Consider the following 72,089-nt stretch of genomic DNA (forward strand, 5'->3'; position numbering starts at 1 on the left):
TTAAGTGTCAGCACTTAAGAAGAATTGTGTATTGATTACAGTATTCAACCAAAAGTATTAAGTAGAACAAACAAAAAAAATACTAAGAGGGATAACATATCAAGTTGCTCATCAACAGTCAGGGTGAGGGCTGATCAAGTCATCGTTTCTCATAGTGTTCATTTCACTTTAACAGGTTTCCTTTTTGGTGCTCAGTTAGTTGTCACCTATCAAGGAGAACAAGTGGTATTTGTCCCTTTGGGATTGGCTTATTTCACTCAGCATAATGTTTTCCAAATTCCTAACAGGGATCACTTTTCAGTTAAAATTTAAACACCTAAGAATAATTGTGTGTTAATTACAGAGTTCAACCAATGTTACTAGAACAAAAAAAAAAATACTAAAATGGAAAGTATTACATTGTACATAAACAATCAGGACAAGAGCTGATCAAGTCACTGTTTCTCATAGTGTCCTTCAACAGGTTTCCCCTTTGGTGCTCAGTTAGTTGTCGCCAATCAGGGAGAACATATGAAATTTGTCCCTTTGGGACTGGCTTAGTTCACTCATCATGATGTTTTCCAATTCCTCCATCTTGTTGCAAATGAATGGGTTTCGTTGTTTTTGACTGCTGTATAGTATTCTATAGAGTACATGTCCCATAATTTCTTTATCCAGTCTACTGTTGATGAGCATTTAGGTTGGTTCCAGGTCTTAGCTATTGTGAATTGAGCTGCAATAAACATTAATGTGCAGACTGCTTTTTTGCTTGCCAATTTAATTTCCTTTGGGTAAATTCCAAGGAGTGGGATGGCTGGGTTGAATGGTAGGGTTATATTCAGGTTTCTGAGGAATCTCCAGACTGACTTCCTTAGTGGCTTAACCAGTTTGCATTCCCACCAACAGTGGGAATTGTTGGTAGATTTCTGAATGTGAGCCATTCTAACTGGGGTGATGTGAAACCTCATTGTGGTTTTGATTTGCATTTCCCTGATTGCTAGTGACCTTGAACATTTTTTCATGTGCCTGTTGGCCATTTGGATTTCCTCTTTTGAAAAATGTCTATTGAGGTCCTTGGCCCATCTCTTAAGTGGGTTGTTTGTTTTGATCTTGTGGAGTTTCTTGATTTCTTTGTAGATTCTGGTTATCAACCCTTTATCAGTTGCATAGTTTGCAAATATAGTTTCCCATTCTGTCGGGTGTCTCTTCACTTTCCTGACTGTTTCTTTTGCAGTACAGAAACTTCTCAGTTTGATGCAATCCCAATAGTTAATTTTGGCTTTGACTGCCTGTGCTTCTGGGGTGTTTTCCAAGAAGTCATTGCCGGTACCTATATCTTGCAGGGTTTTTCCAATGCTCTCTAATAATTTGATGGTGTCAGGTCGTAGATTTAGGTCTTCAATCCATGTTGAGTGGATTTTTGTGTAAGGTGAAAGGTAGGGGTCTTGCTTCATGATTCTGCATGTGGAAATCCAATTTTCCCAGCACCATTTATTGAATAGACTGTCCTTACTCCAGGGATTGGTTTTGGATCCTTGATCAAATATGAGTTGGCTGATGAACATAGATGCAAAAATCCTCAATAAAATTCTCGCCAATAGAATGCAACAACTCATCAGAAAGATCATCCACCCAGACCAAGTGGGATTTATCCCTGGTATGCAGGGATTGTTTAATGTGTGCAAAACAATCAATGTGATACACCACATTAACAGACTGCAGAAGAAAAACCATATGATTATCTCAATAGACGCCGAGAAAGCATTTGATAAAATACAACACCCTTTCATGATGAAAACTCTAAGCAAACTGGGTTTGGAAGGAACATTCCTCAATACAATCAAAGCAATCTATGAAAATCCCACAGCTAACATCCTATTGAATGGGGAAAAGTTGGAAGCATTTCCACTGAGATCTGGTACCAGACAGGGATGCCCACTCTCACTGCTGCTATTCAATATAGTTCTGGAAGTTCTAGCCAGAGCTATTAGGAAAGAAAAATAAATTAAAGGGATACAAATTGGGAAGGAAGAACTCAAACTATCCCTCTTTGCAGATGATATGATTCTTTATTTAGGGGACCCAAAGAACTCTACTAAGAGACTATTGGAACTCATAGAAGATTTTGGCAAAGTAGCAGGGTATAAAATCAATGCACAAAAATCAATAGCCTTTGTATACACAGGCAATGCCATGGCTGAGGAAGAACTTCTAAGATCAATCCCATTCACAATAGCTACAAAAACAATGAAATACCTTGGAATAAACTTAACCAAGGACGCTAAGGGTCTCTACGATGAAAATTACAAAACCTTAAAGAAAGAAATAGAAGAGGATACCAAGAAATGGAAAAATCTTCCATGCTCATGGATTGGAAGAATCAATATCATCAAAATGTCCATTCTCCCAAAAGCAATTTATAGATTCAATGCAATACCAATCAAGATACCAAAGACCTTCTTCTCAGATCTGGACAAAATGATGCTGATATTCATATGGAGACACAGGAGACCTCGAATAGCTAAAGCAATCTTGTAGAACAAAAACAAAGCTGGAGGCATCACAATACCAGATTTCAGGACATACTACAGGGCAGTTGTAATCAAAACAGCATGGTACTGGTACAGAAACAGATGGATAGACCAATGGAAGAGAATTGAAACACCAGAAATCAATCCAAACATCTACAGCATTTGTTATTTATATGAGAAACACTTTGATTTGCTTTTATGAATTTCTATTATCCTTCCCAATAGAATGTGAGTTCTGTAGGGACAGGGTCAATTTTACTCCATTTATGTTGCACTTCTATTCTAATACATGCAAGATATACAGTATACTCAAAAACACTGAATGAATGAATATATAAATATTTCTGAAATGATTTCTTATCTGAACATGGTAAAATCTTGGTCAATATACATTATCTCAAGGTGAAAGCATTTTTTTTTTACATTGATTGCTTACTTTTTAAAGATCGCTTACTTCTCAAAGATTTTCTTTCAGATGAGATAAAGTTTCCTTAACTGATTTGCCTGACAAGAGTGGTGCCTGGATTTTTGCTTAATAGCTCTTTCTTGTCCTCCCTCAAACACTTTCTGGGCAAAGGTGGTATGAGCATCACTATGGTAAGACCTCATTGGGCAGGTTGAAAATGGCAGTATCTATTGTTTTTAATGGGGTCTTGTGGCATTTCACTCATTCTCATTTCCTCTAAGCAAATGTGACCTATTGTCCATCTGAGAGTCTTTTTTAAAATCCTTAAAACCTATATCACACCTTTTTCATGGCATTTACTACTTCTGTAATGATAATTTGTTTCTTAGTGTCAAGGACAATAATTTTTTTTCTGTTTCCAAAAAGGTCGATGAAAATCCCATCTGTTCAAATTTATTAAAGGAATGTGGTGATGCTCATGTGAATAAAGGAGTTTTGAATAACTATGCAAAATCCCAATAAAATAAAGATTTTATACAGCCTCAAATTGTTTGAGAATGTATTTGTGTCTGTAGCTGAAAATACATTAATGTATTCTTGCTAATTAAAAAGCATTTTAATTAGTTTTAGGCTGTTGCATATGAGAAGTTGCAAAAAAGAAATGTAAGTTTCTACTTACTTCTGTGGGGACCTAGCTTACCAATTTGAAAATTGAGTATCACTCAAAACTTTTATTTACTTCTAAATTGTTTTAAAAATATTGTTTTATTTCTTGTCTTTTTAAAAATATTTACTTATCTCATCTACTTGAAAGACAGCAACAGAGAGGGAGAGGTAGAGGTAAAAGGAGCTGGAGCAGGTAAGGAAGAGGGAGGAAAGGAGGGAAGGAGAGAGAGGGAGGAGGAGGGAGAATACAAATCTTTAACACCCTAGTATATTCCCCAAATGCATGAAAACAAACAAGGGTGGGCCGGGCTGAAGCCAAGAGCCTGGATTCCACTTGGGTCTGCCATGTGTGGGTCAGGGACTTCCACAGTTATTCCAACTTTCCTTGGCTTCCATGAAGCTGGATCAGAAGTGGAGTAGCTCGGACTCGAACTAGGGCTCTGATATGGGATGAGGGCATCCCAAATGGTGGCTTCACTCATTATGTCACAACACCCACACTACTTTTCATTTACTTCTAAATATATGAACATATTAATATTTTACCTCAGCATTCTCATTTTAATTTGTGAATATGTTAATTTCTGCTTAACAATCTATATCACCAAAGGGAAAAAAAATACTGCTTCCATATTCAAGTTGGGAATCAATCAGGTTGCTGTATTTTTAAAACAATTTTCATTTTCATTAAGAAAAAGCATTAGAGGGGCCAGTGCTGTAGCACAGTGGGTTAAAGACCCAGCCTGCAGTGCCTAATTTTGTTTTTGTTGCCTGTGGGTTTGAGGGTTTTATATAAAAAATACTTGCCTATGCAATGTCTTGAAGTATTTTCCCTGTGTTTTAATTTAGTAGTTTTATAGTTTCAGAGCTTATATTTAGTAGGTATTTGACCCATTTTTGAGTTCATTTTTGTTTATGGTGAGAAGTTGAGGGGGAAAAAAGTCTTCTGTATATGGGCATCTAGTTTTCCTAGTGCTGTTTATTAAAGAAACTGTCCTTTCTTCAATGTGTGTTTTGGCATATTTGCTAACGACCAGTTGGCTGTAGATGCATGGATTAATTTCCAGGAGTATTGTTTTGTTCCATTGTTCTATGTGTTTGTTTTATGTGAGGTTCATGCTGTTTGAGAGACAATGGCTCCATAGTAGGACTTCAAATCTGGTATTGAGATGACTCCAGCCTAGTTCTTTTGTTCAAGATTTCTTAGATTATTCAGGGTCTTTTGTGCTTCCCTTTGCATTTTAGGCATTTTTTTTTCTAGTTCTGTGAAGAATGTAATTGGTATTTTGATGAGGACTATATTGCATCTGTAATTTGCTTTGGGCAATATTGGCATTTATTTATTTCTTCTAACCCACAAGCATGGGAGATCAATCCATTTTTTGTGTCTTAAATTTCTCTCATCAATGTTTTCCAATTTTCAGTGCAATGTTCTTTCATTTTTGTTATTAACTTTTTTCCAAAGAATTTTGGGTATTGTTATAAATGGAATGGCTTTTTATCTTAGTGAGTTTGTTATTGGTGTATAAAATCCCATTGAAATGTGTGTTGAATTTGTATTCTGTGACTTTATTGACTTTGTTTATTATTTTTTAAAAGATTTATGTATTTATTTGAAAAACAGAGTTACAAAGAGACAGAGGCAGAGAGAGAGAAAGAGAGATAGAGATGTCTTCCATCCACTGTTTCACACCCCACATGGTCGCAATGGCTGGAGCTGGGCTGATCTGAAGCCAGGAACCAGGAGCTGCCTCTGGGTCAATCATGTGGTTGCAGCAATCCAAGCACTTGGGCTATCCTCCACTGCTTTCCCAAACCATAGCTGAGAGCTGGATTGGAAGTGGAGTGCAGAGGTCTCCAACCTCAAACCGGTGCCCATATGGGATACCAGCACTGCTCCTGTGGCTTTACCTGATGTGCCACAGTCCAACCCCTATTTATCAGTTCTAATAATCATTTATAGAATCATGCCATCTGCTAACAAAGACAATTTGACTTCTACATTTCTTATTTGTATGCATTTAATTTCTTTCTCCTGCCTAATGGCTCATGCTAAAACTTCCAATGAATACAGCCATGAGAGTGTACATATTTGTTTTGCTCCAGATCTTAGAGGAAATGTTTTCAGCCTTTTCTTATTCAGTATGTTATTGGCTATGAGTCTGTCATATGGAGCCTTTATTATGTAGAAGTGTGTTCCTCCTATACCTAATTTAATTGAGATTTTTACCAATGTTGAATTTTTATCAAAAACATCTTTCTCATATTTTGAGATGATCTTATCACTTTTATCCTCCATTCTGCTGATATGGTATATTATGTTTAATGCTTTGGGTATGTTTAACTATATTTGCATACCAAGTATAAACATTACTAGACCATGGTAAATGGTATTTTTGATGTATAGTTGAATTCAGTTTTGTTGAGAATTTTTGTGGAGAATTCTTTTTATTTTGTTGAGAATTTTTTCATGTACCTTCATCAAGGATATTGGCCTATAGTTTTATTTTTTGTTGTGTCCTATGTGCTCCAAACTGGAAAATCTAAAAGAAATTGATACATTTCTGGATACATGAAACTACCAAAACTGAAGCATGAAGATGCAGAAAATGTAAACATGCCAATAACAAGTACTGATATTGAATCGGTCATCAAAAATCTCCCATCAGAGAAAAGCACAGGATCAGATGTCCTCATTTCTGACTTCTACAAAACTTTTAAGGAAGAGCTAATATCAGTTCTTCCCAATTATTAAAAATAATGGTAGAGGGGCTGGTGCTGTGGTCTAGTGGGTAAAGCTGCCGCCTGCAGTGCTGGCATCCCATATGGGCGCCGGTTCGAGTCCCGGCTGCTCCACTTCTGATCCAGCTCTCTGCTACGACCTGGGAAAGCAGTAGAAGATGGCCCAAGTCTCCCTGCACCTTCATGGGAGACCTGGAGGAAGCTCCTGGCTCCTGGCTTCAGATTGGCACAGCTCCGTCCGATGCGGCCAACTAGGGAGTGAACCAGCAGATGGAAGACCTCTCTCTTTCTCTCTGTCTCTCATTCTCTCTCAGTGTAAGTAAATAAATAAATGAATCTTAAAAAAATAATGACAGAAGGAACTCATCTAAATTCGTTCTACACAGCAAACATTATTTTGATTCCAAAATCAAATGAGTTTTAAGAAGTTACTCCTGTGAATCTCAGCATTTATATGCTATTTCCTAGAAATATCATCTTGAAGTGAGATTTACTTACTAGGAGTACTAAATAAGAGAAAATGTGCCTACCTCTTTCAATTCTCATTGACTCATTTTCTGTCATAACCCCTGAGTCAACCCTCACAATGTATAATGGATTATTGGCTTGGAACTTTCACTTTTTAAATATATTTAGAATGAGAGGTGGAGATAGGTAGGTACTAAGTAAGAAAGGCAAATATCAGATGTTTCCTCTTATTTGTGAAGTTGATATAGAAAGTGTATAAAAATTGTGAGGATGTCATATGATTTGGTATATAATTCTACTGAATTATTTTATGTGTATGACACTAGACTCTCCTTTCCCTACTTTATGATCATTTTCATGGATCTCTCATTTTGTGATACTAATGTCCTCATCTTAAGAAAAAATAGTATATTTATATGTATATGACATCCATATGCTAAAATGTTAAAAACTGTTAGATTTTTAAAACTAAACTTGTATAGAAATGAAAAAAAATGCTTCAGTGTTCTCCCAAACAGAGACAACAATTTGAAAAATGTCTCAAGTCACCCCCCACCCCAATAACCAACAAAGCAAGGAGAAAGATCTCAGTGCCAGGTATTAGTATAATAATAAGAAAAGATACAGTGAAAAAAGGAATGATGGGAGGGAAGGAAGGAGGGAGGGAGGAAGGGCGGGAGGGAGGGAGGAAGGAAGGAAAGAAGGAAGGAAGGAAGGAAGGAAGGAAGTTAGTTGTGGCATCATCCCTCTCCCAGCTCCAGGTGGCACTGTGTGGGAGAGATGCTCACACTTGGATTTGAAACCCAATACCAGGGCTCCTACGATGAAACCTGGAATCAAACAGGGCCTGAGAGCCTCTATTCCCAGACCAGTGCCTTCAGACTGAGGCTTCAGCCAAAGATCTACCTTTACCATCCTTCCCCGACTTCCTGCACATAGAGGAGCAAGACTTCAGCCACTGGGACTTGGTGTAAGAAAGAATTTAGGGCTTTATCTTGAAACTCAGACCTGGGCATGCTCCAGTGAATCTCAATACCAGCTGATACCTATGCTGCAGGCCAGTGCTCAGACATAGCCTCTGGATCTGCCCCAGCCCGGGGCAGAGATCTGAGTCCTGATAAGATGAATGAGTGTTTCAAAAGCTTGAATCACCTTTAGCCACTTTCATCTTTGTGTGCATCATGGGACAGTGACACAGCTTAGGTACCCATGTGCAACCAAGCCTAGTATCAGCCTAGACAGCCTAGACAGCCAAGATATTTCCTTCACTACCCATCCCTTAACCATGGGCAAACAGCAAGGAGCAAGATTCCAGTCCCTGGGGAGTGAGGCACTAAACAAACCCCGGTTTGCACCTTGGATCATGAAAAACTGACGCTAAACAGATACTACGGTCACTGTCCAAAGGTTAGTACTTTTGAATGGAAACCCTGGACTTCCCCTCTTTTAAATAAAAACCTGTGATTCCAGTAAACTGGACTTTTATCCCAGCGAGCATCATCTGTGATTCTTTGCAGTGGTTTTAGGATGCATGCCCATTTCACAAGAAGGAGCCTGTAGCAGAGTGGACCATGAGCTTAGACTATGCAGCGGCACTTAATTTTTGAGATGAAGGTTCTGGATATGAGCTAGCATTATGGAACATGTGCTATAGTATTGCTCACTACATTCCTTTCTTTCTGACTCCAAGCAGCATTACATGGATAAAGCACAATTAATCTGTTTAGGGGAAGAACATGTAGGTGGATGCCAAGACATTGCTTATTAAACTGGGGCTGGCACTGCAGGGACTTGCGTGCTCTTACCAAACTGTAGACCTCTGCTACCATGATTCTAGACATGCTCCTGCCAGCATTTGTACCTGAGTAATGCTTCCAGATTCTGAGCCAGCATATTCACAATCCCAGCCACAGTGGTCTGAGTGCCAGCAGCCTTGCAACTCTCCACCCTACTCCAGAGGTTGCTTCTGAGACCCATGTACCCTGGCTGGGTTTGAGGGGAGAACCCCAGGCCCTGATGGTCACTCCAATTGCTTGCTGTAGAAGAAAATACTGGGAGACTATACTGCAGAATCCAACTGGAAATAAAGTCAAAAGAGCCTACCAAACCAACACTGGAAGCCACTGCATTACAGCTTCCTACTAACGCAGATGCTAGGAGGCAGCCATGATAGTGCAAATATTTGAGTCCCTGCCACCCATATGGGAAATCTGAAATGAGTTCTTGGCTCCCAGATTTGGCTATTGTGGGTATTTGAGGAGTTGACTAATAGTATATCGCTGTCTCTGTCTCTGCCTCTGTGCTTCTCTGTCTCTTAAGTAAATAAGAAAGAAAAAATAAATTTTAAATCGCTGAGGTCATTACTCATTTTTTCTAAATTATCATTTGAATAGCCATTTCAATTTGCTTGTTAGTCTTCAAAGTGAACACATGAAATGAACTTTACTTGTAAGCTGAAAACATAAAACAGGTCTTACTAGTCCATATTTAGACAATTTGGTGAAGAAGAAATTTACAAGATTTCCAATCTTCATATCTAAGAATTAATGAATAGGAGGTATGATGTGGAGAAGTTTTACCAGCTATAGAGAACATAATAATCACAGTTAATATAATGATATAATGATAATAATAATAAATAATAATAAAATAATAATAATATAATAATAGTAATCAAAGTTAATATCCAATTCATAACTGAAGTAGGCGTATTTATGAGTGGGGTATCTGTTCATTAAGTGAGGGGAAAATTTGATTTAAGCATACATATTCCCATGTATATGCAAAGCACAAATCCCCAATTATGTTTTTTATATTTCAAACTAAATATTTCATATTTTAAATGAAAATGCAAGATGCCAGTCTACTGACACATTTGGGAATGGCATTCATATATTCTTTATCATATCGTAAGTGATACATATGCAACATATATTTGCACTAAAACTTGTAAAACTTGTAATAATATTAACAGCAAACTGTATAGACAGGCATTTTAGCATTGCTTACTTGAAATTTATAGAAATTAAAATTAATTTGATATGAATACTTCTTTTAATCACATAATAAACAATTTACATATTTAGACCCCTTTAGGATCTAAACTGAGATTTTAGATTAAGTTTGGTAATTATAAATTGGCAACATCTTATACTGTAGATACAAAACATTTTTGCACTCACTGAGGCTGGTCAACAAAATAAAGAAAAAATTTTTTTTTCTTTTTCAATTTTTTTTTTATTAGAAAGGCATAGTGACATGGAGGGAGAGACAGAGAGAGAAAAGGTCTTCCATCAGCTGGTTCTTTCCCTAAATGACCACAATGTCTGGTTCTGGGCCAGGCTGAAGACAGGAGCCTGGAACTCCATCTGAGTCTTTCTGGGGAATGATAGAGGCCCAAGTAATTAAGCCATCTTTTGCTGCCCTTACAAGTGCATTAGCAGAGAGCTGGATTGAAACCAGAACATCTGGGACTCAAATCTATGCTCTGATATGGGATGCCAGTATTGCAAGTGGCAGCTTAGCCTACTACACTAAAATGCTGGCCCACAAAATGAGGCAATTTTTTTGAGAATATTTAAAAATAAATGTCTTTTTTCAAATTGAATTTTTAAGATGAAAAAATTATTTATGTAACTTCCCTGTATTTTCACATCATCTTAGCTGTGTTGGTCTGCTCCTGTTATGAGATTGGCAAGTCTACACTGGACAATGTTGTGCAATCACCACACACTAGGAGACAGGCACAATGCACTTTCTTCTTTAATAATTATTCATGGAAAAATGTGTTCAAATGAAATTACTTATCAGGGTAAAGTAAATTATCTGATCATCATCCAGATATTTCCTGATCATGGATTATATTGAAATATCAATAGACTACTTTCTTCACAAGCCTGCTTGTTTTATTTATTAAACCGTTAACATCCAATCTTTTGTATGACAAGCACCAAGCATAACTTTTAATTCTAGTGCTTGTAAACCAATCAACTATTTTTGATTACAGGAAATTTTCTTTTATTTTTCAGTCTTTTCAAAATATATTGAATATGCTTGGATGTCTTGGAGGTCTTGGATACTGGGAAGAGGCCCCTAGCAAATAGGGTACAGAAGTTCAGCTTCATTTTTCCTTTATTAAACAGGACAGCCTAAGAATCCTTGTTATCATGCACTAGAGGATTCAAAAAGTAATGAGAATATTGGATATGGACATATTTTTGTCTTCATTTTAATAGAATATAATTTAGTTATGAATAAAGTATGGTAGAAGTGTACATTCTGGAGTTCAGATCCTGATGGGACATTCCACTGAACAATCTTTGTGATAAGCATTGCAATCCCTGTTAATACATCAAGCAGTATTTGTGTGTGTTTGTGTGTTTGTGTTTGTGTGTGTGTGTATTTTCAAGGTGATAATAATCATTTATTAGATATGTACCATTGTCCTACCAAATCTAAAAGCTCTCAAAGTATGCATAGCACAAACTATTTTTTTTAAAAAAACAAACTTTAAAATTTACATCCATGATCTGTACCTCCTTATTGAATTCCATCCCCTAGAGTGTGGGTAAGAAGAGCAACTTGCTTCTCATCCCTATAACATGCAATGGTGATAGGATGCACTTTGTTGGTTACATTACGATACACAGGACTCCATTTGCTGGTGGACTAAGGCTTGCTCTGAAGACTTTCTTCTGTGCTGGCTTTGAGGAAGTGGACTGCTAGAAGCTGAGGGCAGCCCTTGTGAGCTGGGGTCAGGCAACAGCCATCAAGGGGTGTTGGCCCCCAGTTTTAGAGCCACAAGGAATGAACTCTGCCAACAACATGATTGATCTTGGATGTAGGTCTCTCCCCAGCTAAGCCTGTCAGGAATATTCATTGCAGCTTTGTAGAGAATTCAGCTACGCTGTGCCCAGACTCCTGACACAGAGACATTGTGAGGTGATTAAAATGTGTTGTTCAATCCATTATATTTGTGGTATGGTCTATGCAGAATAGAAAACTAAAATCATACATTGGGTAATTTTCAAGTTAGGTTTGTTTTATTTATTTTCTGCCTCCATCCTAGTTTCCAGGGCCCTAGTCAAGCCTGTGCTTTAGAGACTTATGGCCAGTCAATTATACTGCTGAAGCAGTAAAGATAAGAAATAATCAAAAGAAATATTTTCTTTCACTTCTTGGAAGGAAGTCAGAACCATACCCGTGGTATATTTCCCCCAAAGAACTTAGACCTCACTCGTTGTCTGCATAAGAGGTTGGAAGCTTTGAAAGTGGAAAGGAGTAAACAAAATTTCTCTACAGAAGCATTTAGCTTGAGGTCTCCTTTGACTTTTCATGTCTTTGAGGATGATCTTGATTTGACCTTTCACTCTCCCTGTGTTACTGCTTCACTTACTATCAGCTGGATGCCAGGGCAAGTCTAGGCAGATGCCTAAGTAAAAATGTACAAGGATATATACCTTTTGATTTCATGGAAATTTAAAAAAAAATCTTCCCAAACACAGATAACTGATAACAGTAACCATCAAAAGATGTTTCCTTCCTTTAGCCAATAAAGGCAGATTTCAGCAGCTGTTCTAAATTATGCTCATAAATACAAAACAAGACAAAATTCTTTTCTTTAAATTGGTTTGTACTCTGACCTTTCAGTGGATAACAATAGAACATGCCAACTATTCTTGGTAAAATGTTTAATGTTTATATATTTTTTTAAAAAAATGTATTTATTTATTTGAAAGTCAGAGTTAGAGAGAGAGAGAGAGAGAGAGAGAGAGAGGGATCTTCCATCTGCTGGTTCACTCCCCAGATGACCACAATGGTCAGGGTTGGGCCATGCCAAACAGGAGCAGAAGCTACTTCCAGATCTCCCATCTGAGTGCAGGAACCCAAGCACTTGGTTATGCTGCTTTCTCAGGCAAATAGGGTGCTGAATCGGAAGTAGAGCATCTGAGACACGAAATGGTGCCTATACAGGATGCTGGCATTGCTGGTGGTAGTTTAGCCTGCTATGTCAAAATGCCTGCTCCTAATGTTTTATACTTTGACAAAGATATTTTATTCAATCATTTTATGCCATTTGAATTACTTTATATTTTTTCTATTTTTGATCAAAAGATGATTTAAAAGTAACAGATGTACCCATTTTAAGTGTGCAGTTTTGTTATTTTGACAAATGTATACACCTTCATATCATCACACTCAGCAGAATATTCATCAGCACCAGCAGTTCCCTCATACCTTTTTGTAGTAAATCCACACACCACCAAATACAAACAGATCTACTCTGTGAGTAGAGATTAATTTTTCCTATTTTTGTATTATATAGATAAAACTATGTGATCATTTGTTTGACTTTTTTGGCTTGGCAAAGTAGTTTTAAGATTTAATCATGGTTTTTATAGTGTTTTATTGATTGATATTAATATTCTTTTATGTGGTTATATTACTTTATTTATGCCTCTCTGTAACTCTGCTTTTCAAATAAGTAAATATTTTTTAAAAAGTTTTTTTTTTTTTGAAAGAGTTACATACAGAGACAAGGAGAGGCAGAGAGAGAGAGAGGTCTTCCATCTGCTGATCTGAAGCCAGGAACCAGAAATTAAGCCACAGCACCAGCCCCTCTTCTTCACTTTTTTTTTTTTTTTTTTTTTGGACAGGCAGAGTCAGACAGTGAAAAAGAAATACAGAGAGAAAGGTCTTCCTTTTTCTGTTGGTTCACCCCCAAGTGACCACTACAGACTATGCGTTGCAGCTGGCGTGCTGCATCAATCTGAAGCCAGGAGCCAGGTGCTTCTCTTGGTCTCACATGCGGGTGTAGGGCCCAAGGACCTGGGCCATCCTCCACTTCATTCCTGGGTCACAGCAGAGAGCTGCACTGGAAGAGGAACAACTGGGACAGGATCCAGTGCCCCAACTGGGACTAGAACCTGGGGTGCCCGTGCCACAGGCAAAGGATTAGCCTAGTGAGCCACGGTGCTGGCCCCCTTTTAAAGGACAGATTTGCTAGATAGACTATTCTTGGTTAGAAGTTTTAGAAGGTTAGAATGGCTCACATACAGAAATCTACCAACAACAGATGCTGGCGAGGATGTGGGAAAAAGGGACACTAACACACTGTTGGTGGGAATGCAAACTGGTCAAGCCACTATGGAAGTCAGTCTGGAGATTCCTCAGAAACCTGAAGATAACCCTCCCATACAACCCAGCCATCCCACTCCTTGGAATTTACCCAAAGGAATTTAAATTGGCAAACAAAAAGGCGGTCTGCACCCTAATGTTTATTGCAGCACAATTCACAATAGCCAAGACCTGGAACCAACCTAAATGCCCATCAACGGTAGACTGGATAAAGAAATTATGGGATATGTACTTTTTAGAATACTATACCGCAGTAAGAAACAATGAAATCCAGTCATTTGCAACAAAATGGAGGAATCTGGAACACATCATGCTGAGTGAAAAAAGCCAGTCCCAAAGGGACAAATATCGTATGTTTTCCCTGATCGGTGACAACTGACTGAACACTAAAAAGGAAACCTGTTGAAGTGAAATGGGCACCATTAGAAATGGTGATTTGATCAGCATAACCCTGACTGTTAATGAACAACTTAATACATTATCCCTCTTAGTATTTTTTTTTGTCTGTTCTACTTAATACGACTGGTTTAATTCTGTAATTAATACACAGTTATTCTCAAGTGTTGAAATTTAACTGAAATGTGATCCCTGTTAAATATAAGAATGGGAATAATAGAGGGAAGAGACGTACAATTTGGGACATGCTCAAGCTGACTTGCCCCAAATGGTAGAGTTAGAAACATACCAGGGGACTCCAATTCAATCCCATCAAGGTGGCATGTACCAATGCCATCTCACTAGTCCAAATGATCAATTTCAGTTCACAACTGATCATAATGAAAGGACTAAGAGTCAAAGGGATCACATAAACAAGTCTAGTACCTGCTAATACTAACCGACAGAATAAATAAAGGGGACAGTGATCCAACATGGGAAGTGAGATACTCAGCAGACTCATAGAATGGCAGATGTCCTAAACAACGCTCTGGCCTCAGAATCAGCCCTAAAGGCATTCGGATCCGGCTGAAAAGCCCATTAGAGTATTTCAAGCATGGAAAGCCAAGACACTCTGGCAAGAAAAAAAAAAAAAACAAAAAAAAAAACAAAACAAAACAAAAAAAAAAAACTAAATGAAATATCTCTGTGAATGAGATCCCAGTGGAAAGAACAGGTCTTCAAAGAAGGAAGTACCTTTCTCTGAAGGGAGGAGAGAACCTCCACTTTGACTATGACCTTATCTAAACAAGATAAGAGTCGGAGAACTCAAAAGGCTTCCATAGCCTTGGAAACTCATGACTGGAGCATAGGGAGATTACTGATGCCATAAACAGGAGTGTCAATTTGTAAAGTCAACAATAGGAGTCACTGTGCACATACTCCTCATGTAGGATCTCTGTCCTTAATGTGCTGTACATTGAGATTTAATGCTATAACGAGTACTCAAACAGTATTTTTCACTTTGTGTTTCTATGTGGGTGCAAACTGTTGAAATCTTTACTTAATGTATACTAAACTGATCTTCTGTATATATAGAAAATTGAAAATGAATCTTGATATGAATGGAAGGGGAGAGGGAGTAGGAAAGGGGAGGGTTGTGGGTGGGAGAGAAGTCATCGAGGGGGAGGGGGATGCCAAAGTAGTCCATAAGCTGTACCTTAGAACGTTTTTTTTTGTTTGTTTGTTTTTGTTTTTTGTTTTTTGTTTTTAGAATTTGGATATATCATTCCACTTTCTTCTGGCCTGTAAGGTTTCCATTGAGAAGTCACGTGCTAATCTAATTGGTTTTGTTTTATATGTAATGACACTTTTCTATTAATGTCTTTTGGATTCTTTCCTTGTCTTTAACTTTTGCCAATTTGATGACAATGTGCCCTGGAAGACCTTTTACAGCTGAATTTGGTTGGAATGATTTGAGCTTTTTGTATCTGTATGTTCATGTCTCTTTCAAGACCTGGGAAATTTTGAAACATTTCATTTAGCAGGTTTTCAATGCGTTTTTTCTTTTCTTCTCCTTCAGGAATATGTAGAATACAAATAGTTGGTCTATATTTCACATAGAATTTCTTAATTCTTTTTACATCCTTTCCTCTTTGTTTTTGTCTGATTGGATTATTTCAAAATTCCTTTCACTGAGGTCAGAAACTCTTTCTCCCACTTGATCTATCCTCCTGTTAAAGCTCTCAATCATATTTTTATTTCACTGATTAAAGATTTCATCTCCAAATTTATAATAGACTTTTCCTAATGAGTTGTACCTCCTTAGTAATATTTTCTGTTAATGTCATTCATTGATTTCTTCATTTCATAATCTCTCTGTATTCTTTTGCATCTCCTTGAATTTTCTTTTCTTTTTTTCCTAAAGATTTATTTATTTATTTGAAAGTCAGAGTTACACAGAGAGAAGGAGAGGCAGAGAAAGAGAGAACAGTCTTCCATCTGCTGGTTCAATACCCAGTTGGCCATAATGGCCTGAGCTGCACCAAACTGAAGCCAGGAGCCCAGAGTTTCTTCCATTTTTCCCACACGGGTACAGGGGCTTAAGGACTTATACCATATTCTGCTGCTTTTCCAGGCCATAGCAGAGAGCTGGATTGGAATTGCAGCAGCTGCGACTCAAACTGGTACCCATGTGGGATGCTGGCACTGTGTAAGTCAGCTTTACCCACTATGCCACAGCACTGGCCCTGTGGGGTACAGTTTAAAACCTTGCCATAAGACCCCAAATCCCATTAACCTGGATGGTAAAAATGCCATCTTAAGTGTTAAAGCGACCATATTAAGAGTTAAAGTGAACATATAGATAGGATTAAGTGTTCAAGGAATTATATAAACAAGATCAAGTGTCTGTTAATAATAATAGAATTAAAAACAAGAGAATGTTCCAACATGGGAAGCAGTCCACACAGCAGATTCATAAAAGGGAAATCACTTTAAATTGCACTTTGATCTCAGAATCAGCCCTTAAGGTATTCTGGTATGGCTGAAAAGCCCATGAGAGCATTTGAGGCATGGAAAGCCAAGACATTGTGGCAAAAAAATGACCTACATGAAGGATTTCTCTGAGAGACACCCCAGTGGAAAGAAATGGCCATCAAAGAAGGATATACTTTTCTCTGAAGGGACAAGAGAACTTCCACTTTGTTTGTGGCCTTTTCTAAACTGTGGATTCAAAAGAATTCCATAGCCTTGGCAGCTCATATCAAGAGCCTCAGGTGATCATTGTTGTCATACGTAAGAGTGTTAATTGATAAATTAACAGCATGAGTCACTGTGCACTTTCTTCCCATGCAGGACTTCTTATGAGTTGTATTATGATAATTAACTATAAAACTTGTTCTCAAACAGTTTTTGGTATGTGTGTGTGTGCAAATTGTTGAATCTTTACTTAGTATAGAGTTGGTCTTCTATGTATAAAGTTAATTGAAAGTGAATCTTAATGAGGAATGGGACTGGGAATAGGAGAGGGAGGAGGTGGTGGGGTGGGAGTAGAAGTTGGAGAGTGAGAAGAATCACTATATTCCTAAAGTTTTATTTATGGAGTTTGTACTCCTTAAATAAAAGGTTTCTTGTGAAAAAATAAATAAAATGCAATTCTAAATTAAAAAAAAAAACACCAAAAATTTCATCCCCATGTAGGCTATATATTATTAACTGGCTTCATTTACTGGTTAAAAATGTTGAATCGGATAAAGAATTTTGTGACTGAAAGTAACCGAGAATTGTAGAAAGTTATTTTAATAGTATATGTTGTATATAATGTAATGGTTTCCACAGAACTTTGTAGGATGGGCAGTTTCTTCAACAAATGGTGTTAGGAAAATTGGATCGGCACATGCAGAAGTATGAAACAAGACCCCAACCTTACAGATTATACAAACATCATCACAAAATGGGTAAATGATCTAAATCTATGACCTGATACCATCTAATTACTAGAGGAGAACTTTTGGGAAACTCTGCAATACATTGGTACAGGTAAAGACCTATTGGAAAAGAACCCAGAAGCACAAGAAATCAAAGCAAAAATAGAGGATTGGGATTATACCAAGCTAAGACACTTCTGCACTGCAAAGGAAACACTCAGCAAAGTAAAGAAGCAACAGACAGAATGGAAGAAAATATTTGCAAACCATGAAACTTTTATTGGAATAATATACAGAATCCATAAAGAGCTCAAGTAACTCAACAACAAAACAAACAATGCATTTAAGAAATGGGTAAAGGACTTAAACAAGAATTTTTCAAAAGATGAAATTCAAATTACCCTCAGACACATCAAAAAATGCTCAGTTCACTAGCCATCAGGGAAATGAAATTAAAAACCATGATGAGGTTTCTCCTCACTTCAGTTAAAATGGCTGTCATATAGAAATCAAAAAACTGTGGTTGGCACTGTGGTGTAGTAGGTTAAGCCTCTGCCTTTGGCACAGGCATCCCATATGTGCGCCAGTTCATGTCTTAGCTATTCCTTTATAATACAGCTCTCTGCTATTTCCTGAGGGTGTAGTAGAAGAAGGCCCAGGTGTTTGGACCATTGCACCCACGTGGGAGATCCAGAGGAAGCTCCTAGCTCCTGGCTCTTGGCTTCAGATTAGATGGGAATACAGACTAATACAGCCATTGTGGAAGAAAGTATGGATATTCCTCAGAAAGTAGAAAATAGGTCTGCCATATAACCTAGCCTTCCTACTCCTGGGAATTTACCCAAATGAAATGAAATCAGCATAGGAAATTTATCTGTAACCCTATGTTTATTGCAGCTCAATTCACAACAGCTAAGACATGGAATCAACCTAAATGCCCATCAACCGATGACTGGATAAAGTATGGCATATATACACCATGGATTGTTAACTCATATAAAAAAAGAGAAAAGAAATCCTCTTTTGCAACAAAATGGGTGTGATTGGAATCCATTAAGCTTCATAAGTTAAACCTATCCCCAAAAGACATATACCATATGTTTTCCTTGGTTAGTGATAACTAATAGAGTACAAAAATGTAGTGTACAATTATTTGCATTAAATGTGCATATATTCCTGTGCATAAGCTATTGACAGGAAATGACTTAAGTTCTAAACAAACTTAAATATTATCTGGTAAGCACACAGGAGATATTTAGATGTTACATTGCCATTGGTTTTATTTCATTGAAAGAAATTAAGAATGACTAATTGAAAAAGAAAACAACTATATAAGGGTGAAATGGTCATTTATACCTTCAATTATTGTTTATAGCCATTGTCTATATTCCTACTAAACTAGGGTCATTTTGCTTTTTACTTGTTAAATTTTCTATTTGGTGAAATGTTAAGCCATATAGTTGGTGATGTAAATTTAAAATATGTTTTCTCAAAAACTAAAAAAAAAGGCAGGAAGAAGCATTGAGAGGGAGGAAGGGAATATCATTTGGTTCTTAAATGTATCTGAAAATCATATTGAATATGTTACAAATTAATTTAAATTAGAATGAGAACTAAAGGCCCACTAAAATATTACATAAAGATATGAGTTCTTAAAAGTTGATATTTGAGGAATATGAAATTATGAAACATAACTAAATACAGCCTCTTTGTGAGTAATTTTGACCTTGGGGTCTCATAATCTCTCAAGTCTTCATTCTGATTTTATTCCACTGAACCAAGAAACAGTGCATTATGTCTCAAGGCACTCTTATTAAGAAGGTAAATGTGTAAATATTATTTTTCCCACAATACACATGAAAAAGTTGTTCAGTAAAATGAAAGGACTTATTCAAAGGCACAGAACTGAGTGCATATGAGAATTAGCATTTAGGAGTTTTTCTTTCTAATCTTCATCTCTTTGCTCATTCTCTGTGGTTAAACTGAACTATATTTGTGGCAAGTTTCTGCCCTATGTGACAGGTCATATTTTACCTAAATGTATACATCTTACTATAGTTAGGTTTTTGAAAAAGATTTAGCTATGCCAATCCGAAGCCAGGAGCCAAGAGCTTTTTCTGGGTCTCTCATGTGGGTGCAGGGGCCCAAGGACTTGGGTCATCTTCTGCTGCTCTCCCAAGCCATAGCAGAGAGCTGGATCAGAAATGGAACAGCTGGGACTCAAACCGGTGCCCATATGTGATGCCAGCACTGTAGGCGATGACTTTACTGGATACACCACAGCACCGGCTCCTATATTAGGTTTTTAGACTCTAGATTCTGCTGTGTTCTTCAGGGATGAGGACCTGCTAGATATTTTATCCATGGTTTCATTCACTGTTGTATCCACAGCACTAAAATAAAACTGAACACTTAGTAAATATCCCCAAGATATGTTGGATACATGCGTTATCACTAAATGACAAAGATTTATCTCTTTTATCCTATCAACAACTCCCTTCCTGATTTTTAAAATTTCTTCCTATTTTATTTCAGTGAGAAAGAGAGAGAGTGAGAGAGAGAGAAAGAAAGAGATGTCTTCCACCCACTGGTTCACTCCTCAAATGCCTTTAACAGCCACGTTTGGACCAGTGCAAAGCCAGGATGTGTGAACTCAATCCAGATCTCTTGATGTGTGGCAGGGACCCAGGTATTTGGAGAATCATCCAGGGTGCTCATTAGCAGGAAGCTGGAATTGGGAGTGGAGCCAGATTTGAACTCAGGCACTTGGATATAGGATGGGGACATAATAAGCATAGAGTTGTAGAAGATTGTGCCAAACACCCCCTTAACATTCCACACGACCCTTCTACTAAGCAGATTACCTGCCTCATTCCTGTGACAATTATTTACTTTCTTTGTCACAAATTATATCCATATTTCCCTAAATGGCTGGAACTGATAGCACAATTAGATGTTCAGAGAATAGAGTCATCACATTTAACATAACTCTTAATTTGTTAATAAATTAATTTCATTGCACGGTAATCAAAAATGAAATGCATTATTAATATTTAACTCAATAGGAAACTGTAGTACAATTACTGGAATTCAATAGGTGCTTAATAAATTTAATTCATTTCTTGTTTTTTTCTATCTTCTGCTTAGGATTATACTATCATATAATCAATATCTCCAATTAAAACTTTTAGGTAATTAGCATAATCTTGACAAGTACTTTGGGATGTTTTCATATTTAGAGTATTACAACCCTAAAAATCTTGAGTTTTCTTTAATATCTTGTATCTTACATGCTAAATTCTCTTGAACTCTACACATACGCTCATTTAACTTCTTAAGGATATTGATAATATATGTTTAAACCGTAAACAATAATAAAAAGCAAAACAAAAAGCAATTGAAATTTCATGCTTAAGGCTACTGTTTTTTCTCTTACATTTAAAAGACAAATCTGTGGTGAGTAATTCAAAGGCTGCTAATATATTGGAAAAATTCCTGCTGTGAAGGTCATGTCAACTTTAATATACATGCAATGAAGTAAATAGATTTTCGGTCATCAGGATATTGAATGAACACACACACACATACACACATAAACAAATATACACAGTCCAGTCTTGCAGGGACTAACATCATGAAAGCTTTTGTAATATTCTGAAGCTTATAATAACTTTTCCCCTTGGCTTTCCTTGTGATGACACCAATATTACAACAATAGCAGAAAGGGGAACTACATTCACAAGCATCTGTTAGTGAGGTCATGATGATGTAATTACAAAATGTTCCAGAACTCAGCAGCAAGAATTAAGCTATATTATTTCATTTCCATCTTACCGTATTGGTTTTGTGGGTGACCGGCTCAAAGGCTAGCCATCTGACATTCTTGAGCAGGATCAGGAATTATCTTTTGATTGTTCAAACATGGCAATTTTGGTTGCAAAATTCTGACCTACAAAATTTCATGAAATTCTGAAGCCCCACTGTGGCTTATTGTCTGTGTTGATGCCCATGGGCTAAAGCATCATTATAACATAGCACCTACATAGAAACAATGGGAAAGAGAATAAATGACTTCTCTGGATCTTAATTTGCCTTCTTTTAACTTTTATTACTAGATTTTGAACTACTACTAACATGCATTTTTTTCATGGATACATTGTGCTGAAAATACATAAAGGAAATGAATGGTAACCAAGATGTCAAGAAACTAGAATAGATACATGGCTTCTTTTAAAGGCTACTAGAATGACAACATCTAAGAAGATACTGCCGTTTGTTAATACCTTGAAAATGTGAATAGTAGTGTCTCAATTTCACAAAATTAAATAGATTTTCAATCATTCTATAGCCCTGACATCTCAAGGATAAAAATGCTCTATTTCCTATTTTTGTATGCATTTAATAGTGCAATATATTGTCCAATTTATTTTCTTTTTTGTGCTGTTATAAGTAAGATTTCTTAAAATTGTATTTCCCAAGTATTTTCTATTTATATAATATAATATTTCTGTGTATTTCATTTTTTTGCTTTTTAACTTTGTTTAACTCATTATTTCTCACAGTCACTTTGTAGTTTCCTGCATTTTTAAAAATAATCTTACCATCTAAATGGAGATAGTTCAACTTGTCTCTTCCCTTTCTCTCCCTCTTCTCTTTTTCCCTTTCTCTCTCCCTTCATTTCTTCCCTCCTCCTCTCTTCCCTTTCTTGTCTGTCTCTATATCTCCTTTTTGTTTTATTGTAATTATTAGGGATTTCAGTATAATATGATTAGAAATGACATAGCCTGGCTGGCGCCGCGGCTCACTAGGCTAATCCTCCTCCTTGCGGCACCGGCACACTGGGTTCTAGTCCCGGTCGGGGCGCTGGATTCTGTCCCGGTTGCCCCTCTTCCAGGCCAGCTCTCTGCTGTGGCCAGGGAGTGCAGTGGAGGCTGGCCCAAGTGCTTGGGCCCTGCACCCCATGGGAGACCAGGATAAGTACCTGGCTCCTGCCATCGGATGAGTGCGGTGCGCCTGCCATGGCGGCCATTGGAGGGTGAACCAACGGCAAAGGAAGACCTTTCTATCTGTCTCTCTCTCTCTCACTGTCCACTCTGCCTGTCAAAAAAAAAAAAAAAAAAAAAAGAAAAAAGAAAAAAAAAAGAAATGGCATAGCCTTCTCTTTTTTCTGATTTTAGGAGATAAATTTTCACATTAAGATGGTGCTAGCTGTAACATTTTCATAAATGCACTCTATCAGATTGAAGAAATTTCCCTCTTTGCAATCATTTGTTCACAGATTTTAATTGTGAATGAATTTTTAATTGAAATTAAATGTTTATGTTAATGTTTTATTTTAAATAGGTATTGAATTGTGAATATGTGTTATTGAAATTTCTTATTTAGTCTACTGAAATACTGTGCTAAGTAAAATTCTAATATTGGTTGCAGTGTTCCCAGTCCTGGGACACCTTCTACACACTTTCTACCAGTTGGTCAGTTAAATTCTCATGTAGCTATTTTCATGAGTGGATTCTTTATATTGCAATTAAAGTATCAAATGGAGTGGTCTAAAAACATGGAAGTTATCTAGGTGGTCTTTATCTAATCAAAAAAATCTTTAAAGTTGGGTCCAGAGTACCCAGGCATAAAAGAGCAATTCAAAGTGTGAGTAAGATTTGAGAAGAGAGAAATTCTTGATTATGCTGTGGAAGAAGGTGGAGTCATGTCTTAAGGAACAGGGGCAACCTCTGCCTATTAAGATCAGCCTAGGAAAGAGGACGCTAAGTCCTACAGCCAGAAGGAGCTGAATTTCTGTGAACAATGAATATGAGCTTGGACATGGACTCTACTCCAGAACCTCCAGATGAGAACAAAGCCTAGGGAAAACCATGACTTTAGACTCGGAGGCCAGATTCAGAAATTCTAGCTAACTATTCTTGGACTGCTGATTACAGAACAGTGAACTTATAAACAATTTTATGCTGATAAGTTGGTTGTGATTGTTTATGAAGCAATCAAAAACTAGTGTATGTGGTGAAATACACTGATTGAATTTTCTGACCTTGAATCAATCTCCCACTTCCAGAGTACATTTTTCTCAGTCATGATTTATTATCTTTTTATATATTTCTGGGTTTGATAGGGTAGAATTTTAAGGTTTATATGACTGTGTTTATAAAGATATTAATCTGAATTCGTCTCTTATTTTTGTAATTCTTTGAGTTTGATCTAGAGGTAATACAGGCCTCATAAAATAGGTTGGAGAATATTGCTACTTTTTTCTATTTTCTAAAGGAATTTGAAGGTTTCATGTATTTTATTTGAATATCACTAGAATTTACCAGTAAATGTATGTGTGTCTGAAAAATTTTTGGTGAGCATTTTTGTATAAGAAATGTAGTCTTTCTAACTCCACCATTTGGGGCAAATCCAATTGAGCATGTACCAAGCAGTACATCTCCTCCCTCTCTTATTCCCACTCTTATGTTTAACAGGGATCACTTTTCAGTTAAACTTAAACACCTAAGAATAATTGTGTGTTAATTACAGAGTTCAAACAATAGTATTAACTAGAACAAAGAAAAAATACTGAAAGGGATAAAGTATGTGCCAGGGGATTCCAATACAATCCCATCAAGGTTGCATGTACCAATGCCATCTCACTAGTCCAAGTGATCAATTTCAGTTCACAACTGATCACACTGATAGGTCTAAGAGTCAAAGGGATCACACAAACAAGACTAGTGACTGCTAATACTAAATGATAGAATCAAAAAGGGAGAGAACGATCCAACATGGGAAGTGGGAAACACAGCAGACTCATAGAATGGTAGATGTCCTAAACAACACTCTGGCCTCAGAATCTCCTCTTAAGGATCTGGCTGAAGAGGCCATGAGAGTATTTTAGGTATGGAAAGCCAAGACACTCTGGCAAAACAAACAAACACCTAAATGACAAAATGACAGATCTCTGCGAGTGAGATCCCAATAGAAAGAACGGAAACTTCCACTTTTACCATGGCCTTGTCTGAATAAGATCGAAGTCAGTGAACTCAAAAGGCTTCCATAGCCTTGGCAACTCATGCCTAGAGCCTAGGGAGATTTCTGACGCCATAAACAAGAGTGTCAAATTGTTAAATCCACAACAGGAGTCACTGTGTACTTACTCCTCATGTTGGATCTCTGTCCTTAATGTGTTGTTCAATGTGAATTAATGCTATAATTAGTACTCAAACAGTATTTTACATTTTATGTTCTGTGTGGGTGCAGAGTGACGAAATCTTTACTTAATGTAGACTAAGCTGATCTTCTGTATATAAAGATAATTGAAAATGAATCTTGATGTGAATGTAATGGGAGAGGGAGCTAGAGACGGGTGCAAGTGGGAGGGAAATTATTGGGGGAGGGAGCCATTGTAATCCATAAACTGTACTTTGGAAATTTATATTTACTAAATAAAATTTAAAAACAAAATAAAATAAAATTGCCTCAGGACAAAAAAAAAAAGAGGCCAAATATTTGAGCCATCTTCCCTTGCTTTTGCAAGTACATTATCAAGGAGATTGATAAGAAGCAGAGTAGGTGGGACTCATACCAGGGCTGTGATATGGAATACCAGCTTTGTAGCTATCTGGCTTAACCCCCCTGTACCACAATAGCAGCACCCATTGATTTTTAATTTAATTATCTTGTCAAAATGCTTTAAATATTTAAAAAGCAAAATTTAAGAATAGTTTGTATGCTCTCTGTTGAAATGTAGTTTTCCTTGTCTAGACAAATTCTTTCTCTAATAATTTTGGTATCTATTGTTACATTGGGATTATCCTTTGATGATTTTTTTTGTCTTCAAAATGAATCAATTTTCTTTATTCTTCACGTGCCATTATTTTAGATTTACCTTGTACATTTGGTTTTGCTGTGGAAGCTTTATATTCTGTTACAGTCCCTGAAGGAGTATTGACATTTATAGTTTAGTAACTCATTAATTTGTGTAGATTCAAATTATAAATTCTTTCTCCACTCAGTAGACCACATGAATTCTGACCTGAGAATGGGTAGTTCAGCAGTCAGACAGGATAGGTGTCAAATATCTACATGGAATTTCTCCTCATTGGCTCATTCCTTGCTAACCCACCCCCCACCCCTACCCCGGTTTCTGGCAGTCCTACTTTCTGCAGAGTTCTTTTTCAAGTTCAAGTTCAGTATTGACTTTCTTTTTTTTTTTAATTTATTTTGTTTACTTGAAATGTAGAGAGAGAGTTCTTCCATCTGTTGGTTCTCTCCCCAAATGGTCACAATAGCCAGGGCTAGGCCAGGCCCCATCCAAGAGCTTTGGAACTCCATCCAGGTCTCACATGTGTGTGGTAGTGACTCGCATACTCTTACTGGGACCATCCTCTGCTTCTTTATCAGATGTGTTATCTGGAAGTTCTATTGGAAGCAGAAAAGCCAAGGCTCAATCTGGCACTGCATGATATCAGATGCTGGGAAAGTAAGTGGCAACCTAATTTCCAACTCCACAATGCGGGTCCCAGAAGCTTGGCTTTCTATTGAAGTCTGAAGACCCTGCAACCATTTCTGCCTTCAGAGCAAAGCTCAGAAGAGGAAAAATTATGCTTTACTGATTATTTCCTCCAAATTTTTACTTGCTTCCAATATTTGCTTCGTTCAAATTTTCTATAGCTTATAACATTCAAATACATGATTAAATTTATGTATTACAGAAAATACTTAATTATAGTATTCTTCCATGTATTAGTAAAAGAAGGAAAAGAAACTACTAAATTATCTCGTTTTTTTGCAGTGCTTAAGTAAGATATATATTTTATATATAATATATTAAATATTATATATACATATATATAAAGTGCATAGAATAGTATTGGACATAAAATAGATATTCAACAAATGGTAGATCCTTATCTTTGCTCTCAAGTTGATATCAATAGAGTCATTATTTTTTCTTTTTGTTTCGTAAATCCAAAATGTGATTGGATCCTCTGGCATTCAAATACAGGGGTTTGACTAAACACTAGTAAATCTCTGTTCAGATTTTGAAACTTTATTAAAATATTTCAGAGTGATGACCTCCTAGAGAAAAATCGTAATTGAAACTTCTAGTATAAAGTCTCTGTAAGCTTCTAGGTCTAGACTATCCTTTGGACTTTATTAGAATTCTCGGTGTAGATACAGCAAGCTTTTCATTGACATTTTCATATTTCTGAGTGTTTAACCTATGCCCTCAGCTTTGATTAATAAACATAATGGTCTTGGTTGTATTGTTTGTATGTCTGAAAGTTTCATGCCAGTTTTAGTTTGTTTTGTTTTCAGTTAGTAAAGGAAGATTGATATGGCTACCTAATAAGGGAGTGTGCCCTATTACAAAAGTTGCTATGTTTCACTGGTCCATTTAGAGCTTGACAATATGAATAATTTGTGTGTATTTTTTGCATTGTGCTAGCTAACTGCTATCTTTTATAAGATTATTTGACCCAGATATTTCAAGTCTTTGATTTTAGGGCTAAGTCTCAATCAGTAAACGAAATGTCTATTCACCTTTGGATAATGAGAAATAAAATTATATCATTCCATATTATTCTAAGGAACACCTGCCATGAAATTTTATCTAAATCAATATATCTCGCACCTAACGCTTTGTAATCAAAGCAGAGCTCTACATAGTAAAGATTATGGGAATACCTTTCTTTCATAATGTCCTGAAATGGTCTTGGGACATGAAGTGGATTTACTCTAGCAGAATTCAGAAGCTGGCAAGGAAATATAAATTGCTAAGAGATTGTAAAAAGCACATTGGAGTTTGGCCAGATATTACTCCTTGAATTAAAAGAGTAATTTAAAAATTAGGACACTACTTTCTTTTTTTCTTTCTTTTTTTAGCCGATAGCTAACATAGGGATTTCAGATAGGGAGAAATATATTTTGATTAATGTTGCCCTTTTCAAAGGGAACCTGGCAGCTTTGTCCTTCACCAGCTGGAGTTTATGTAAGGCCTTATGGAGCAAGTCAGCCAACAGGGAGATACAATAATCGAATCTTCGTGGCCTGGATACTGCCTTTCGTGAGCAGCTTGCATAAGTAAAGCATTTTTCTGTCTCCCACTGAGGGGCTGAGAGCATGGAAGTATTGCAGTGGTTTTCCTGTTTAACCAAACTCTACCAGAAGAGTCAAGATTCTGTCTTCTCTCTGCCTGAGTACTTGAATCTTCTGGAAAGAGAGAAAAGTAACAGAAGCTGTTAAGATTAATGGTACTTCTCTAATTGTACAATAAATAGCTAACCTTCCTAAATTTATGAGAGCTAATTTAAGGTTAGCAGTTTTCTATTGAGTTTGATTATCCTAATGGGCACAAATTACAAGAAAGTGCAGATGAATGGATTCATGCTGGGTGAGGCATTTGGGATTTTGCCTTGTTTAATTTTTGTGCATCTTCCTCATTTATCCTTACTTGGGTTAAGAATGATTTAATTATTAATTATGTATAATGTGGGTTTTCTTATGAGAATAACAAATAAATGTATTGGTTATTTCATCTTGAATAACGTTTACAGTTGTGCCTTTGCTAAGGTTACACCCATTTACCATTCTCATTGATGGTCAATTTCTAGAACAATTCCTATTATGGTATATATTATTAAAAAATTTGCTAATTAGATGAAAATTTCCTTAGAGGGAGAAGCACTTTCTTGGGTAGTACACTCTGTGTAACAAAAATGTGGCAATCTCACTCCAACAGGACTTAGATCATTTGATTCCCTATAGAAGAAAGATGGCTTCCTGACATGTATATGCTTTGAGATGCTCTGCCCAAATGCAGCTGTCCATCAAGGAGACTTGCTCTTTAATAAATTCACTTTGATTGGCATGTATTTATTTTTGGCCTTTTATAGGAGAAATTTACAATTTATATCCATCTATGTAATTGTTAGAATTTCTTTGAATTATTATCTTTACTCTGTGATACATGAGGACGATGTAGAATTTTATCAGGTTTACACCATTATACTATATGGATATTCAAGTTAGGGCATATTCCTTGAAAGGAAAAATAATATATAAATCTAAAAGCTTTGGATTTTAAACATCATTTTCTCATAATGCAATCTAAGATACTTTGGGGTTGAGTCACTCAGAAAGTGTTCTGTTAGCTGTAATTTGCTACCTGTGCAAAACACAGAATAAAATATTGAGATGTGAGATGATTTCAAATTCCAGTTCTATAAATTCATTCCTTATTATCTGGATCCACTACTGCTTTGGCTATCTGAATAATGCTTGATTGATAAATGTTTGGTTTTTGTCCCCTGTTTAGTGCTGTATAATGAGATGCTTCTAAAATAAAATGATGCCAGAAAGACAGAGGACAGGGAATAGCCCAATTCTACTTTCAGCAGAAGAATCTTGTTCTTCTATTATCATGGGAAAGATATAAGCTGAGAACAATGGTGATTTATTGTTAAGTGGTCTATGGCCCATAAATTACCATGTATGGCTCTAATATGTAGGATAGATCACAGAACAGGCTTATTTTGATTAAGTAACTAAGGATCTTTCCTCCATCAGATCCAGATCTGAATTGCAAATTTGCCTTGGTAAATAACCAATCAGCAAAATCAAAATACTTGCATAGGGAAAATTATTAGAGTGAATGATAACAAGATGGCCCCGTGACCCCACGGACTCCATATCCTTTACTGCCTTTCAGGTTGCTTTCAGGTCCCAGCTTCAGCTGTCTCAACTCCTTTTCAAATCCTTGCATCTACAAGCTACTTCAGTGCCTCAGATCATGAGAAAGGATTTCTTCATCAAAGTATGACTTTCACTTGTGCTTCTCTACAGACATCCTCCACTTATTTTGTTTCCCTCAGTTTCACTCTGTATTATTGACTTTTGCATATCAAATTCACCAGTCTCTCAAATTCACCAGTCTCTCAAATCTTCCATTTTCTTCAAATGAAACTCATTTTCTTCACTCAGAAGCAGTATCAGTCCAACACCCTTTGGCAATCATTTTCAACTTCATCAAACATTATCAAACTTGATGATACAACTTTCTTTGTTAAAAACAGCTTTGTGACTTAACTTGCCTTATAATAAAGTTCCAACACCTATGCAAGTTTCAAGGAGCCTTGATCCTTTTTAACTCCCAATTCTTCAACAGCTTGTCTTCTCTCATATTGCTCCAGCCAGAAGGGCGCATTTTTATTGCTCTCACTTTCTCTATCATGTCCTTTCCTCTCTTACCTCCTGGCTTTTGTGGAAACTCTTGCTCTGTCACCATCATTTATTTTCACCTTTGCTTCAGTTATCTGATTTCTACACATTACATGTTTCGCTCTAGGAAGCATGTGCCTACTTGACTCTCTCTAGTTGTGACTAAGTTCTCCCATAGCACTCAGTGTCATGTTGCTCCTTAGTAAGCTATATTGTAACTGACTATTCAATTGACTATACAATTACACTTAATTTTATACAGGATTGATGATATTTGAATTATAGTTTAAATATTTTATAACTTAATAAGGACTTTCATAGATTTGTTTTATTTGGACCTCAGAAAAACATTATTATTCTGGAGTTATAGCTGATGCCCAAAGATATTTTCAAAAAACAACTAAACAGCAGCCTTATATCTTCAGTTGTTTTAAATACCTAAACACAATGTATTAATAACTTCAATTAATTATAGTAGTTATAAGCTATACTTCTCCATAATTCAAAAATATACCAAGTAGATGATATACTATTTATTCATGAGGATTTACAAATATTTTTGTTCTTCTATATGAGAAGGTAGAAATACAATTTTTACAAATATTTTTGGTCTTCTATATGAGAAGGTAGAAATGCAAGTTTTCCTTTGAGATAATCAATTAATCCTGAGTGGGAGAAGAGCAGGAACATGTATTTACATCCCTAAGACTCTTACCAAGCATTTGACACTTTGAAGGTCAGAAATTATTACTTGCTCTGTGTTTATTTCCCACATAGAATACACAATTTGCTCCACTGATTTAATGAAGGTGAAATCAGCAAAAATCCCACAAATTAGCAATGGCCTATAAATTTGCTTCTATGAACATTGGGTTTACAACATAATGTCCTTTAAAAAAACATTTGTCCACTTACCTTAGATACATATGTTGAGGAAATATGTTTTTTTTTATTATGGAAATTTCAGAAGTAGCTTTTCTATAATCACAAATGACTAGAAACAATCCATGATAAACTTCTTAGGGGGGGAATCAAGTATTCTTTCATATTTTTTTCTAGTATCATTTTTTGAGATACAAGTGTTACAAGTAAAACAACTTAAAATCTTGCACATGGGTATACTTGAAAAGTTCATGAAGATGAAATTAAAGGTGATTATATTTAGGTAAAATTTTTTTGCATATTTATTTTTAATATGCATTTTCCAGTAACTTTTCAGATCCCTTTTATGAATAGATCCATCAAAATAAGTATATCTTTCAATCAATTTTTCCAAGAACTTTAAAAAGTATACTCATTATTTTTAGTTTATTTTACATGCTACCTCAGTATGTAGCTATGCTTCTAAGTTAATTCATATGAGGTAAACTTTAAAAGTTCATGAAAACTGTGTTTAATAAAAAAAACTATGCAGACATTTAAAAAATTTTTGCACAAAAAATAAGCTTTTCCTTTAATTCCATTTTCACCAACTTTTTGAAAATACCCAGTTAGTGGTGCATTAAGCCTGTGACTATAAAGTAAATTGAAATTATATCATTATCAAAATAAAATAAATAAATAAAGGAAGAAAGAAGGGAGGACCAAGGGAGGGAGGAAGGGAAAGAAGTATGTTTATCTTCTTAGAATTATATCTATAAAATACAAGAAATCTGTTCTCTTTAGAGTAATCAAAATTTCAAAAATAATATTAAATATTTTTAAATGAAGTTTGGGCAGTTAGTGCTTGTCATTTTATTAAATATCAGTAATATATCAATGTATTATACAATAGCCACCATATCTTGCTGTTTCTCCATGTTTCTAATTCTATCTGTCTGTTAGTGTATCACCTGTCTCCCTATCTTGGTCTCCATGTCTATCTACATATTTATCTATTCACTCTGCTCAGAGGGTAGGCTTGATAATATGCCTTCATATAAAGGGAATGCGACCTTGTTTGTTCCCATGGTATCATTTCATAAGTTTTGAAAACTTCTTTTCTCTAGACACTAATGTGTTTCTGGTGAGTCATAATTAAATCCCCAAGTCACTATCAAACATATTTCCTGATTTCATCTTCTAGCATCTTCCCTCTCAATTTATGTGAAACGTACTGTTCCTCATCAAAAATATTACATTAGCCTTTTAAATCATTTCCAGCCTTGGATAGCACAACCTACCTAAGCACATTTCAGTTTTGTTTACAAAAAAAAAAAAAAAAAAAAAATAGGTAGGATGATTTTATTCCCCTCTTCTAAATCTTTTTAAGCCTTATCCATGTTTATGGATGTTGAATCTTCATTCAAAGGGCTTTTATCATGTTGGCCTCAGTTTCACTCTTTAGCCTCAAATTGCAGTGTTTTTTTTTTTTTTTTTTTTTTTTTTTTTTTTTTTTTTTTTTGACAGGCAGAGTGGACAGTGAAAGAGAGAGACAGAGAGAAAGGTCTTCCTTTGCCGTTGGTTCACCCTCCAATGGCCGCCACGGCGGGCACGCTGCAGCTGGTGCATCGTGCTGAACCGAAGCCAGGAGCCAGGTGCTTCTCCTGGTCTCCCGTGCGGGTGCAGGGCCCAAGGACTTGGGCCATCCTCCACTGCACTCCCTGGCCATAGCAGACAGCTGGCCTGGAAGAGGGGAAACCGGGACAGAATCCGGTGCCCCGACCAGGACTAGAACCCGGTGTGCCGGTGCTACAGGCAGAAGATTAGCCTATTGAGCTGTGGTGCCAGCTGGCATTTTTTAATGCACATGCAGTGGGCATTTCTTCAATGAACATGCAGGTCTGTGATCTTTAACTGTACTTATACAGTGACCCTTTCTTCTAGCCCCAGTACAAGCTTAACCTCCACAGTGATGGCTTCCTCAATTTCCCAAAGTAGAATGTAGCATTCTCTCTTCTGTGTTCTGACAGAAACTTGTTCCAAGTTTATTTATAATATTCATTCTGTGATAAGATACTTGTTAGTTTGCCTGTTTCTATCCACTCGTATCACAACAGGATTGCAGTTTCCTTGACAGCATGGGTTTTATTAAAATCTTTTTTGGCTTCCCATTATTCTGGCATAACATCTATTTTTATATAGTATATGATAACTGAGACTTAGCTAGATTGAATAAGATAAAATGTCTTGTGTTTTCATCTAACATTTTTCTGCATTATTGATTATAAAAAAGATTCAATGGAAAAATAAATCCTTTAAGAAATGAAAATTTTATTTTAGATCCATTTTTTTTCTGTTGTAATAAGGTGACTAACACTTCCTAATCAAGATACCAAGGTTAAGGCTGAAGTCAAGTTTTAATTTCAAATTTTTGTGAGAAGCAAACTTATCCCAACTTGAGCATGATGCCAAGCCCTAATTGACTATGTCTAGAGCGAAGAATGGATCATATCTGGTTCTCCAAACATCTGCAAGGGCAGACAGGCAACAACCTGGAGGTAAGGCTCAATGTGGCTCTCAACCAGGTCTCACACATGAGTGGCAGCAGCCAAGTACTTTGTCATCACCTACTGCTTCCAAGGATGCACATAAGTGGAACGTTGGAGTCAGGAGCCAGAGCTGGATGTCCACACTAGCCCTTTTATAGGGGAGGTGAACTACTTCAAGAGACACCTGCTGCCTTCCCAGGGTGTGCGTAAGCAGGAAACTTGAATCAGAAGCACACCTGGGAGTGAAACCTAGGCATGCTGATATGGAATGCAAGCATTCTGTGCAGTGTCTTAACCCCCAGGCAAACACTCCCCTGTGTTCCCATCATAAAATGTGCAACTGCAAGAAGAGAGTGACTTCTGAGCAGCCATAAGCCAAACTTCTGAAGAGACAGGGACAAAGACTGTTTCATTAAGATTATAATTAAGGGCCAGGGCTATGGCATAGTAGGTTAAGCCTCTGCTTGCCATGCCAGTGCTCCATATGGGTGCTGATTTGAGTCCCAGCTGCTGCACTTCTGATCCAGCTCTCTGCTATGGCCTGGGAAAAACGTGGAACAGCCCAAGTGCCTGGGCGCCTGCGCCAAGTGGAAGATGCAGAAGCAGCTCCTAACTCCTAGCTTGGGGGTCAGCCCAGCTCTGGCCATTGTGGCAATTTCAGGAGTGAACCAGGGTTGGAAGACCTCTCTCCCTCTCTCTGTCTGTAACTGTGCCCCTCAAATAAATAAACAAATAAATAAATCTAACAAAAGGATTATAATGAAGCTTTATTGTTAAAACTCAGATCACTAAATATAATGGTCTTTTATGTTAAAGAAATAATTGAATGCCATTAAAATTTAATCAAATGAGCGGAACTGCTGCTCCAATTTAAAAATGCACACATTCCTCCACAGCCTCCCCAACCTTTATTCCTTAAGAAGTTTTAGGGATCTTCTATTTTTTCCTCCCATTTCCATGGAAGAATATTTATTGCTATCCCTAGGAGGGGGATAGTATTGGGAAGTCAATCTGAAGGGTTCACTGAGTTTCTCGCTCACTTTTCCCTGTGGAGTAGGAGGACCTTGTTTGTGATCGATACTGTCAGGAAGGGACTTCTTTCCCTTTTGCTTAAGCATACACAAGAAGGTGGGGCTAGCGCTGTGGTTTAGCGGGTAAAGCCACTGCCTGCAGTACTGGCATTCCTTATGGGGGCTAGTTCAGGTCCTGGCTTCTCCACTTCCAATCCAGCTCTCTGCTATGCCCTGGGGAGGCAGTGGAGGATGGCCGAAGACCTTGGGCCCCTGCTCCTGCGTTGGAGATCCAGAGGAAGCTCCTGGCTCCTGGCTTTGGATTGGTGCAGCTCTGGTCATTGCAGCCAATTGGGCAGTAAACTAGCTGATGGAAGACATCTCTCTCTCTCTCTCTCTCTCTCTGCCTCTTCTTCTCTCTGTAACTCAGACATTCGAATAAATAAATAAATATTTTTTTCATTTTTTTAAACTTTTATTTAATGAATATAAATATCCAAAGTACAGCTTATGGATTACAATGGCTTCCCCCCATAACGTCCCTCCTACCTGCAACCCTCCCCTTTCCCACTCCCTCTCCCCTTCGATTCACATCAAGATTCATTTTCGATTCTCTTTATATACAGAAGATCAGTTTAGCATACATTAAGTAAAGATTTCAACAGTTTGCTCCCACACAGAAACATAAAGTGAAAAATACTGTTTGAGTACTAGTTAGAGCATTAAATCTCAATGTACAGCACACTAAGGACAAAGATCCTACATGAGGAGTAAGTGCACAGTGACAACTGTTGTTGACTTAACAAATTGACACTCTTGTTTATGGCATCAGTAATCACCCTAGGCTCTTGTCATGAGCTGCCAAGGCTATGGAAGCCCCCTGAGTTCACTGACTCTGATCATATATAGACAAGGCCATGGTCAAAGTGGAAGTTCTCTCCTCCCTTCAGAGAAAGGTACCTCCTTCTTTGAAGACCTGTTCTTTCCACTGGGCACTCTCACCCACAGAGATCTTTCATTTAGTCGTGTTTTGTTTTTTTTTTTTTTTTTTTTTTTTTTTTTTTTTTTGCCAGAGTGTCTTGGCTTTCCATGCCTGAAATACTCTCATGGGCTTTTCAGCCAGATCCACATGCCTTAAGGGCTGATTCTGAGGCCAGAGTGCTGTTTAGGACATCTGCCATTCTATGAGTCTGCTGAGTATCTCACTTCCCATGTTGGATCACTCTCCCCTTTATTTATTCTATCGGTTAGTATTAGCAGGTACTAGACTTGTTTATGTGATCCCTTTGACTCTTAGTCCTTTCATTACGATCAATTGTGAACTGAGATTGATCACTTGGACTAGTGAGATGGCATTGGTACATGCCACCTTGATGGGATTGAATTGGAGTCCCCTAGTATGTTTCTAACTCTACCATTTGGGGCAAGTCAGTTTGAGCATGTCCTGAATTGCACATCTCTTCCCTCTCTTATTCCCACTCTTATGTTTAACAGTGATCACAAATAAACATTTTTTTAAAAAAATGGCCTTCTTCTCTTATTCCTGCCCCTACTGTCTTCGATTCGTGAGCTGACAAATGTGGTACAAGGCCACGTGGAGACCGGGCTGGAGCCTGGTTTCCTTTGTTGTTGCATTCTGATGTTCAATAGATATGAGGAAGAGTTTCCCTGAGTGGATTGGGAAGAACTGTATATATGTTAGAAATCATATTTTCCCTAAAAGTCTGGGTTTCTATTCTAACTTTCTACTTTTTTAACTTTTATTTAATAAATATAAATTTCCAAAGTACAGCTTATGGATTACAATGGCTCCCCCCTGATAATTTTCCTCCCACCTGCAACCCTCCCATCTCCCACTCCCTCTCTGATTCCATTAGCATCGATTCATTTTCAATTATCTTTATATACAGAAGATCGATTTAGTATATATTAAGTAAAGATTTCAACAGTTTGCACCCACACAGAAACATAAAGTGTAAAAAACTGTTTGAGTACTAGTTATAGCATTAACTCACATTGAACAACACATTAAGGACAGATCCCAAATAAGGAGTAAGTACACAGTGACTCCTGTTTTTGACTTAACAATTTGACACTCTTGTTTATGGCGTCAGAAATCTCCCTAGGCTCTAGTCATGAGTTGCCAAGGCTATGGAAGCCTTTTTAGTTCGCCGACTTTGATCTTATTTAGACAAGGTCATAGTTAAAGTAGAAGTTCTCTCCTTCATTCAGAGAAAGGTACCTTCTTCTTTGATGGCCCTGTCCTTTCCACTGGGATCTCACTCGCAGACATCTTTCATTTAGGTCTTCTTTTTTTTTTTTTTTTTTTTTTTTTTTCAGGGTGTCTTGGCTTTCCATGCCTAAAATACTCTTATGGGCTCTTCAGCCAGATCTGAATGCCTTAAGGGCTGATTCTGAGGCCAGAGTGCTGTTTAGGCCATCTGCCCTTCTATGAGTCTGCTGTGTATCCCGCTTCCCATGTTGGATCGTTCTCTCCCTTTTTTATTCTGTCAGTTAGTATTAGCAGACACTAGTCTCGTTTATGTGATCCCTTTGACTCTTAGACCTATCATTATGATCAATTGTGAACTGAAATTGATCACTTGGACTATTGAGATGTCATTGGTACATGCCACCTTGATGGGATTGAATTGGAATCCCCTGGCACGTTTCTAACTCTACCTTTTGGGGCAAGTCAGATTGAGTATGTCCTAAATTGTACATCTCCTCCCTCTTTTATTCCCACTCTTAAATCTAACACTTTTCATTTAAATTTAAACACCTAAGAATAATTGTGTGTTAATTACAGAGAACGCTATTCTAACTTTCTAATGTCATTATTAAAACTATTTCTTCCCTTGGCTTATGGATATATATATATATATATATATATCAAGGTACATGAACAAGATAACCATCAAATATATCCATACACTCAGTTATGAAATAAAATAGAAGTTTAATGTATTAATTTTACGTCAGCTTTTTACAGTAGCATAAATGCTAGTCCTTTTCGCTGGCATGGACTTGTTTTTCATTTGGCTCAGGTTAAGTGCCAGGAAGAAGATTTTGCTGCTAACTTTTTTAAAGCAGCATGACTAAGAAAGGAATCACATCACCAAGAAAGGAAAGGTTCTTAGTTACAGTAAAGGATCACCTCAATAAAGGCACAGTTTAATGTTTTTTATTTGCTTGTTTGTTTGTTGTTTATTTTAAATGGTTCCAGTGTTGTTTGGTAAACTGTGTTGGCATCAACAACATCCAGAGACTTGTTTGAAATGCAAAATTTTGGGGCAGGTGTTCAGTGCAGGAGTATAGACACTAATTGCCATACACACATCCAATGCTTAAGTTCAAGTCCCAACTGTACTTTGAATTCCAAGTTCCTGCTTATTTGTACACAAAGAGACAGGAGGTGAAGGCTCAAGTGCTGGGTTCCAGGCACCCACAGGGAGACCTGGATTCAATTACAGATTCCCAACTTTGCCCTGGTCAGCTCTAGCTATCCCAGGCATTTGGAGAGTGAGACAGTAAATGAATATCTCTGTCTCTGTTTCTGCCTTTTAAACAGACATTTTAATTAAATAATTTTTGTTTATTTTTATTTTTCTATTTTTATTTTTTGACAGGCAGAGTTAGACAGTGAGAGAGAGAGAGGGATACAGAGAGAAAGGTCTTCCTTCTGATGTCTCACCTCCCAAATGGCCACTGCGTCTGGCGCGCTGTGCCGATCTGAAGCCAGGAGCCAGGTGCTTTCTCCTGGCTCATGTGGTGCAGGGCCCAAGCACTTGGGCCATCCTCCACTGCCTTCCTGGGCCACAGCAGAAAGCTGTACTGGATGAGGAGCAACTGGGACAGAATCTGGCGCTCCAACCGGGACTAGAACCCGGGATGCTGGCACAGCAGGTGGAGGATTAGCCTAGTGAGCAGCGGCACCGGCCTAAATAATATTTTAAGAAAAAGAATTTGGGGAAAATTATTTCATTCTAATACTAACTTTGGATTTACTTTTTTTTTAGCTTCTGAAAGGATAATAAGAGAATCTTCTGCTTTCAATTTCTCCCTGAAAAATTCAAGTATATGACATTTATAGTATTGATATTTGAGATACATCACCACTGCTATGATTGTATTTTTGCATATTGTTTTGTTTTTATGATATCATAATTCAATACATATTGTTGAGTGAGCTGTGGTAAGCATAATTTAATGTGGGAAATACACTGGGGACTAGGCCCAACCTCTAGCACAATGGTCTTATTGAATTCATGTATTGTTCTGGTCTGTTCCAAAACACTGTGGAGGCAAAGTCCATATTCATCCTTAGTTCCAGGGCATATAGAAGAGCGGTTATTACTGAAGTGACAAAGGCATGGTTGCAGCAGCATTGCCTTGTCACACTATTGGCCTCTTCCCCTGAGATACCAATGACATTGATGAATTATTCAGCTCATGGTTTGAGAGAACCCTGGTGTCCTAAGCATCATATTCCTAAAATGTGACTATTGTACTCCATGAGTGGTAACAGTATTGGGAAGATAATTTTCTCCCCTCTTCCAAGCACTCTCAACTCACTCATGGTACAAAGGATGATGAAGCACTTGTCCTATAGGTGATATTTTGATGAGCTGTATGGCCTGTCTTCTCCATAGCTCCCCTGGGTGTACCTGCCCCTAGTCTAATGAGGGTCTGCCAGCCTTCTGCTGTTCAAAGGGAAACACAACATCAAAGGCCTTGACATGCAAAGGGTTATATGTAGGCTAGCATCATTGCTACCACCTGTAAACACTTTGGAAATTAGTTGGAAAACCATTTCTCAAACTCCGAAACATCACCTATCAACTTTTATGCGTATTTGTATCCCCTAGGAATTTCACTGACATGCAGGTTCTGATAGACTAGGTCTTGGTTAGGTCCTGAAATTCTACATTTCCTGAAAGCTCCCAATTGATGTCTAGGGTGTTGGATGGCAGACAACACTTAATAGAAAGGTTAGAACATCAGGGCCAGTGAGATTGACACAGTGAATGACTTTTCAAATGTGGCTGATGTGCACGTCTTTTGAACTCTCTTGGATGTGGTTTCCTAAGGTCTAGGATTTACAAGCAGAGTGTTAGTAAGTCTGTTTTAGGCATAGCTACAGTGTTCTTCTACTTAGTTTCATAAATAATAAAACTCCCACTTTGATGTCTTTATGTTTGACTTTTATATCTATTTTTAATACAGTTCAAAGTGTGTGTGTATGTATGCATGTGTGTGTGCCTGTGTGTTTTGATTTAAGCCTGAGAAAGATTTAGTAAGCACTAAGACTCTGTCTGAGAATAATTTCCAGATCTTTTTTTTCATAGGTAGTGGGGACAAATATTAAACTTCCACCTTATCATTTCTCCCCAATAAATGATTTCAATAGTTTTACAATAAAGTTACTTCTTTATAATTGACTATTTTGCCAAATACTTCTAAGGCTAGATACAATGTGCTCAATATTTTGTCTGCTTGAATCAGAGTACAGAAATAGACATTGGATAACATTTTGTAATTCTTTAAGGGATGAGTGATTCCATTTGGAGAGAAATTCTGGCAGCACTTGGAAGAGGAGGCAAGTGTCCTTACTAGGTCAAGGGTTTCTAGGGCTTAATTTGTCTTTGTTGATGGCACAGATTTGGAGAATCCTAAAATAGAGAGAAAAGTAGGATAGCTTTGGTGGGAGTTTTGTATATAAGAATTTGCAGGGCACTGGCATCCTCTGTACTTGAATACTCAGGGAAAATAGATTCTTCAGAAAAAAGCATATTTATTGAATAAAGGGAAAAAATTCTCTTATTTTTTTCCAGAGAGGATTTTATTTTGAATAATTTATATTGCATTAGGTGAAGGGTAGAACTTTTTATGATTAGCCCTACTTTTCAGAATATCTATGATGGGAAATGATTTAAATTGTAGTATAAATTGTAAAGCATAGCCTTTTAAAAATAATGTAAGATGTAGGGGTCAGCTGCTGGTTTGAGTCCCAACTGTTCTGGTTCTGATCCAACTCCCTGCTAATGTGCCTAGGAAGGCAGTGCAGAATGGCCCAAGTAATTGGGAGACCTGAGAGTTCCAAGATCCTGGCACTGGCCTGGCCTAACCCTAGCCATTGTGGCCATTTGGGAAGTGAATCAGTGGATACAAGATCTCTCTGCATCTCTCCCCGCCTCCAAGTTACTCTATCTTGCAAATAAATAAAATAAATCATAAATTAAAAAGGTGCATATTTTGAATGCCTTATCAAGTATATTCTCCAGTTGTCTTCCAAAGCATAGTTGTTTGTTCAGGTGCATTTTATCATGGAAGCTAGGCGACAAGCTGACTGAAACTCAGAAACAATCTGTGAAGTCTGGCCATTGCTCTAAGAACGGATCTAGTTGAGACATAGAAAATAGTCAAAAATAATTGGAGGGTGAAGGAGTTGGTAAAAGAGCAAGGTGGCGAATTAAATGATTAGCAAAGAATGGAGAAACTGTGAGCTGGGCCACTGTATGAAATAAAGTCAGTGTTCACACCTTTAGGCTTAGGTTGAGTTTCATGGTAGTTTTTTTTTTTTTTTTTTTTTTTTTTTTTTTTTTTGCCTAAAAGTTTAATCAATTTTTTTTTTTACTTAATAAAACTTGAGTGTCATATAATTCATGTTAAAATTCACCATGATTAAATTGTTAAATACACAGTTTTTTATGAAGTCACAAAAAGTGTAGGAAACACATATTTATTGAGCATGTCAAAGTAATCTGACATTTTGTGGTTGCACAGAATCCATTATCCATTCCCAACTGTACTTCACTTCCTAGAGTGCAAATAATTCTTCCTAACTGTGTGGAGATTTTCTAGGATGGTGATTCCACGGGCAGTCTTCCATCATGGAAGATTAATCAGGAGCTCTCTCCCAGGTATTTCAATCTCAAGCAATTGAGGCAAGTCTGAGAATGAGCAGTTGGAAGTGAAGCCCTGCCCCTCCCCTGGTTCTGCTGAGCAGACTTTCAGCTAGAGAGACATTTGCTGTGACTCTTCCCTCCTGTGTGCTTCTTAGATTTCCAGGGCATCCATCATTTCTACTTAGCCCCTGGCATGATCCTTCTTTTTTTCTTTTCTTTTTCTTTTTGGCAATCCATTGTCTCTACCCCAGATTCTTCCAATAGATTCCCTTTTTCATTAATTAGCCAATTTATATGACTGTCAAAAAGAACATGTCTTACCAGTGCAACACCAAATAGTCACCTGAATTTATCTAGCCAATAAAATTCAGGTTTAGTCCCTAAAAGATAAATCTTAGCACAGAAATATGTACTGAATCATTTTGAAATATTAAATATTGCAAGTGTACTGCCATGCATTCATCATGACTCACATTGTCTCCTAAAACAAAAAGGAAATCTAAAGCAAAGATTCTATTAAAATTTATGAGTGGTGACTCACAAAAAATAATGGTATTTAGTTTGGTGCTTTAAATGTGAGATATCAGAAAAATCTTAACATTCTTCACTGACCATTGCAGTGTGTGCATATATTATATAACCAGAAAAATAAGCTATTGTCCTTTAAAAATAGGAAGACAAATCATGGTGATCTTATTAATATATAAATTTGATTTTACCTCCTTGATATATAACTATATGCTGAGAAAGATTTCATCTACATTCTTAGATTAGAACATTTACCTCTTTTTCCTTAATTCTTACCTCTATTTCTTATTCCCTCAATCTGTTCAAAGTATACTATAAGAAACCAGCTGGGAATTAAGAAATAAAATTATTGGAAAGTAAATGCTATTAAAATTGTTAGTAATAGGAAAAGAAATTTTTAGCCCTACAGCTAGAGATGTGAAAGTAAATCAGGAATTGCTGTTTTTAAGGATTTACTTTGCTAAGAGTGGAATCCTGTGTTGGAAAGACAAATACAACTTAAAAATCAAATACTTATTTCACTCTTTTGAAAGGAAGGAAAGGCCTCTAGATCTTTCTTTCATTATTTTCTTTAGGGTATTTGTAATGATAAATTCTTTCTCTGACTCTTGAAATGTGTTTGAGTTGTGTTAAAAGCTAAATAAGCCTCTTACAAACTTTGAGACCCAGGGACATCTTTCTCAAAGACCTGAAAACCATCTTTTGAAATGTAATCATCAGGCAAGAGAGCATCCCTAGTTTTGTCCACTTTCTTAGGGAGGTTATGGGACTAACTTCTGTGAGTGCCTTACTCTAAGTAGCAAAATTACTTTCTATCATGAAGGAATGATACGTTTATTTTACTTTGAATAAAGTCAGATAACTATACTGATGATCACCCTTACTCTGGAGTGAATTTAGGATGAATCATGTATGACAAATGGTGCTGTCAAGTCCTCTTGGGGACTAGTTGCTGTTTATCTTGAAAACATACATGTTATGGATTACATCTGTTTAGCTATATGAAAAGGTGATTTTTTTTGTCTTTGCAAGTCACTTAGTACATTTCCTTGATACACATTACATTCCAGTTTAAAGTTTATTATGAATAATAAAAATGTTTTCTTTGTCTTTTATCTATATAAATAGATTTTCTAAGTTTGGAGGAGATGTTGTTTATAACTATTTCCCCATTAGTGTGTTAAATAAATAATCATATTTCTAGAGTTGTAGAATATTATTAAATATTAATTGTGTGGCTTATATTAATAGGAGGAAAAGAAAGAAATCTAAAGAATTTCAGGATGAACAAATCTGTCAGTTTACCAAAATAATTTTAAACGACCTTTTAATAAGTCTTCTTTAAAATAAAATAATTTTAGTGCAATATATTTTTCGTGTTTCCTATACATTGCATGCTGTCAGAGAAAAAGATTTGTACTTAGATGATTAAATAGCCCAGGTACCTAAAGCTTTTTCATCCCTTCTGGCATGCTGAATCTTTCATTTGTGCATCGAGTAATTTACTATCTAATAAATTCCAAGTAATATTTCAGAATATTCTAATCATTTTGTACTATTATATGCTTACCTACTTTTATAGGACAAATTTATTCTAAAGAGTTTGTGCAGTAAGTGCTATAACTTAGATCCAGGGACAGTTATAACACCTAAATTTGGGATATGATGTTCCCCAGGATCTCCTTCCTAATCTGTAATTTTTGATGTTTCAAAAGTAGTTATAATCATAGTTCACGTGATTATGATTGTTTTGTGTTTTTATATAGTCCCAAATGTACTTAAACTATCCATTTGGTGTTAGGTATGTTGTCTCCTTACTAATGGGGAAATGGGGATCTAAAAGGACAATAATAAAAAATTAATAGTATATAATTTCCACAATAGGAAGAAAAAGTAAATATGTCATACATTAATTTATTAGGATTTTGTAATTACTCTTACCCTGAAAGAATTCAATATATTTTTCCAAAAATAAAAATGAATAAAGCAAAGCTCTTTGACTTGATAAAGCTATAATGTGAAAATATTGACTAAGAATGAGTAAGCTTGGAATTAGACTGTTCTGAAATGTATGCCCAGGGACCACAGCAGTCACTTAACAAAGCAAATTAATGTGCAAATACATACATATGTGTGTATATATGGTATGCAAACATCTATATATTATATATATACAAACATATAATTCTAGCTAAATAGACAGTTGTTCTATATAACAATCATCTAACATTTAATCCTTTTAATAAATAATGTGAATACTTAAAAGGTGAAGGGAAATACAAGTGAAGTCAGAAATTTAAAACAATTGGAAGAAGCAGTCAGGGTGTGACATCTCTGATTCTATTCATTTTGATTATTTTCTGAATTTGTCTGTGTGCTCGGTCTGTATGGATGTGATGTTTGCCTTCCTCAGGCAACATCTCATGACTACAAAGACATCTCTAAATAGCTGCCTGATTTTGGACTGCTGCTGACCAATATGAGGAAAGCGCTGTTGTTCTTAATCAGAGCAGACATTGGTTTCTTTCTCATGCAAATGATTACTTCTAATAGCACTTTGAGTCATAATTCAGTCAGCTATTGGTTCTGCTTGTATGAGGTTGCTAGGAAACACCCTTTTCTGAATATGGGTGAAAAAATACTTCTTCACAGTGCAAATTTTTTAGAATGATGGATATTACACTTAAGATGATGCATGAATTAAATACGCTCATAAAATGGAAGATAAAAGGTTTTGGTTTCTCATGAGATGTAGTTATATAAGGAATTGCTTGTTTAACTTTTAAAATATCTGCATTTCCATTTTGAAGAAATGAATTTCCTTTATATTCCAGCGTTTTTTGCTGTGCATTCACAGACGTGAGAGGATATTAATTAGCATGTTGTTAGAGTGTAAGGGATTTTAATAGCCTAACTGGAAGGGTGCCCACATGTACCAGGAAAATTACAAGCCGCAATTCACGAGCTATAACTGATAACCAGATGGATAAGTATGGAGTTAATGTCATTTCTTCTGGGACCAGAATGTCAAAATGAATATCTAATTAGGGTACTGAACAACTTTTAGGAACACAAAGCAAAAATAAATCAATGAGTAGTTTTAAGGACAACAACAACAACAACAAAAAACATCATATTAAAATAAAAAGTCAAAAGTGTTAACCTTTGGAATTATTGCATGTAAGGCAAATACAATATTGAACTACTATACCTATTTAAAAGACAATGTAAAATTTATTTAATTCTCATTAGATATTTTAAGCTAATTTATAAGTTGGTGAAATAGCACTATTACAAATTATATGAAGACAAAAATATCTTTATAGAAGCTGGAAAAATTAACAGGGAGGGTCATTTTTCCTTGAGAAAAATATACCGTTGGTGTTTCTTTGAATCCTGTAAAAGAGTGGCATTTATTTGAAATGTATAGCAATATATATTTATTAATTGCTGTAGGGAAAGAGGTGAATTAAATCTCTCTGTGCTCAAATACGATAAAATATGCTGGAGATGGTTAAAGTAACTTTTTTTTTTTTTTGGACAGGCAGAGTGGATAGTGAGAGAGACAGAGAGAAAGGGCTTCCTTTGCCATTGGTTCACCCTCCAATGGCCCCCACGGCCAGCGCACTGTGGCCAGCGCACCGCGCTGATCCGATGGCAGGAGCCAGGTACTTCTCCTGATCTCCCATGGGGTGCAGGGCCTAAGGACTTGGGCCATCCTCCACTGCACTCCCTGGCCACAGCAGAGAGCTGGCCTGGAAGAGGGGCAACCAGGACAGAATCCGGCGCCCCGACCGGGACTAGAACCTGGTGTGCCAGCGCCGCAAGACGGAGGATTAGCCTAGTGAGCCGCGGCACCGGCTAAAGTAACCTTTTTAAAACAGATGTGTTTATTTATTTAAAAGGCAGAATTAGAAAGATGCAATGAGAGAGAGCGGCAAAGAGATCGTCCATCCACTGGTTTACTCCCCAAATGGCAGCACCAACTGGAGCCAGGAGTCAGGAGCTACTTCCAAGTCTCCAATGTTTGCAGGGGCCCAAGCACTTGAGCTATCCACAGCTGCTTTCCCAGGCACATTAGAAGTGGAGCAGCCACAACTTGAATTGGCTTTCCCCACTATGCCACAGCACCGGCCCTGAAGTAACCTGTTGAATTAGAGTTTAGGTATCTTAAATTTGAAATAACTTTAGGAATTTGTGATTAGTGTATGTTTATATATTTATAAAGCAAGCATGTTATTATTTGTAAGTACTTTATTCTTGATTCCCCTTTTCTTGCTTTTAATTGTCTTCAAAGCTAAAAATAAAATATGAAGAATACAAATGTTTTACCTCAATAATTGATGCCTTTGAGGCAATGAACAACTTTGTTTTATGGTTTCAGTACTCAGATTATAGCATCATTTCATGTGCAAGGATGAGCTTTAGTCCTCATATGCAAACACAAATCCCTATAGGTTAATGATTTTTAGTCCTTTAGTCCTCTATAGGTTAATATATTGTAGTTTTTATTGTGACAGAAGAGGTGGGGAAGGCAGAGAGGGAGAGCAAAACCTCTCAGCTGCTGTTGATTCAGCGACTTAGGCCTGAGCTTGCTCCGGGCCAAGGCTGTGATTCAGGAATCAAATCCAATCTTCATGTGAGTGGCAGAGACCCTACTATCTGACCTACTGTCTTGTAGACTCTACATTAGCAGGAATCTGGAAATGTAACCCTGGGTAATGATTTTAACCTAGGTAATCCAGAATGGGAACAGGTTTCTAGCCAGTGTCTTAGCCACTGCCTTCCCTATAGATCTTTTTAAAATGGATAATGACAAAAAAAAAAATGGATAATGACATCCAAAAAGGAATTTCCAAGATCAGAAATAGCATAATGAGTTTTTTTTTTGAGACTTTCAACAGATGATCAGAACATGTGTTTGAAAATCAGTGAAGTATTATAGTTAAATATTGAGCTGTATGGTCATTCAAAACTGAGTTTAAATCCTTTGTCCATCATTCTACATGAATCCAGGGCAAATATATTTACCTTGTTATGAGTAATCATGCAACATAAAGAATCATAAGTATGTACAAAATATATTTGTCTGTTAATTTTTAATAAAATATTTAAAAATCCACAATCTTCCAGTTAGTATAGCTATACTTTTGGAAAAATACTTACAACTGTAAAAGTCAGTTTACTTATGAACAAATCAATGTCATCCATGAAAATCCCATTGGCTAAATGAAAAACAAACATAAAATACTTAGGGAATTGTCTCTGTCATTATAAGAATGGGATAACTCTTAATTATTATGGTCTGATATACATAAACATCAGATAAATGTGAGAATATCTATGAAGTTAGGTAAGCTACATTTCTACCTTGTATGCTTTCTTCAAATCATCATTTTCCTTCATATTTTTCATCTGTAACTTAATTCTGTTCTGTTTTATATCAGTTATTTTTCTAATAGTCAGGTTTTTTTTTTTTTTACACGTACCCACATATTAAGATGTCTTTAATGTGGAGAAGAACTAGTGGCCAAAACTGAGCACTGCTGTATTAAATGCATGCTTGAGAGAAGTCAGAATCTTTGCAAACATTAGCATTTTCTTTATGTGTATGAATGGAGCTGACACACAGCTTAAAATTCCCTTGTTTTGGTGAACGTGGTTCAACAGTGCCTTCCTCTTAAATATTTTCAGTATTGTCCATTTTAATTTTTCAGATCAATCCCCATATTGGAAGTAAATGATCATTAATATAAGATAATTTTGAGTAACTCGGTATTCCTTTGAATAGATTTAGACCAAATAATTGTCAGTTACTAGTATACAGACTTTGGAAAACAAACATAATCAGGTAAACTATAAATTATGAATCTGCTTTTAGTTTGCCAGAGTTGTTTCAGGTTTCCAGTGACCCTATGGATGTTGTAGGACAATATGCCAAAAGTAAATGTTTAAAAGGACTTTTTAAATATGAAAATGGCTCCAATGATGAAATAATAACTTTGTATACTAACTTTGTACTATTTTTATAATAATGCTGAAGTCACATTGATCATCTACAGTCATCAGCGTTCTTTTCAGTGGCTAGTGGTACTTATTGGAATCTAAAAGGAGAGAAAAAGACACAAAGGAGAAAAATGGCTGCTAGCCTTTAGAGCTTGGTAAGTGCATCTTCTCAGTCCCTTCAAGAAGAAGGCTCCAAAATTGGATGAGGCTTGTAGGACATTGATGTGAGGTGAATCCTTGGGAAAGATAATGTGGGAGAGGGTAGATCTTCCTTATAAGGAAACATAACTTGAAACATACCACAGGTCATTTTATATTAGTATCAGAGTTGATGGGAACTTTCTCCAGTATTTGCAGTTTATCCATTTCTCCAGATCAATATTTTAAAATATATATGGCTTTGTGTTAACACTCTCTCTTACTGGGTACTATCTTAGTTACTTCATTTTCTTTTTAATAAGCCTAGATAAAACAGTTGACTTCTTCTCATAACAGAAAATCAGTTAGATAATTACCAATTGACTCTGGTGTATGCGAAGAAGTCCATTACCTGTTGTCACACCAGATGCTATAAAATATATTCTTTAATTAAACCAGGCAAGTGGAGAGGTCTGTACATGACCCTTATACTTCCTTTCATTATTAATTTATTGATGCATGGGTGGGTAAGTGAATGAATGGAGAGATTAATTTATTGATTAATTGATGGAAATTGTTTAGGTCATAGTAATTAGAAGATAACAAGAGCCCTGCATTCAGAGAACTCCCAGGCTAGCAGAGAACAAAGACTAACAGACTGGTCACAATAATAAAAGGTGATGAGTAGTATATTATGCTATTGCAGTAGTATCTGTAAATACATAAAAGAGGCAAGTAACTAAAATTATGGCATTTGAAAAGATATAAATGAGACACTGACATTTACAATAAATATTAGAGCACAGTGCATCCAAAGGCAGTTAGGGTTGTAGTAATGTCAAGTAGAAGAAACTGAGTAAGGCTCAAATTGGAAGAGGTTTTTAAAAGCCTGCTTAAATTCTGTTTAAGAATTTATCCTATACATAATTGAGTGATTATGAAAATATCATGCAAAAATGAGTATAGGAATTTTTGATTCAAATACTTTAAAATGCACAGAATGACTACAATAAAATGGGAAAATATGACAGTAGTGCAAATGGAGGCCTTTAAATTCCATTTTAATGCAATAGAAAAAGTTGAAGTTAAAAACCTGCATTTGCCTCTCAGCTATGCAACTCTTTATGTGCCACATCACTTGTTCTCTCTGGGTCTGTTTCCTCACCACATGTATTGGTCCATATGTGCTGCTGAAACAGAACACCACTGACTGGGTAATTTATAAACAAAAGAAGCTTATTTGGCTCTGGGCTCTGGTTACTGATCAACGGACTTCATGTGATGAAGGCCTTTTTGCTGAATTCTAACGTGACAGAAGATATCACATGGCCAGAGAGCAAGTGAGAGCCAGCATGGCAAGTGGCCAAACTCCTTCATTTTATTTTATTTATATTTTTAAAAGAAGAGTATTTACTTATTTATTCGAGAGGCAGAGCTACAGAGAGAGAGAGAGAGAGAGAGAGAAGATCTTCTATCTGTTGGTCCAATTCCTAAAAGGCTGTCATAGCAAAAGCCAAACTGATCTGAAGTCAGGAGGCAAGAGCTTCCTCCAGGTCCCCCATGCAGGTGCAGGAGCCCAAGCTCGTGCACCATCCTCCACTGCTTTCTCAGGCCACAAGCAGAGAGCTGTGTCAGAAGAGAAGCAGCTGGGGCACAAATCAAAATCCACACAGGATGCTGGTGCTGCAGGTGGAGATGTAACACACTGCACCACAGTGCCAGCCCCTATTTTATTTGATTTTATTTTAGGTATACAAATATCATGTATTTCATATATACAGATTTAGGAACATAGTGATACTTCCCACCCTACCCTCCCTCCCATCCATGCTGCTCCCATCCTCTTCCTTCTTCTCTTATTCCCTCTCTTAATTTTTACAATGATATATTCTCAGTTTATTTTATGCTCATAATATTAACCCTACAGTAAGTAAATAGTTCAACAAATAGTAAGAAGAAAAGTACACTGTTCCTGAACAGTAGAGACAGGGCTGTAAATACTCATCAAATCTCAAAATGTCAATTTCACCCCTATACATTACATTAGGTACTCAATTAGTTACCACAGATCAGGGAAACACTGTATTTGTCCTTTTGGGAGTGGCTTAATTCACTAAGTATAATAGCTTCAAGTTGCATCCATTTTGTTGCAAAAGACAGGATTTAATTCTTTTCCTATGGCTAAGTAGTATTTCATAGGTATCTATATGATATTTTCTTTTCTTTTAAGATTTTATTTACTTATTTGAGAGGTAGAGACAGTGAGAGGGAGAGACAGAGACAAAGGTCTTCCATCCGCTGGTTCACTCCCCAAATAGCCACAATGGCTGGAGCTGTGCTGATCCGAAGCTAGAAGCCAGGAGCTTCTTCCAAGTCTCCCACATGGGTACAGGGGTCCAAGGACTTGGGCCATCTTCTACTGCTTTCCTAGGTCATAGCAGAGAGCTGGATTGGAAGAGGAGCAACCAGGACAAGAAACAGTACCCATATGGGATACTGGCACAACAAATGGAGAGGATTAACCTTCTGCATCACAGCACCAGCCCCTGATATTTTCTTTATCCAATCATCAGTTAATGGACAACTAGACAGAGCCATATCTTAGCTATTGTGAATTGAGCTGCAACAAACATGGGAGTGAAGATAGCTCTTTCATGTGCTGATTGCATTTCATTTGGGTAAATTCCCAGAAATGGGATGACCGGGTCATATGGTATATCTATTTTTAGATTTCTGGGTATCTCCATACTGTCTTCAACAATGACCACAACAGTTTACGTTCCCACCAACAGTCGATTAGGGTACCTTTTCCCCAACACCCTCACCAGCGTTTATTCTTGGTTGATTATTGTATGAAAGCCATTCTGACTGGGGTGAGGTGAAATCTCATTGTGATTTTGATTGGCATTTCCCTGATAGCTAATGTTCCTGAGCATTCTTTTTATGTGTCTGTTGTCCATTTGAATGTCTTCATTTGCAAAATGCCTGTTGAAATCCTTTGCACATTTCTTAGTTGGATTGCTTGTTTTGTTGTTGTTGAGTTTATTGAGTTCTTTATGGTTTCTGGATATTAATCCTTTATCCAATTATAGTTTGAAAATATTTTCTCCCATTCTGTCAGTTGCCTTTTCACAATGCTGAGTGTTTCCTTTGCAGTGCAGAGGCTTCTCAGCTTAATGTAATCTCATTTGTCTATTTTGGCTTTGATTGCCTGTGCTTTTGTGGTCTTTTCCAAGATTCTGTAACCAAACTCATGCTTTTACCAAGAAGTCACTCCTCTGATATGTAACCCTTTTTCATGACAGGGACATTAATGCACTCGCAAGACAGTGCCTCACAACCCATAGACATTCTTTAGGTTCCATGTCCCAACACTGTTGTATTGGAACTAACTCCTATACATGGACTTTGGAGTTTATATTCAAACTTGAGCACTATATTACGAAGAGAACTGTAAATATCTATGTCGACTGTCATACAAGATTTTAGCTATATACACATATAATTTTTTATTTTTGTTATATTTTGGCAAATGTCTATTTTGCATAGCTTCTCAAATATTTAAAAGTATAGGATGTTAAAATAGCATTGCCAAATTTACCAAGTTAATATATAAAATTATGTAACATTTGGAAATACTACAGTGTGTGAAATTCAGGTTTAAATGGACATCTCGTATTTATGTGAAATCATAGTTAGAAGGGAAGTAGTGGGGGAGAGGTGGAAAGATAATGCAATGCTTCCCTCTTTTCCCCCTTAATATTAATGCATGTTTATTATAAAATTAATGTAAGTAGAAAGGAAAATATTTCCTGAATTATTAAATTTTAGATAACCCTTATAAGCATCTTATGTATCTTCTAAGTACACAGAGCATGTGTATATTTCTATATTACCAGATGAGAAATAGAATCTTGTTATATATATACCTTTGTATAAATTACATTTTTTCTTAATGATTTATATTAAATGTCTATTCCTATCCAGGTATTCATCAAGTATCTTTTTACTGATTAAAACAGTTCACTGGAGTTGTATGTTTAGTTGGGTGAAACTTTCATACTAGTACAGAATCAGCAAAGAGGATTATATTTATCAGACTGTCCTTGTAGGCACATTTTTATGCATGGGAAACAAAATTTCACCTCTACTCTGCAAGATATTTTACCCTAAGCTGGGTCTGAAAATTAAATTGACATAAGGCAGATCATCAGGAGAAAACATATGCATTAATTTAAAACAAGTTTTCCACAGTACAGAAGCCTTCTTAAGGAAATAAAGATTTAAATAAATAGCTAGAGTCAAGCATATACTGAATTGGGCAAAGCATAGTAAAATGTGAAAGTGTTACAAAACATATGGTCTTGTGCCAGGGTAGTTAATTGGGTAGAAAAGTTTGTAGGAAGATATGGGTTATTTGTATAGATTTCTCTAGGCCTCAACTTCCCATCTTTGTTGATTAAGAACATTGTTTTCCTTTTGGTATAGGTACAGCATCTTACTATGGGAAATTAAACTGCTGTAAGTAACAGAAAGAAGGTCAGAGTGATCTTGCACCTGCTGGATTCTCTTCCTTGCCCGCCCTCCCTCCCTCCCTTCCTTCCTTCTTTCCTTCTTATTTACCTTTAGCTTAAAATAATTCTAACAACATGGCAGATTGGGGGATAATGTTCTGAACTGCTTTTACTGACAGTTTAATTTTCTTCCCTTAGAGTAAATATTCTCAAAATAAAACTATTTTGGTTAAGGTACAATTATCAGCCTAGATTTGGATCAAACAAGGAATATTGTTTCAGAAATTATACTTTTTATATATTCAGAAGGAATTTATAGATATACTTCCCATAACCTGCAAATGTTTGGTATCTTGATACTTTTAACAATTTAACAAAGAAAAAATGATGTTTGTTGTCATATACTTTTTTGATTACTTATCAAATATGCTTGTTTGGAGTATTGTGGCCATTTCCTTTTGTTCTATGAGTTATCTATGCTATAGACTTTGTAAATTGATTTACATGCCATTACCTCGTTTCACTCTTGCAGCCCTCCTTCCTTAAGATAAAACCTGGCAAGTTACTGTCTCCCAACCATGGTAGTGGGAGTTTGCATGATCCTTCTAATTACATGTACTTAGGTTTGCATTTGTTTGTTTCTTTTTAACTTTCTTCTATGAAATTATATTGTATTACTCTGGCTTCCTAGGAGTTTCATGGCAGTGGTAGGTGGCAGCAGGAACATTATTTCTATTATTTCCATACCACAGCTGGGTATTAATTTTGGCTAAATCACTTTCAGATGAAAAGCATCCAATCTCTATCTTTTGTCCTTCGTGGAAATTTTATGGATTTATTTATATGCTAATGAATTCTTTCTACTTATTCCAGTTACAATTGTGAATTTCCCAAAATACACTTTTAATGGCCATTATTTTTTTTCTCTTTTGACTCATATTTTATTAATTTACAACAGCATTTTACATATAAAAAGTTGCAGTTTTCTCCATCATATGTGTTAAATAGTTTCTCAGTCATTCAATATAAAATGTGTATCTACTTCTCTTTCTTTTTCTTTTAAAATATTTATTTATTTTCATTTACTTGAAAGGCAAAGTAACTTTCAGAGAGAATGTCTGGTTCACTCCTCAAATGCCTACCAAATTCAGTATGGGATCAGGCCAAAGCCAGGAGCCAGAAATTCCATCTGGGAGGTGGGAATTGTGGCTTAGCAGGAAAAGCCACATTCCATATGGGTGTCAGTTCAAGTCCCAGCTGCTCCACTTCCAAACTAGCTCTCTACCGATGGCCTGAACAAATAGCAGAAGATGGTCTAGGTATTAGGGCCCCTGACACCCATGTAGGAGATCTTGAAGAAGCTCCTAGATCCTGGCTTCTCACTTCAGCCTTGCCCAGTCCTGGACATTGTAGCCATCTGGGGAGTGAACCTGGGGATGGGAGATCTCTCTCTCTCTCTCCCTCCCTCCCTCTCTCTGTTACTCTTTCAAATAAGTAAATAATTTTTTTAAAGAAACTCTATCTGGGTCTCCCATGTGGTTGGCAGGAACTCAGGCAATGCAGTCATCATCTGCTCCCTCCAAGGACGCACTGTCAGGAAGTTAGGTTGACAGCAGAGGTACTGGAATCTGAACCAGCACTCTAATAAGAAATGCAGGCATCCAAAATGGCAGCTTAACATGCTTTGCCACAATGCACATCCCCTAATTTTCTTCTATTCATTCACTAATTATAAATTAAACTAGTAACATAATTTTATTGAAGAAACACATTCACAAGTTCATGTAGGAATCAATACATTAAGTGTTGTCGTACTCTGATTTAGACTGCAGTTTTCTGGTCTCTCTTCTGCATCCTGTGTTCCATCAAATCTTTGCCTCTGCATTGGAGTTTATTAGACAAAGACCTGGCCTCACAAGAAAGAGAAATGAAACCATTTCTTTCCTTCTCAGGTGAATTTCCCCAGGAAGGTAACGAGATGAAAAAGGACAGAAAAGACATGAAGTGAAATATAAAGGTGTCGGAGAAAGTGAGGTGTTAGATAGCTAAAGAGGCATTCTGAAGGCGAAAGACTTCGAAACCTATTGCGATTCTGAAACTTTGGCTCAAAGGCTCCTTTTATTTCCCTACTCCCATCTTGAATAGATCCTTTGGAAGTGACCTTGCAGGTACAGAAAATACAGACTGCGTTAATAGTCAACCTTGTTAACTAGTGTTCCTCGGCTCCTCTCCACCAAATCTTCCAATCTAACCGTGTAAATCTCAGATCCTGGTTTTCATAAATTAGTTTTCCTGAAACCTTCCAGAACTAATTTGACATAGAACTGCTTTCATGAATCACAGGAATGCTTTGAAAGTAACTAAGTTCTGAGTAATAAGGGCTTTTCATTTGTAGTGGCACCACAGTGGCTTTCCAGAATGATCAATATCCTTGGCAGTCAGAATTGAGGCAAGGCCTCTTCAGCCAGGGGGACTCTTGAATGCTACTGCACTGCCCAGGGCAGCTGCAAAAACCAGCAGGGCTAACCATGCCTGCGAAGATGGAGAGTGTGTTGATGGAGGCCAGATGAGCTTGCCTGAAGATTCATTCACTCCTTGACAGGTGAGCTTATCTAGACATCATCTTGGGAACGAAAGGGAGAGAAAGGAAGAGACTTTAGTACTCGAGATTTACCTTGATTACATTGTTTGAATTTTGGAATCAGTTACTGGGTTTGACTAAGTCTGTATTTCCACCCACCCCCACCCGCCTTTCTTTCATACTGTAGTGGAGCCTGAGGGACAGATATGAGCAATTTTGGTGAATAAATCAACTGCATTTTCTTACTACATCTGACTTGAGTAATAATTTTGGAACCTTGCCACAGATGTGACTAAAAAATAGTGACTCTTCAAAATAATTACTTATGAAGTTAGTATATACTGGGGCCGGCGCTGTGGTGTACTGGGCTAAGCCTATACCTGCGGCCTCAGCATCCTATATGGGGTCATGTCCCAGATGCTCCTCTTCCAATCCAGCTCTATGTTATGGCCTGGGAAGGCAGTAGAAGATGGCCAAAGTGCTTGGGTCCTTGAATTCGTGAGGGAGACCCAGAAAAAGACACTGGCTCCTGGCTTCAGCCTGGCCCAGCTCTAGCCATTGAGGCCATTTGGGGAGTGAACCAGCAGATGGAAGACCTCTCTCTCTGTCTCTCCTTCTCTCTCTGTAACTCTCCCTCTAAAAAAATAAATAAAATCTTAAAAAATAAAATAAAAGAATGTTAGTATATACTATATATTTGGACTAATATCCACATCTCCCACCCAATTATTTGAGCCATAATCTCCTGCCTTTCTAAGCGTGCATTGGTGAGAAACTGGAATTGGGATCTAGAACTAGTAATAAAGTGTAGGTATTCCTATAAGGCACAAAAGCATCTTTTTATTTAAAGAAGTATTTATTTGAAAGGCAGAATTACAGAGAGGTGTGTGAGTGTGTATGTGTGTGGAGAAAGAGAGAGAGAGAGAGAGAGAGAGAGAGAGAGAGAAAGACTTCCTCCCCAACTACCAGGGCTGGGCCAGGCCAAAGTCAAGAACAAGGAACTTCTTTCAGGTATCCCATGTGGGTGCAGCAGGGGCCCAAGCATGTGAGCCCTCTTCCACTAATTTCCCAGGTGCATTAGCAGGGAGCTGGATCAGAAGTGGGTCAGCTGGGACTCAAATGGGGGTCCACATCAGATTCTGGAGTTACAAGCAGCTAGTTGGCCAACTGCCCCACAATGTTGGACCTGCAATGACATCTTACCCCTCCCCAAGCTAATGCCTGCTCTAAATTTGTTTGTTTATATGTACCACTCATATATTCCATTTAACAAGTATTTCCCTACCCAAAAGTCTTGAAGCTATTCTCTGATACTAACTTTTAGAAACTATATTGTTTTTATTTATCCATTTTGGGTATTTGCTCATTCTCTAAAGGGAGTATTAGCTCATTATACTTCGTGCACATTGCTGACATATTTGAATTAAAATCAACTGCCTTATTAAGTGTTCCTTTTTGCCATGTTTTCAAGATTTCTTTATCCTTTTTTGCTATTTTACGTTGCTTTTTTGCATTCATTTTTCTCATCTATTAGCTTAGAAATTATGCACAATTTTACTTCAAATTTTTACCCTTGACCAATGAATAATTAAACACTTATTCTTGACATAGAAAAACCTAATGTCACTTGAAACTTTTTGTGTTTTCTAGAAAATGAACAGAGGTTGATATTACCTACAGAACAACACAGGGTATGGGTATGCTCAGTCTCTGTTAATAGAAACAATGCCCTGCTACCCTCCACACTGTCATTTAATTCCTACATTGGTACTTTACCATGTTGTAGATACCCAGACACAGAATTCCAGGTTATCTCTATTTCTAGTCAGAACCAGTATTTTGATGTTCAAATATGTATACTCCTTCCATATGCCAAGTGAAGTAGTGACAGAGGGTAGCAATAGAATTTATGTTTGAATTAACCCACTCTCTTGCTCAGAATCCCAGTGAATTTATTCTTAATTTTTATTATCTGAAGTGAGTTTTTAAATACATCATTTTATAACCAAAAATGTTATGCTGCGTTTTGAAAAATCTTTACTTGGATACACTATGTGGAGCTTGAAATTTTCAAGAAATGATGGACATATAGAGTTATATTTTATGGGGACAGTGCTGTGGCACAGCAGGTTGAAGCCCTGGCCTGCAGCTCTGGCATCTTATATGGGTGTCGGTTTAAATTCTGGCTTCTTCACTTCTGATCCAGCTCCCTGCTAGTGCACCTGGGAAAGCAACAGAGGATGACCCAAGTCTTTGAACCCTTGTACTGATATGGGAGACCTTGAAGAAGCTTCTGGTTCTTGGCTTCAAATCTACTCAACTCTGGCCATTGTGACCATTTCGGGAATAAACAAGTGTATGGAATCCCTCTCTCTCTGTCTCTACCTCTCTCTGTAACTCTTTCAATTAAATAAAATAAATCTTTTTTTTTAAACTTTTATTTAGTAAATATAAATTTCCAAATTAGAGTTTATGGATTACAATGGCTCCCACCCCCATAACTTCCCCCCCACCCACACCCCTTCATGTTCCCCTATCTCTCCCATCCCATTCACATCAAGATTAATTTTCAATTATCTTTATATACAGAAGATCATTTTAGTATATATAAAGTTATAATTTCATCAGTTTGCACCCACACAGAACATAAAGTGTAAAATTCTGTTTCAGTACTAGTTATAGCATTATTTCACATTGGACAACACATTAAGGACAGAGATCCTACATGAGGGGTAAGTACACAGTGACTTCTGTTGTGGACTTAACAATTTGACACTCTTCTTTATGGTGTCAGAAATCTCCCTAGGCTCTTGTCATGAGTTGCCGAGGTTATGGAAGCCTTTTGAGTTCGCCGACTCCGATCTTATTTAGACAAGGTCATAGTCAAAGTGGAAGTTCTCTCCTCTCTTCAGAGAAAGGTACTTCCTTCGTTGATTGCCCATTCTTTGTATTGGGATCTCACTCGCAGAGATATTTCATTTAGGTTTTTTTTTTTTTTTTTTTTTTTTTTTTGGCCAGAGTGTCTTGGCTTTCCATGCCTGAAATAGTCTCATGGGCTTTTCAGCCAGATCCGCATGCCTTAAGGGCTGATTATGAGGCCAGAGTGCTGTTTAGGACATCTGCCATTCTATGGGTCTGCTGTGTACCCTGCTTCCCATGTTGGATCATTCTCTCCCTTTTATCAGTTAGTATTAGCAGACATTAGTCTTGTTTATGTGATCCCTTTGACTCTTAGACCTATCATTATGATCAATTGTGAACAGAAATTGATCACTTGGACTAGTGAGATGGCATTGGTACATGCCACCTTGATGGGATTGTATTGTAATCCCCTGGCACATTTCTAACTCCACCATTTGGGGCAAGTCTGATTGAGCATGTCCCAAATTGTACATCTCCTCCCTCTCTTATTCCCACTCTTATATTTAACAGAGATAAATAAAATAAATCTTAAAAAATTATATTTTGAGTATCTTAGGTTAATTGTTAAGAAAATAAAAATATGTTGGGTCTGGCACTGTGGCACAGTGGGTTAATGCCCTGGCCTGAGGTGCAGGCATCCCATATGGGTGCCAGTTCTAGTCTTGGCTGCTCCTCTGTTGATCCAGTTCTCTGCTATGGCCTTGGAAAGCAATTGAAGATGGCCCAAGTCCTTGGGCCCCTGTACCCACTTGGGAGACCTGGAAGAAGCTCCTGGCTCCTGGCTTCAGATCGGCACAGCTCCAGTCATTTCAGCCATCTGGGGAGTGAACTAGAAGATGGAAGACCTCTCTGTCTCTACCTCTCTCCTTAACTCTGTCTTTCAAATAAATTTTAAAAAAGAAAAGAAAAATAATACTTTTTAAACACTGATTAAAAATTTGTAAATAAATAGTGAATGGAAAAATCTTTCATGTTCATGGATTGGAAGAGTAAATATCATCAAAATGTACACACTATCCAAAGAAATTTACAGATTAAATGAGCTCTCAATCAAGATACCAAGGACATTCTTCTTAGATCTAGAAAAAAAAAAAAAAGCTGAAGTTCATATGGAAACACAAGAGAACCTGAATAGCTAAAGCAGTGATTTAAAAAAAAAAAAGATTTATTTATTTATTTGAAAGGTGGAGTTACAGAGAGACAGAGACAGAGGCAGAGAGAGAGAGAGGTCTTCCATCCACTGGTAGTCCTTATGACTGACCTCTTTCACTTAATGCAATATTTTAAAGATTCATCCACGGTGTAGCTGTGTCAGCTCTTGATTCTTTTTTATGGTTCAATAATTATACATTGTGTGGATATAACACATTCATCTATCCATTTCATACACAGATGAACATTTTGGTTAGTTTTCACTTTTTGACTCTTATAATAATGCTACTGTGGACATTCTTGTGGGATCAGATTATTGATGATTATTTCTGGGGTGGGGTCATATGTTTTATACACATGATATATTATATATTTATTATTTAAACAAGTCTTATTTAATGATTTTCTGGATTCTGAAAGAGAAGATTAGTATTTAATACAATTTTTCAAGCTCTTCTGAAAAAAGTATTGCATCCTTTGTCATCAAACGTACATTACTATAAATAAAATTTTATTACTTTTGCTTTAAGATCTGTTTGAATGATTCTATTTCTCCACCTTTAATTTTATTCAAATGGCCATTTATGAAAAGAAACCAGGTTTCTCAACAAATGTTTTATTCAACTGTTGATTAAGAATAAATTAATACTATTTTAAGTAGAATAGATATAGCCTCATTTATCATAATTTGTTTTTATCAACTACTGCATCAACCACTTGTCATAACCCATAAATTGCAGCCTCGGTTCTGTTATATTTTACTTAATATCTTTCACTGTCTTACTCTGGTGTTTAATTCCATGCATTTGTCTTTGGTTGCATTAATTTCCTCTTTCCCCTTTAATGTTACATAGCTGTAAACAAAAGGATTGGCTAGAGTAAATCTTGGTTCTTCTTCTGACAACCCGTTTTCAGAGAAGCTGCTTATTCTAAGGCTGTTGAGTTGGCTGTCACAATTGTATACAAAAAAGAACTGCTGGGATATGTGTTTAATCTATTGTATTCTGCTGCACAGTGATCAATTGCCTGTCCACGTTAACTCCACACTTATTATTTTCATGGAAATTTCTTTCTTGGCTATTATTAGGTATGCTCTACTTCTTCTGCCTCCACCCATCTATACTATTTATGTAGTTTAGGAGTTTAATAAATTAAATTCCAACATACGCATTAGCTGTTGAAAACATTAATATACAAACAGTTATAATCAAAAGCACTCCTGTAAACCTGTGTTAAGAAATGCTGATTGCAGGGAACTTAATGGAAGTGTCCTACTTTCTAGAGTCATTTGTTTTGATGAAAGCCTGAGTGTAAATTCTGTGCAAAACACAGACAGCTATTATGCAGTTAATTATGCACAAAGTAAACATGTACAACTGCAAACAGCAAAATGCCACCTAATAATGGATAACTCCAGATTTATGGTATGCATGCCCAATCTGTAAAGGCTTCCACTCATGAATCTAAAATGAATGGAACATTACCTAAATGATCCAGAATGAAGGATTTAATACATTGCTCTATCCTTATTGCTACTTATTTCTTGTCAGCAGATTTTTCATTTTGCTTTAATTTATTTTACATAAACACTATGCAAATGTTTTGGTCATATTAAAAACATATGGCTTGTTCTTATGATTACTGGGTAGGCATTTTATTACAAATTACTTGTTAAGCAAATCACTTCCTTAATTACACAGGTCAACATATAATCACTGCCCACATGTACTTCTTATCCAAAGCTCTGCTAAGTAAACATACTGTGCATAATATAGGAAGTATGTTTATGTATTGTCTGCAATGTGCATGTCAGTGTTGCTTCCTGATTATTTTCATCAATGCAAATACAGTGAGCATTTCAAATTTTGTACCATCAGCTGGTATTAGGATTTTTCCAAAAATTTATTTTTTTTAAACTTTTATTTAATGCATATAAATTTCCAAAGTACGACTTATGGATTACAATGGCTTCCCCCCAATACCGTCCCTCCCACCCACAACCCTCCCCTTTCCCACTCCCTCTCCCCTTCCATTCACATCAAGATTCATTGTCGATTATCTTAATATACAGAAGATCAGCTTAGTATACATTAAGTATGGATTTCAACAGTTTGCTCCCACACAGAAACATAAAGTGAAAAATAATAGATGATTTTTTTTAAATGATGATGAAATCAGAGCAGACCTATTGTCATGTTTAATCCCAGTGAGAGTCAAGTTGGGAATAAATAAAATGTATCACCAAATAAAATGATAGTTTTTTTTTTTTAAAATCTGTCCCCAAAATGAAGCTGTTTATTGAAGAGCTATGAAGTAAACTCAAATAGGATTATATTTTATCATCTTATGGGATGCATTTTATTTCATGGTGAAGAAAAAATACTTGTAGAAGAAGCAGGATGTAGCAGGAATAAAATTAATACAAAAATACACATAGAGAGAATTTTGAGCTATGGGCAAACAATTTAGCTTCAAAAATTTTATTAGTCAAAACAGATGCAGAAGAAACCATGTTTATGATATACTATGTCAAACCAATTCACTGCTTCAGAAAAGCACACTTATTCTTGGTTCTAAAACTATGAAAGTGTATCCTGGCTGGCGCTGCGGCTCAATAGGCTAATCCTCCGCCTAGCGGTGCCAACACCACTAGTGTTCTAGTCCCGGTCGGGGTGCTGGATTCTGTCCCGGTTGCCCCGCTTCCAGGCCAGCTCTCTGCTATAGCCTGGGAGTACAGTGGAAGATGGCCCGGGAGTGCTTGGGCCCTGCACCCCATGGGAGACCAGGAGAAGCACCTGGCTCCTGCCTTTGGATCAGCACGGTGCGCTGGCCGCAGTGCTCAACCACGGCGGCCATTGGAGGGTGAACCAACGGCAAAAGGAAGACCTTTCTGTCTCTCACTGTCCACTCTGCCTGTAAAAAAAAAAAAAAAAAAGTGTATCCTATCAATCCATTTAGAGAATATTATATTTTTAAAAATTGAAGATTTGTCATTGGAGATTCACTGATTACAGAAATATATCAAACCACTGTGGAAGACAGTTTGGAGAAAGCTCAGAAAACTGATTATAGAACTATCATGTCACCAGCTGTCCCACTCCTGGGAATTTACCCAAGGGAAATGAACTCAACAAATAAAAGAGTTATTTGCACCCCCAATGTTTATTGCAGCTCAGTTCACAATAGCTAAGACATGGAATCAACCTAAATGCCTGTCAACTGAAAACTAGATAAAGAAATTACTGAAAATGTACTATATGAAATATCACTCAGTGGCAAAAAAAATGAAACCTGGTCATTTGCAACAAAATGGATGAATCTGGAAGACATCATACTTAGTGAAATAAGCCACTCCCAAAGGGACAAATACCATATGTTCTCCCTGATCTAACTAGTAGAACACCTAAAAGGAAATCTGTAGAAGTGAAATTGACACTATGAGAAGTAAAGACTTGAACAGCTCTAGTGTTCACTGTCAAGGAACAGTTTTTTTTTTTCCTCCATACTATTTGTTGAACTCTCTACTTAACATTGAGTTAATCATATGTGTATATAGTCATTTGAAAACTGATTCCAGTAAAAATAAGAGAATAAGAGAATGAGGAGGAAGCTTTTAATTCTAAAGCTTTATAGTTATGTATATATTCCTGTGGACTTACTTCTAAGGGTACAATTTAAAAACTTGCCAAGAGACCCCAAATTCCATTAACCTGGGTGGAAAAAATGACTTCTTAAATGTTAAAGTGACCATATTAAGTGTTACAATGAACATATAGATAGGATTAAGTATTACAGGGATCATATAAATAAGATCAAATATCTGATAATAATAATAATAGAGTTAAAAAGGAGAGGATGTTCCAACATTGGAAGTATTCCACATAGCAGATTCATAGAATGACAATTGCTTTAAATAGCATTCTGATCTCAGAATCAAACCTTAAGGAATTCTGGTTTGACTGAAAAGCCCATGAGAGCATTTGAGGCATGGAAAGCCAAGACACTGCGACAAAAAAAAATGTTCTAGTTGAAAGATCTCTGTGAGAGCAAACTCAGTGGAAAGAAGTGGCCATCAAAGAAGGATAAACTTTTCTCTGAAGGGAGGAGAGTACTTCTACTTTGCTTATGGCCTTGTCTAAATATTGACAGAGATTGTGTATTAAAAAGGCTTCCTTAGCTTTTCCAGCTCATGTCAAGAGCCTCGGGTGATCATTGATTTCATACATAAGAGTGTTAATTGTTAAATTAACAACATGAGTGACTGTGCACTTATTTCCCATGCAGGACTTCTCATGAGTTGTATTTTGAATATTAACTGTAAAACTTGTTCTCAAACAGTTTTTTTGGGGGGTGTATATTTGTGTATGTATACAAATAGCTGAAATCTTAGTATATAGTTGGTCTTTGTATATAAAGTTAATTGAAAATGAATCTTAATGGAGAATGGGACGGATTGGGAGACGGAGAGGTGGATGGGATAGGAGCAGGGGTAGGAAAAGGGGGTGGCTGGGAGTTGTGGGAGGACGGGTATGGTGGGAAGATACATATTCCTAAAGTACTTAAGAAATTTGTATTCAGTAAATAAAAGATCTCTTTGGGAAAAAATAAAAAGTGAAATGGGATGTGAGGTATTACAAAGAAAAATGTATCACTTTGGTGCAAGATGTTGATAGTACAGGAGATTGTGGATGTGGGGATGGGGAAACAAGAGGACTCAGTCCTTTGTCCTGAAATTTTCTGTGAACTTAAAGCTACTCTAGGAGGAGAGTGGCAAGATGGCGGAATAGGAAGGGAGCACACTGATAGTCCGGGGAGAGACAGTTTAATAAAAGTGGAGATGCTGCAGTTTCAAGGAAGAGTAGGGGAAGAAACAGCAGAAGAAACTCTTCTGGAACGAGTGATTCACAGTGGACCTGCGTGGAGAGCATGGGAGCCCACAGTTCGGGACACCAGCAGCAGACTCAATACACCAGCACTGGAACGCGAGGTGAGCCGAACCTCCATAGCCCGAGACACCAGCAGGCAAGCAGAAACAGGAGACAAGAGGGAACGACCCTGTGGGGGAAAGTTCACCGGGCTAACTGGAAGAGAGAGAGAGAGAGAGAGAGAGAGAGAGAGAGAGAGAGAAAGGTGACTGGTACGGACACGAGTTTCTCTCTCCGCTCACCTCTCAAGGGCGAGCAAGACAAAGAGCAGGCACCATCTTGGACATATGTCATAAGCAGAGCGACCTCAGGTCTGCATCGGCCCTGAGCCTAGTAGAAAAACCTGACTCTGGGCAGGGCGAATTAACAGGAGATTAGGACCTAGTAAATTTGTGGTGCTACTGAACTGAGACTGTGAAAAAAGAGACGGTGGGAGAGAGAACTCACGGAATTCATGTGAGCACTCTCCAGAGACGCTACAATTCCGTAACTTTGGCAACCCAGTGGGAGACTGAAGGAGAATTTGAGCCCACTCTGAGGGCCGAACAGATTCCCTGTGTGGTCCTTGGGAAAGAGCTTCTGATCTCTGGCTCCTGTGGGTATAGCATTTGCCTGCTAACTACCTCCAACTTCGTTCAACTGTGCAGAATTACTTCCCTTTTGAATCAAAAAAAAAAAAAAAAAAAAAAAGAAAGAGAGAGAGAGAGATTTACCACGGCTAATGTGGGAGTGTCACCTTTGGCACACCAAACAGAGCTCTCAGGCCACACCCATCTCAAGCCCTAAGGCTCCATCAAAAACAGATAGTCCACTTAATCTAGAGTCATAGTATAACAAGAAAAAGCACCACAGTGAAGAAACCAAATATCTCCAATATGCCAAATAACAAACGCAAAAACCGAGGTAATAAAAACAAGGAAGCCACCATGACGCACTCAAATGTAAAAGACACCCCAATTCAAGATTATGAGGATGATGACATAGAAGAAATGCAAGAAGCAGATCTCAAAAAATTGATAAGAACATTAAGAAGTTCTCAAAAGCAAATTCTTGAACTACAGAAATCCTTAATGGACAAGATTGAAAACCTCTCTCGTGAAAATGAAATATTAAGGAGGAATCAAAATGAAACGAAACAACTAGTACAACAGGAAACTGTGATAGTGACTGAAGTGAAGAATTCAATAGATCAAATGAAAAACACAATAGAGAGCCTTACAAACAGAATGGGTGAAGCAGAAGAGAGAATATCAGACTTAGAAGACAGAGAACAGGAAAGGATACAGTCAGACCAAAGAAAAGAAGAGGAAATTAGAAATCTAAAACATATTGTCGGGAATCTTCAGGATACTATTAAAAAACCCAACATTCGGGTTCTAGGAGTTCCTGAAGGCATGGAGAGGGAGAAAGGATTAGAAGGCCTTTTTAGTGAGATATTAGCAGAAAATTTCCCAGGTTTGGAGAAGGACAGAGAAATCCTAGTACAGGAAGCTCACAGAACCCCTAATAAACACGACCAAAAGAGATCCTCACCACGACACGTTGTAATTAAACTCTCCACAGTGAAACATAAAGAAAAGATCCTAAAATGTGCAAGAGAGAAACGTCAGATTACTCTCAGAGGATCTCCAATCAGACTCACAGCTGACTTCTCATCAGAAACTCTACAAGCTAGGAGGGAATAGCGAGATATAGCCCAGGTACTAAGAGAGAAAAACTGCCAACCCAGAATATTATATCCTGAAAAGCTATCATTTGTGAATGAAGGTGAAATAAAGACTTTTCATAGCAAACAGAAATTGAAAGAATTTGTTGCCACTCGTCCAGCCCTGCAAAAGATGCATAAAGATGTGTTGCACACAGAAACACAGAAACACGGTCATCAATATGAAAGAAGGTAAAGGAAGGAAACCAAGGAAGGAAACCTCACAGCAAAAGATCACAGGGAATTCAAAACATATATTAGAACTTATCTTTGGCAAATGGCAGGGCAAAGTTACCACTTATCATTAGTCACATTGAACGTGAATGGCCTGAACTGTCCAGTTAAAAGACACCGATTGGCTGATTGGGTTAAGGAACAGAACCCATCTATTTGCTGCTTACAAGAAACACATCTTTCCAACAAAGATCCATACAGACTGAAAGTGAAAGGCTGGAAAAAGATATACCATGCCAACAGAAATGAAAAAAAGAGCGGGTATAGCCATCTTAATATCAGACAACATAAACTTTACCACAAAAACTGTTAGCAGAGACAAAGAGGGGCACTATATAATGATTAAGGGATCAATACAACAAGAAGATATAACAATTATCAATGTATATGCACCTAACTATAGAGCACCAGTTTATCTAAAAGATTTATTAACGGACTTAAAGGGAGACTTAGACCCCAATACAATAGTACTGGGGGACTTCAATACTCCACTCTCAGAAATAGACAGATCAATAGGACAGAAGATCAACAAGGATACAGTAGATTTAAACGACACTATAGCCCAAATGGATCTAACAGATATCTACAGAACTTTCAATCCTACAGCTAAAGATTTTACATTCTTCTCAGCAGTACATGGAACCTTCTCTAGGACTGACCACATACTAGGCCATAAAGCAAGTCTCAGCAAATTCAAAAGAATTAGAATCACACCATGCAGCTTCTCAGACCATAAAGGAATGAAGTTGGAAATTAGCAACTCAGGAATCCCTAGAGCATACGCAAACACATGGAGATTGAACATCGTGCTCCTGAATGAACAATGGGTCATAGAAGAAATGAAAAGAGAAATCAAAAATTTTCTGGAAGTAAATGAGGATAACAGCACAACATACCAAAACTTATGAATGCGGCAAAAGCAGTGTTAAGAGGAAAGTTTATATCAATAGGTGCCTACATCAAGAAATTGGAAAGGCACCAAATAGATGAGCTTTCAATTCACCTCAAGGATCTAGAAAACCTACAGCAAACCAGACCCAAATCTAGTAGGAGAAGAGAAATAATTAAAATCAGAGAAGAAATCAACAGGATTGAATCCAAAAAAAATTACAAAAAATCAGCCAAACGAGGAGCTGTTTTTTTTTTAAATAAACAAAATTGACACCCCATTGACCCAACTAACTAAAAAAAGAAGAGAAAAGACCCAAATCAATAAAATAAGAGATGAAAAAGGAAACATAACAACAAACACCATAGAAATAAAAAGAATCATCAGAAATTACTACAAGGACTTGTATGCCAGCAAACAGGGAAACCTATCAGAAATGGATAGATTCCTGGACACATGCAACCTACCTAAATTGAACCAGGAAGACATCGAAAACCTAAACAGACCCATAACTGAGACAGAAATTGAAACAGTAATAAAGGCCCTCCCAACAAAGAAACGCCCAGGACCAGATGGATTCACTGCTGAATTCTACCAGACATTTAAAGAAGAACTGACTCCAATTCTTCTCAAACTACTCCGAACAATCAAAAAAGAGGGAATCCTCCCAAATTCTTTCTATGAAGCCAGCATCACCTTAATTCCTAAGCTGGAAAAAGATGCAGCATTGAAAGAGAATTACAGACCAATATCCCTGATGAACATAGACGCAAAAATCCTCAATAAAATTCTCGCCAATAAAATGCAACAACACATCAGAAAGATCATCCACACAGACCAAGTGGGATTTATCCCTGGTATGCAGGGATCTTTTAATGTGCAGAAAACAATCAATGTGATAAACCACATTAACAGACTGAAGAAGAAAAACCATATGATTATCTCATTAGACGCCAAGAAAGCATTTGATAAAATACAACACCCTTTCATGATGAAAATTCTAAGCAAACTGAGTATGGAAGGAACATTCCTCAATACAATCAAAGCAATCTATGAAAAACCCACAGCCAACATCCTATTGAATGTGGCAAAGTTGGAAGCATTTCCACTGAGATCTCATACCAGACAGGGATGCCCACTCTCACCACTGCTATTCAATATAGTTCTGGAAGTTCTAGCCAGAGCTATTAAGCAAGAAAAGAAATTAAAGGGATACAAATTGGGAAGGAAGAACTCAAATCATCCCTCTTTGCAGATGATATGATTCTTTATTTAGGGGACCCAAAGAACTCTACTAACAGATTATTGGAACTCATAGAAGATTTTGGCAAAGTAGCAGGGTATAAAATCAATGCACAACAATCAACAGCCTTTGTATACACAGGCAATGCCATGGCTGAGGAAGAACTTCTAAGATCAATCCCATTCACAATAGCTACAAAAACAATCAAACCTTGGAATAAACTTAACCAAGGACGTTCCAGCTCTCTACGATAAAAATTACAAAACCTTAAAGAAAGAAATAGAAGAGGATACCAAGAAATGGAAAAATCTTCCATGCTCATGGATTGGAAGAATCAATATCATCAAAATGTCCATTCTCCCAAAAGCAATTTATAGATTCAATGCAATACCAATCAAGATACCGAAGACCTTCTACTCAGATCTGGAAAAAATGATGCTGAAATTCATATGGAGACACAGGAGACCTCGAATAGCTAAAGCAATCTTGTACAACAAAAACAAAGCTGGAGGCATCACAATACCAGATTTCAGGACATACTACAGGGCAGTTGTAATCAAAACAGCATGGTACTGGTACAGAAACAGATGGATAGACCAATGGAACAGAATAGAAACACCAGAAATCAATCCAAGCATCTACAGCCAACTCATATTTGATCAAGGATCCAAAACCGATCCATGGAGTAAGGACAGTCTATTCAATAAATGGTGCTGGGAAAATTGGATTTCCACGTGCAGAATCATGAAGCAAGACCCCTACCTTTCACCTTACACAAAAATCTACTCAACATGGATTAAAGACCTAAATCTACGACCTGACACCATCAAATTATTAAGAGAGCATTGGAAAAACCCTGCAAGATATAGGTACCGGCAATGACTTCTTAGAAAACAACCCAGAAGCACAGGCAGTCAAAGCCAAAATTAACTATTGGGATTGCATCAAATTGAGAAGTTTCTGTACAGCAAAAGAAACAGTCAGAAAAGAGAAGAGACAACTGACAGAATGGGAAACTATATTTGCAAACTATACAACTGATAAAGGGTTGATCACCAGAATCTACAAAGAAATCAAGAAACTCCACAAGATCAAAACAAACAACCCTCTTAAGAGATGGGCCAAGGACCTCAATAGACATTTTTCAAAAGAGGAAATCCAAATGGCCAACAGGCACATGAAAAAATGTTCAAGATCACTAGCCATCAGGGAAATGCAAATCAAAACCACAATGAGGCTCCACCTCACCCCAGTTAGAATGGCTCACATTCAGAAATCTACCAACAATAGATGCTGGCGAGGATGTGGAGAAAAAGGGACACTAACTCACTGTTGGTGGGAATGCAAATTGGTTAAGCCACTATGGAAGTCAGTCTGGAGATTCCTCAGAAACCTGAATATAACCCTACCATTCAACCCAGCCATCCCACTCCTTGGAATTTACCCAAAGGAAATTAAATTGGCAAGCAAAAAAGCTGTCTGCACATTAATGTTTATTGCAGCTCAATTCACAATAGCTAAGACCTGGAACCAACCCAAATTCCCATCAACTGAAGACTAGATAAAGAAATTATGGGACACGTACTCTATAGAATACTATACAGCAGTCAAAAACAATGAAACCCGGTCTTTTGCAACAAGATGGAGGAATCTGGAAAACATCATGCTGAGTGAATTAAGCCAGTCCCAAAGGGACAAATATCATATGTTCTCCCTGATTGGCAACAACTAACTGAGCACCAAAGGGGAAACTTGTTGAAGTGAAATGGACACTATGAGAAACAGTGACTTGATCAACTCCTGTCCTGATGTACAATGTAATACTTTATCCATTTTAGTATTTTGCTTTTGTTCTAGTACCATTGGTTGAACTCTGTAATTAACACACAATTATTCTTAGGTGTTTAAATTTTAACTGAAAAGTGATCCTTGTTAGAAATTTGGAAAACATTATGCTGAGTGAAATAAGCCAATCCCAAAGGTACAAATACCACTTGTTCTCCTTGATAGGTGACAACTAACTGAGCACCAAAAAGGAAACCTGTTAAAGTGAAATAAACACTATGAGAAACGGTGACTTGATCAGCCCTCACCCTGACTGTTGATGAGCAATTGATATGTTATCCCTCTTAATATTTTGTTTGTTTGTTCTACTTAATACTTTTGGTTGAATACTGTAATCAATACACAATTCTTGTTAAGTGCTGAAACTTAACTGAACAGTGTTCACTGTTAAATGTAAGAGTGGGAATAAGAGAGGGAAGAGATGTGCAATTTGGGACATGCTCAAACTGACTTGCCCCAAATGGTAGAGTTAGAAACATACTAGGGGACTCCAATTCAATCCCATCAATGTGGCATGTACCAATGCCATCTCACTAGTCCAAGTGATCAATTTCTGTTCAAAATTGATCATAATGAGAAGACTAAGAACCAAAGGAATCACATAAACAAGACTAGTGTCTGCAAATACTAGCTGATAGAATCAAAAAGGGAGAGAATGATCCAACATGGGAAGTGAGATACACAGCAGACCCATAGAATGGCAGATGTCCTAAATAGCACTCTGGCCTCAGAATCAGCCCTTAAGGCATGTGGATCTGGCTGAAAAGCCCATGAGACTATTTCAGGCATGGAAAGCCAAGACACTCTGGCAAAACAAAAACAAAAACAAAAACAAAAACAAAAAAAAAAAAAAAAAAAAAAAAAAAAAAAAAACCTAAATGAAAGATCTCCACGAGTGAGATCCCAATGGAAAGAATGGGTCATCAAAGAAGGAGGTACCTTTCTCTGAAGAGAGGAGAGAACTTCCACTTTGACCATGGCCTTGTCTATATATGATCAGAGTCAGTGAACTCAGGGGGCTTCCATAGCCTTGGCAGCTCATGACAAGAGCCTAGGGTGATTACTGATGCCATAAACAAGAGTGTCAATTTGTTAAGTCAACAACAGTTGTCACTGTGCACTTACTCTTCATGTAGGATCTTTGTCCTTAGTGTGCTGTACATTGAGATTTAGTGCTATAACTAGTACTCAAACAGTATTTTTCACTTTATGTTTCTGTGTGGGAGCAAACTGTTGCAATCTTTGCTTAATGTATGCTAAACTGATCTTCTGTATATAAAGAGAATCGAAAATGAATCTTGATTTGAACGGAAGCGGAGAGGGAGTGGGAAAGGGGAGGGTTGCGGGTGGGAGGGAAGTTATGGGAGGGAAGCCATTGTAATCCATAAGCTGTACTTTTCAAATCTATATTCATTAAATAAAAGTTTTAAAAAAATAAAGCTACTCTAATAACAAAGTGTATTAATTTTTAAAATCTCATGCAATATTACCATCATTAATTCTTGTGATGGATTATAGGCTATTCTGCATTGAAAGCTTCAACATAAAATGATAGAATAATACCAAGCACATGATATAAAACTGTCTCCTGGCAGGTATGTGGGAGGTGATGGGAATATAGATCAAAATAACACAGTTTTCCAGTTCTGCATTGGAGAATGCGCTCTTTCCTTTTTTTTTTTAAAGATTGTATTTATTTCTTTGAGAGCTGGAGTTACAGACAGTGAGATGAGACACAAAAAAAGTCTTCCATCCACTGATTCACTCCCGAAATGGCTACAACAGCCAGAGCTGAGCCCATCCAAACCCAGGAACCAGGAGCTTCTTTCCAGGTCTTCTGCATAGGTACAGGGGCCCAAGCACCTAGGCCATCTTCTACTGCTCTCCCAAGCCACAGCAGAGAGCTGGAATGGGAGAGGAGCCGCAGGAACCATAATCACCATCCCTATGGGATGCCAGCACCGCAGGCAGAGAATTAACCTACTGTGTGACAGCACGGGCCCCAGTGCTCTCTTTAAACTATGCCAAGAAATTGATACACATATTCCAGGTTCTAAATAACCTGTGTAGTATTTAGAAGGGTTTTGACTGATCAGGTGACCCATATACACATAATGATTTTATAGTAGAAAAA

The sequence above is a fragment of the Oryctolagus cuniculus genome, chromosome 5, assembly GCF_964237555.1.
Source record: "Oryctolagus cuniculus chromosome 5, mOryCun1.1, whole genome shotgun sequence".
Taxonomy (NCBI): domain Eukaryota; kingdom Metazoa; phylum Chordata; class Mammalia; order Lagomorpha; family Leporidae; genus Oryctolagus; species Oryctolagus cuniculus.